Genomic DNA, 72,089 nt, shown 5'->3' on the forward strand with positions numbered 1-72,089 from the left:
AAACTGACTCTTCTTACTGTCTATGATTGAACCATTCCTATGACACTAGTTATAGATTCCGATGCTTAACTTCAGGTTCACTGTATCCCTCTGACCTTCTTATTGACGATGAAACACTGAAATTGCATCGGAATTAAATACAAAAGGCACAATGCCGACTTAAGTACAATAAAACTGACTCATCTTACTGTCTACGATTTGAACCATTCCTGTGACACTAGTTATAGATTCCGATGATTCACTTCAGGTTCACTGTATCCATCTGACGTTCTTATTGACGATGAAACACAGAAATTGCATTGGAATTAAATACAAAAGGCACAACGCCGACTTTAGTACTAGAAAACTGACTGTTCTTACTGTCTATGTTTTGAAACATTCCTGTGACACTAGTCATAGATTTCGATGCTTCACTTCAGGTTTACTGTATCCCTCTGACCTCCTTATTGACGATGAAACACAGAACTTGCATCGGAATTAAATACAAAAGGCACAATGCTGATTTAAGTACAAGAAAACTGACTCTTTAACTGTGTACGTTTGAACCATTCATGTGACACTTGTTATAGATTCCGATGCTTCACTTCAGGTTCACTGTATCCCGCTGACCTTCTTATTGTTGATGAAACACAGATATTGCATCGGAATTAAATACAAAAGCCACAATGCCGACTTAAGTACAAGAAAACTGACTCTTCTTACTGTCTATGATTTGAACCATTCCTGTGACACTAGCTATAGATTCCGATGCTTCACTTCAGGTTTACTGTATCCCTCTGACCTTCTTATTGACGATGAAACACAGTAATTGCATCTGAATGAAATACAAAAGGGACAATGACGACTTAAGTACAAGAAAACTGACTCTTTTTACTTTCTATGTTTTGGACCATTCAGGTGACACTAGTTATTGCTTCCGATGCTTCGCTTCAGGTTTACTGTATCCATCAGACCTTCTTATTGACGATGAAACACAGAAATTGCATCGCAATTAAATACAAAAGGCACAATGCCGACTTATGTACAAGAAAACTGACTCTTCTTACAGTCAATGTTTGAACCATTCATGTGACACTAGTTATAGATTCCGATGCTTCACTTTAGGTTTACTGTATCCCTCTGACCTTCTTATTGACGATGAAACACAGAAATTACATCGGAATTAAATACAATAGGCACAATGCCGACTTACGTACAAGAAAACTGACTCTTCTTACTGTCTATGATTGAACCATTCCTGTGACACTAGTTATAGATTCCGATGCAGGTTTACTGCATCCCTCTGACCTTCTTATTGACGATGAAATACAGAAAATGCATCGGATTTAGATACAAAAGGCACAATGCCGACATAAGTTCAAGAAAACTGACTCTTCTTACTGTCTACGTTTTGAACCGTTCCTGTGACACTAGTTATAGATTCCGATACTTCACTTCAGGTTTACTGTATCCCTCTGACCTTCTTATTGACGATGAAACACCGAAATTGCATCGGAATTAAATACGAAACGCACAATGCCGACTTAAGTACAAGCAAACTGACTCTTCTTACTGTCTATATTTTGAACCATTCGTGTGACACTAGGTATACATTCCGGTGCTTCACTTCAGGTTTACTGTATCCCTCCTACCTTATTATTGACGATGAAACACAGAAATTGCATCGGAATTAAATACAAAAGGCACAATGCCGACTTAAGTACAAGAAATCTGACTCTTCTTACTGTCTATGTTAGAACCATTCCTGTGATACTAGTTATAGATTCCGATGCTTCACTTCAGGTTCACTGTATCCCTCTGACCTTCTTATTGACGATGAAACACTGAAATTGCATCGGAATTAAATACAAAATCCACAATGCCGACTTAAGTACAAGAAAACTGACTCTTCTTACTGTCTATGTTTTGAACCATTCCTGTGACACTAGTTATAGATTCCGATGCTTCACTTCAGGTTTACTGTATCCCTCTGACCTTCTTATTGACGATGAAACACGGAAATTGCATCGGAATTAAATACAAAAGGCACAATGCCGACTTATGTACAAGAAAACTGACTCTTCTTACTGTCTATGTTTTGAACCATTCCTGTGACACTAGGTATAGATTCCGATGCTTCACTTCAGGTTTACTGTATCCCTCTGACCTTCTTATTGACGATGAAACACAGAAATTGCATCGGAATTAAATACAAAAGGCACAATGCCGACTTAAGTACAAGAAACCTGACTCTTCTTACTGTCTATGTTTTGAACCATTCCTGTGACACTAGTATCTATTACGATGCTTCTCTTCAGGTTCACTGTATCCCACTGACCTTCTTATTGACGATGAAACACTGAAATTGCATCGGAATTAAATACAAAAGGCACAATGCAGACTTAAGTACAAGAAAACTGTCTCATCTTACTGTCTATGTTTTGAACCATTCCTGTGACACTAGTTATAGATTCCGAAGCTATACTCCAGGTTTATTGTATCGCTCTGACCTTCTTATTGACGATGATACACAGAAATTGCTTCGGAATTAAATAAAAAATGCACAATGCCGACTTAAGTACAAGAAAACTGACTCTTCTTGCGGTCTATGTTTTGAACCATTCCTGTGACACTAGATATAGATTACGATGCTTCACATCACGTTTACTGTATCCCTCTGACCTTCTTATTGATGATGAAACACAGAAAATGCATCGCAATTAAATACAAAAAGCACAATGCAGACTTAAGTACAAGAAAACAGACTCCTCTTACTGTATATGATTTGAGCCATTCCTGTGACACTAGTTATAGATTCCAATGCTTCACTTCAGGTTTACTGTATCCCTCTCACCTTCTTATTGATGATGAACACAGAAATTGCATCGGAATTAAATACAAAAGGCACAATGCCGACTTAAGTACAAGAAAACTGACTCTTCTTACTGTCGACGCCTTGAACCATTCCTGTGACACTAGTTATAGATTCCGATGCTTCACTTCAGGTTTACTGTATCCCTCCGACCTTCTTATTGACGATGAAATACTGAAATTGCATCGGAATTAAATACAAAAGGCACAATGCCGACTTAAGTACAAGAAAACTGTCTCATCTTACTGTCTATGTTTTGAACCATTCCTGTGACACTAGTTATAGATTCCGATGCTTCACTTCAGGTTCACTGTATCCCTCTGACGTTCTTATTGACGATGAAACACAGAAATTGCATTGGAATTAAATACAAAAGGCACAACGCCGACTTTACTTTTTAGAATACTGACTCATCTTACTGTCTATGTTTTGAACCATTCCTGAGACACTAGTTATAGATTCCGATTGTTCACTTCAGGTTTACTGTATCCCTCTGACCCCCTTATTGACGATGAAACAAAGAAATTGCATCGGAATTAAATACAAAATGCACAATGCCGACATAAGTACAAGAAAACTGACTCCTCTTACTGTCTATGTTTTGAACCATTCCTGTGACACTAGTTATAGATTCCATTGCTTCACTTCAGGTTTACTGTATCCCTCTGACCTTCTTATTGACGATGAAACACAGAAATTGCATCGGAATTAAATACAAAAGGCACAATGCCGACTTAACTACAAGAAAACTGACTCTTCTTACTGTCTATGATTGAACCATTCCTGTGACACTAGTTACAGATTCCGATGCTTCACTTCAGGTTCACTGTATCCCTCTGACATTCTTATTGACGATGAAACACTGAAATTGCATCGGAATTAAATACAAAAGGCACAATGCCGACTTAAGTACAATAAAACTGACTCTTCTTACTGTCTATGATTTGAACCATTCCTGTGACACTAGTTATAGATTCCGATGATTCACTTCAGGTTCACTTTATCCATCTGACGTTCATATTGAAGATGAAACACAGAAATTGCAAAGGAATTAAATACAAAAGGCACAATGACCACTTAAGTACAAAAAAAAAAATCTTCTTACTGTCTATGTTTTGGACCATTCATGTGACACTAGTTATTGCTTCCGATGCTTCGCTTCAGGTTTACTGTATCCATCACACCTCCTTATTACGATGAAACACAGATATTGCATCGGAATTAAATACAAAAGACACAATGCCGACTTATGTACAAGAAAACTGACTCCCCTTACTGTCTATGTTTGAATCATTCATGTGACACTAGTTATAGATTCCGATGCTTCACTTCAGGTTTACTGTAGCCCTCTGACCTTCTTATTGACGATGAAACACAGAAATTGCATCGGATTTAAATACAAATGGCACAATGCCGACTTAAGTACAAGAAAACTGACTCTTCTTATTGTCTATGTTTTGAAGCTTTCCTGTGACGCTAGTTATAGATTCCGATGCTTCACTTGAGGTTTACTGTACCCTCTGACCTTCTTATTGACGATGAAACACAGAAATGGCATCGGAGTTAAATACAAAGGGCACAATGGCGACTTAAGTACAAGGAAACTGACTCTTCTTACTGTCTATGTTTTGAACCATTCCTGTGACACTAGTTATAGATTCCCCATGCTTCACTTCATTTTTACTGTATCCCTCTGACCTTCTTATTGACGATGAAAGACGGAAATTGCATCGGAATTAAATACAAAAGGCACAATCCCGACTTAAGTACAAGAAACCTGACTCTTCTTACTGTCTATGTTTTGAACCATTCCTGTGACACTAGTATAGATTCCGATGTTTCACTTCAGGTTCACTGTATCCCTCTGACCTTCTTATTGACGATGAAACACTGAAATTGAATCGGAATTAAATACAAAAGGCACAATGCCGACTAAAGTATAAGAAAACTGACTCTCCTTACTGTCTATGTTTTGAACCATTCCTGTGACACTAGATATAGATTCCGATGCTTCACATCAGGTTTACTGTATCCCTCTGACCTTCTTATTGATGATGAAACACAGAAATTTCATCGGAATTAAATACAAAAAGCACAATGCAGACTTAAGTACAAGAAAACTGACTCCTCTTACTGTCTATGTTTTAAACCATTCCTGTGACACTAGTTATAGATTCCGATGCTTCACTTCAGGTTTACTGTATCCCTCTGACCTTCTTATTGACGATGAAACACAGTAATTGCATCTGAATTAAATACAAAATGCACAATGACGACTTAAGTACAAGAAAACTGACTCTTCTTACTGTCTATGCTTTGGACCATTCATGTGACACTAGTTATTGCTTCCGATGCTTCGCTTCAGGTTTACTGTATCCATCAGACCATCTTATTGACGATGAAACACAGAAATTGAATCGGAATTAAATACAAAAGGCATAATGCCGACTTATGTACAAGAAAACTAACTCTTCTTACTGTCTATGTTTGAACCATTCCTGTGACACTAGGTATACATTCCGGTGCTTCACTTCAGGTTTACTGTATCCCTCTGACCTTCTTATTGACGATGAAACACAGAAATTGCATCGGAATTAAATACAAAAGGCACAATGCCGACTTAAGTACAAGAAACCTGACTCTTCTTACTGTCTATGGTAGAACCATTCCTGTGACACTAGTTATAGATTCCGATGCTTCACTTCAGGTTCACTGTATCCCTCTGACCTTCTTATTGACGATGAAACACAGAAATTGCATCGGAATTAAATACAAAAGGCACAATGCCGACTTAAGTAGAAGAAAACTGACTCTTCTTACTGTCTATGTTTTGAACCATTCCTATGACACTTGTTATAGATTCCGTTGCTTCACTTTAGGTTTACTGTATCCCTCTGTCCTTCTTATTGACGATGATACACAGAAATTGCTTCGGAATTATATACAAAAGGCACAACGGCGCCTTAAGTACAAGAAAACTGAATCTTCTTACTGTCTATGTTTTGAACCATTCCTGTGACACTAGTTATAGATTCTGATGCTTGACTCCAGGTTTACTGTATCCCACTGACCTTCTTATTGACGATGAAACACAGATATTGCGTCGGAATTAAATACAAAAGACACAATGCCGACTTAAGTACAAGAAAACTGACTCTTCTTACTGTCTATGCTTTGAACCATTCCAGTGACACTAGTTATAGATTCCGATGCTTCACATCTGGTTTACTGTATCCCTCTGACCTTCTTATTGACGATGAAACACAAAAATTGCATCGGAATTAAATACAAAAGGCACAACGCCGACTTAAGTACAAGAAAACTGACTCTTCTTACTGTCTATGTTTTGAACCATTCCTGTGACACTAGTTATAGGTTCCGATGCTTCACTTCATGTTTTCTGTATCCCTCTTACCTTCTTATTGACGATGAAACACAGAAATTGCATCGGAATTTAATACAAAAGGCACAATGCCCACTTAAGTACAAGAAAACTGACTCTTCTTACTGTCTATGTTTTAACCATTCCTGTGACACTAGTTATAGATTCCGATGCTTCACATCAGGTTTACTGTATCCCTCTGACCTTCTTATTGATGATGAAACACAGAAATTTCATCGGAATTAAATACAAAAAGCACAATGCAGACTTATGTACAAGAAAACTGACTCCTCTTACTGTCTATGTTTTGAGCCATTCCTGTGACACTAGTTATAGATTCCGATGCTTCACTTCAGGTTTACTGTATCCCTCTGACCTTCTTATTGACGATGAAACACAGTTATTGCATCTGAATTAAATACAAAAGGCACAATGACGACTTAAGTACAAGAAAACTGACTCTTCTTACTGTCTATGCTTTGGACCATTCATGTGACACTAGTTATTGCTTCCGATGCTTCGCTTCAGGTTTACTGTATCCATCAGAACCTTCTTATTGACGATGAAACACAGAAATTGAATCGGAATTAAATACAAAAGGCACAATGCCGATTTATGTACAAGAAAACTAACTCTTCTTACTGTCTATGTTTGAACCATTCATGTGACACTAGTTATAGATTCCGATGCTTCACTTTAGGTTTACTGTATCCCTCTGACCTTCTTATTGACGATGAAACACAGAAATTGCATCATAATTAAATACAAAAGGCACAATGCCGACTTAAGTACAAGAAAACTGACTCTTCTTACTGTCTATGATTGAACCATTCCTGTGACACTAGTTATAGATTCCGATGCATCACTTCAGGTTTACTGCATCCCTCTGACTTTCTTATAGACGATGAAACACAGAAAATGCATCGGATTTAAATACAAAAGGCACAATGCCGACTTAAGTACAAAAAAAACTGACTCTTCTTACTGTCTACGTTTTGAACCATTCCTGTGACACTAGTTATAGATTCCGATACTTCACTTCAGGTTTACTGTATCCCTCTGACCTTCTTATTGACGATGAAACACAGACATGGCATCGGAATTAAATACGAAACGCACAATGCCGACTTAAGTACAAGCAAACTGACTCTTCTTACTGTCTATGTTTTGAACCATTCCTGTGACACTAGGTATATATTCCGGTGCTTCACTTCAGGTTTACTGTATCCCTCTGACCTTCTTATTGACGATGAATCACAGAAATTGTATCGGAATTAAATACAAAAGGCACAATGCCGACTTAAGTACAAGAAACCTGACTCTTCTTACTGCCTATGTTAGAACCATTCCTGTGACACTAGTTATAGATTCCGATGCTTCACTTCAGGTTCACTGTATCCCTCTGACCTTCTTATTGACGATGAAACACAGAAATTGCATCGGAATTAAATACAAAAGGCACAACGCCGACTTAAGTACAAGAAAACTGACACTTCTTACTGTCTATGTTTTGAAAAATTCCTGTGACACTAGTTATAGGTTCCGATGCTTCACTTCATGTTTTCTGTATCCCTCTTACCTTCTTATTGACGATGAAACACAGAAATTGCATCGGAATTTAATACAAAAGGCACAACGCCGTCTTTAGTACTAGAAAACTGACTCTTCTTACTGTTATGTTTTGAAACATTCCTGTGACACTAGTCATAGATTCCGATGCTTCACTTCAGGTTTACTGTATCCCTCTGACCTCCTTATTGACGATGAAACACAGAACTTGCATCGGAATTAAATACATAAGGCACAATGCCGACTTAAGTACAAGAAAACTGACTCTTCAACTGTCTATGTTTGAACCATTCATGTGACACTTGTTATAGATTCCGATGCTTCACTTCAGGTTTACTGTATCCCGCTGACCTTCTTATTGTTGATGAAACACAGATATTGCATCGGAATTAAATACAAACGCCACAATGCCGACTTACGTACAAGAAAATTGACTCTACTTACTGTTTATGTTTTGAACCATTCCTGTGACACTAGCTATAGATTCCGATGCTTCACTTCAGGTTTACTGTATCCCTCTGACCTTCTTATTGCCGATGAAACACAGTAATAGCGTCTGAATTAAATACAAAAGGTACAATGACCACTTAAGTACAAGAAAACTGACTCTTCTTACTGTCTATGTTTTGAACCATTCCTGTGACACTAGGTATACATTCCGGTGCTTCACTTCAGGTTTACTGTATCCCTCTGACCTTCTTATTGACGATGAAACACAGAAATTGCATCGGAATTAAATACAAAATTCACAATGCCGACTTAAGAACAAGGAACCTGAATCTTCTTACTGTCTATGTTTGAACCATTCATGTGACACTAGTTATAGATTCCGATGCTTCACTTTAGGTTTACTGTATCCCTCTGACCTTCTTATTGACCATGAAACACAGAAATTGCATCGGAATTAAATACAAAAGGCACAATGCCGACTTAAGTACAAGAAAACTGACTCTTCTTACTGTCTATGATTGAACCATTCCTGTGACACTAGTTATAGATTCCGATGCATCACTTCAGGTTTACTGCATCCCTTTGACCTTCTTATTGACGATGAAACAGAAAATGCATCGGATTTAAATACGAAACGCACAATGCCGGCTTAAGTACAAGCAAACTGACGCTTCTTACTGTCTATGTTTTGAACCATTCCGGTGACACTAGGTATTGATTCCGATGCTTCACTTCAGGTTCACTGTATCCCTCTGACCTTCTTATTGACGATGTAACACTGAAATTGCATCGGAATTAAATACAAAATGCACAATGCCGACTTAAGTACTAGAAAACTGACTCTTCTTACTGTCTATGATTTGAACCATTCCTGTGACACTAGTTATAGATTCCGATGCTTCACTTCAGGTTTACTGTATCCCTCTCACCTTCTCATTGACGATGAAACACAGAAATTGCATCGGAATTAAATACAAAAGGCACAACGCCGACTTAAGTACAAGAAAACTGACTCTTCTTACTGTCTATGTTTTGAACCAATCCTGTGACACTAGTTATAGACTCCGATGCTTCACTTCATGTTTTCTGTATCCCTCTTACCTTCTTATTGACGATGAAACACAGAAATTGCATCGGAATTTAATACAAAGGCACAATGCCGACTTAAGTACAAGAAAACTGACTCTTCTTTCTGTCTATGTTTGAACCATTCCTGTGACACTAGTTATAGATTCCATTGCTTCACTTCAGGTTTACTGTATCCCTCTGACCTTCTTATTGTTGATGAAACACAGAAATTGCATCGGAATTAACTACAAACGCACAATGCGAACTTAAGTACAAGAAAACTGACTCTTCTTACTGTCTATGTTTTGAACCATTCCTGTGACACAAGTTATAGATTCCGATGCTTCACTTCAGGTTTACTGTATTCCTCTGACCTTCTTATTGACGATGAAACACAGAAATTGCATCGGAATTAAATACAAAAGGCACAAACTGACTCTTCTTACTGTCTATGTTTTGAACCATTCCAGTGACACTAGTTATAGATTCCGATGCTTCACTGCAGGTTCACTGTATCCCTCTGACCTTCTTATTGACGATGAAACACTGAAATTGCATCGGAATTAAATACAAAAGGCACAATGCCGACTTAAGTACAGGAAAACTGACTCTTCTTACTGTCTATGATTTGAACCATTCCTGTGACACTAGTTATAGATTCCGATGATTCACTTCAGGTTCACTGTATCCATCTGACGTTCTTATTGACGATGAAACACAGAAATTGCATTGGAATTAAATACAAAAGGCACACCGCCGACTTTAGAACAAGGAAACTGACTCTTCTTACTGTCTATGTTTTGAACCATTCCTGTGACACTAGTCATAGAATCCGATGCTTCACTTCAGGTTTACTGTATCCCTCTGACCTCCTTATTGACGATGAAACACACAACTTGCATCGGAATCAAATACAAAAGGCACAATGCCGACTTAAGTACAAGAAAACTGACTCTTTAACTGTCTATGTTTGAACCATTCATGTGACACTTGTTATAGATTCCGATGCTTCACTCCAGGTTTACTGTATCCCACTGACCTTCTTATTGTTGATGAAACACAGATATTGCATCGGAATTAAATACAAAAGCCACAATGCCGACTTAAGTACAAGAAAACTCACTGTTCTTACTGTCTATGCTTTGAACCATTCCTGTGACACTAGTTATAGATTCCGATGCTTCACCACTGGTTTACTGTATCCCTCTGACTTTCTTATTGACGATGAAACACAAAAATTGCATCGGAATTAAATACAAAAGGCACAACGCCGACTTAAGTACAAGGAAACTGACACTTCTTACTGTCTATGTTTTGAACCATTCCTGTGACACTAGTTATAGGTTCCGATGCTTCACTTCATGTTTTCTGTATCCCTCTTACCTTCTTATTGACGATGAAACACAGAAATTGCATCGTAATTTAATACAAAAGGCACAATGCCCAAATAAGTACAAGAAAACTGACTCTTCATACTGTCTATGTTTGAACCATTCCGGTTACACTAGTTATAGATTCCGATGCTTCACTACAGGTTTACTGTATCCCTCTGACCTTCTTATTGTTGATGAAACACAGAAATTGCATCGGAATTAAATACAAAAGGCACAATGCCGACTTAAGTACAAGAAAACTGACTCTTCCTACTGTCTATGTTTTGAACCATTCCTGTGACACTAGTTACAGATTCCGATGCTTCACTTCAGGTTTACTGTATCCCTCTGACCTACTTATAGACGATGAAACACAGAAATTGCATCGGAAATAAATACAAAGGGCACAATGCTGACTTAAGTACAAGAAAACTGACTCTTCTTACTGTCTATGTTTTGAACCATTCCTGTGACACTAGTTAATGATTCCGATGCTTTACTTCAGGTTTACTGTATCCCTCTGACCTACTTATAGACGATGAAACACAGAAATTGCATCGGAATTAAATACAAAACTCACAATGCCGACTTAAGTACAAGAAAACTGACACTTCTTACTGTCTATGTTTTGAACCATTGCTGTGACACTAGTTATAGATTCCGATGCTTCACTTCAGGTTTACTGTATCCCTCTGACCTTCTTATTGACGATGAAACACAGAAATTGCATTGGAATTAAATACAAAAGGCACACCGCCGACTTTAGAACAAGGAAACTGACTCTTCTTACTGTCTATGTTTTGAACCATTCCTGTGACACTAGTCATAGAATCCGATGCTTCACTTCAGGTTTACTGTATCCCTCTGACCTCCTTATTGACGATGAAACACACAACTTGCATCGGAATCAAATACAAAAGGCACAATGCCGACTTAAGTACAAGAAAACTGACTCTTTAACTGTCTATGTTTGAACCATTCATGTGACACTTGTTATAGATTCCGATGCTTCACTCCAGGTTTACTGTATCCCACTGACCTTCTTATTGTTGATGAAACACAGATATTGCATCGGAATTAAATACAAAAGCCACAATGCCGACTTAAGTACAAGAAAACTCACTGTTCTTACTGTCTATGCTTTGAACCATTCCTGTGACACTAGTTATAGATTCCGATGCTTCACCACTGGTTTACTGTATCCCTCTGACTATCTTATTGACGATGAAACACAAAAATTGCATCGGAATTAAATACAAAAGGCACAACGCCGACTTAAGTACAAGAAAACTGACACTTCTTACTGTCTATGTTTTGAACCATTCCTGTGACACTAGTTATAGGTTCCGATGCTTCACTTCATGTTTTCTCTATCCCTCTTACCTTCTTATTGACGATGAAACACAGAAATTGCATCGTAATTTAATACAAAAGGCACAATGCCCAAATAAGTACAAGAAAACTGACTCTTCATACTGTCTATGTTTGAACCATTCCGGTTACACTAGTTATAGATTCCGATGCTTCACTACAGGTTTACTGTATCCCTCTGACCTTCTTATTGTTGATGAAACACAGAAATTGCATCGGAATTAAATACAAAAGGCACAATGCCGACTTAAGTACAAGAAAACTGACTCTTCCTACTGTCTATGTTTTGAACCATTCCTGTGACACTAGTTACAGATTCCGATGCTTCACTTCAGGTTTACTGTATCCCTCTGACCTACTTATAGACGATGAAACACAGAAATTGCATCGGAAATAAATACAAAGGGTACAATGCTGACTTAAGTACAAGAAAACTGACTCTTCTTACTGTCTATGTTTTGAACCATTCCTGTGACACTAGTTAATGATTCCGATGCTTTACTTCAGGTTTACTGTATCCCTCTGACCTACTTATAGACGATGAAACACAGAAATTGCATCGGAATTAAATACAAAACTCACAATGCCGACTTAAGTACAAGAAAACTGACACTTCTTACTGTCTATGTTTTGAACCATTGCTGTGACACTAGTTATAGATTCCGATGCTTCACTTCAGGTTTACTGTATCCCTCTGACCTTCTTATTGACGATGAAACACAGAAATTGCATTGGAATTAAATACAAAAGGCACACCGCCGACTTTAGAACAAGGAAACTGACTCTTCTTACTGTCTATGTTTTGAACCATTCCTGTGACACTAGTCATAGAATCCGATGCTTCACTTCAGGTTTACTGTATCCCTCTGACCTCCTTATTGACGATGAAACACACAACTTGCATCGGAATCAAATACAAAAGGCACAATGCCGACTTAAGTACAAGAAAACTGACTCTTTAACTGTCTATGTTTGAACCATTCATGTGACACTTGTTATAGATTCCGATGCTTCACTCCAGGTTTACTGTATCCCACTGACCTTCTTATTGTTGATGAAACACAGATATTGCATCGGAATTAAATACAAAAGCCACAATGCCGACTTAAGTACAAGAAAACTCACTGTTCTTACTGTCTATGCTTTGAACCATTCCTGTGACACTAGTTATAGATTCCGATGCTTCACCACTGGTTTACTGTATCCCTCTGACTTTCTTATTGACGATGAAACACAAAAATTGCATCGGAATTAAATACAAAAGGCACAACGCCGACTTAAGTACAAGAAAACTGACACTTCTTACTGTCTATGTTTTGAACCATTCCTGTGACACTAGTTATAGGTTCAGATGCTTCACTTCATGTTTTCTGTATCCCTCTTACCTTCTTATTGACGATGAAACACAGAAATTGCATCGTAATTTAATACAAAAGGCACAATGCCTAAATAAGTACAAGAAAACTGACTCTTCATACTGTCTATGTTTGAACCATTCCGGTTACACTAGTTATAGATTCCGATGCTTCACTACAGGTTTACTGTATCCCTCTGACCTTCTTATTGTTGATGAAACACAGAAATTGCATCGGAATTAAATACAAAAGGCACAATGCCGACTTAAGTACAAGAAAACTGACTCTTCCTACTGTCTATGTTTTGAACCATTCCTGTGACACTAGTTACAGATTCCGATGCTTCACTTCAGGTTTACTGTATCCCTCTGACCTACTTATAGACGATGAAACACAGAAATTGCATCGGAATTAAATACAAAACTCACAATGCCGACTTAAGTACAAGAAAACTGACACTTCTTACTGTCTATGTTTTGAACCATTGCTGTGACACTAGTTATAGATTCCGATGCTTCACTTCAGGTTTACTGTATCCCTCTGACCTTCTTATTGACGATGAAACACAGAATTTGCATCGGAATTAAATACAAATGGCACAATGCCGACTTAAGTACAAGAAAACTGACTCTTCTTACTCTCTATGTTTTGAACCATTGAACTGACACTAATGATGGATTCCGATGCTTGACTTCAGGTTTACTGTATCCCTCTGACCTTCTTATTGACGATGAAACACAGAAATTGCATCGGAATTAGATACAAAAGTCACAATGCCAACTTAAGTACAAGAAAACTGACTCTTCTTACTGTCTATGTTTGAACCATTATTTTGACACTAGTAATTGATTCCGATGCTTCACTTCAGGTTTACTGCATCCCTCTGACCTTATTATTGACGATGAAACACAGAAATTGCATCGGAATTAAATACAAAAGGCACAATGCCAACTTAATTACAAGAAAACTGACACTTCTTACTGTCTATGTTCTGAACCATTCCTGTGACACTAGTAATAGATTCCGATGCTTCACTTCAGGTTTACTGTGTCCCTCTGACCTTCTTATTGACGATGAAACACAGAATTTGCATCGGAATTAAATACAAACGGCACAATGCCGACTTAAGTACAAGAAAACTGCCTCTTCTTACTCTCTATGTTTTGAACCATTGATGTGACACTAATGATAGATTCCGATGCTTAACTTCAGGTTTACTGTATCCCTCTGACCTTTTTATTGACGATGAAACACAGAAATTATATCGGAATTAAATACAAAAGGCACAATGCCGACTTAAGTACAAGAAAACTGACACTTCTGACTGTCTATGTTTTGAACCATTCCTGTGACACTAGTTATAGATTCCGATGCTTCACTGCAGGTTTACTGTGTCCCTCTGACCTTCTTATTGACGATGAAACACAGAAACTGCAATGGAATTAAATACAAAGGGCACAATGCCGACTTAAGTACAAGAAAACTGACTCTTCTTACTGTCTATGTTTTGAACCATTCCTGTGACACTAGATACAGATTCCGGTGCTTCACTTCAGGTTTACTGTATCCCTCTGACCTACTTATAGACGATGAAACACAGAAATTGCATCGGAATTAAATACAAAGGGCACAATGCTGACTTAAGTACAAGAAAACTGACTCTTCTTACTGTCTATGTTTTGAACCATTCCTGTGACACTAGTTAATGATTCCGATGCTTCACTTCAGGTTTACTGTATCCCTCTGACTTACATATAGACGATGAAACACAGAAATTGCATCGGAATTAAATACAAATGGCACAATGCCGACTAAAGTACAAGAAAACTGACTCTTCTTACTCTCTATGTTTTGAACCATTGATCTGACACTAATGATAGATTCCGATGCTTCACTTCAGGTTTACTGTATCCCTCTGACCTTCTTATTGACGATGAAACACAGAAATTGCATCGGAATTAAATACAAAAGGCACAATGCCAACTTAAGTACAAGAAAACTGACTCTTCTTACTGTCTGTGTTTGAACCATTATTGTGACACTAGTTATTGATTCCGATGCTTCACTTCAGGTTTACTGCATCCCTCTGACCTTATTATTGACGATGAAACAAAGAAATTGCATCGGAATTAAATACAAAAGGCACAATGCCGACTTAAGTACAAGAAAACTGACACTTCTTACTGTCTATGTTCTGAACCATTCCTGTGACACTAGTTATAGATTCCGATGCTTCACTTCAGGTTTACTGTGTCCCTCTGACCTTCTTATTGACGATGAATCACACAATTTGCATCGGAATTAAATACAAATGGCACAATGCCGACTTAAGTACAAGAAAACTGCCTCTTCTTACTCTCTATGTTTTGAACCATTGATGTGACACTAATGATAGATTCCGATGATTAACTTCAGGTTTACTGTATCCCTCTGACCTCCTTATTGACGATGAAACACAGAAATTGCATCGGAATTAAATACAAAAGGCACAATGCCAACTTAAGTACAAGAAAACTGTCTCTTCTTTCTGTCTATGTTTGAACCATTCCTGTGACACTAGTTATTGATTCCGATGCTTCACTTCAGGTTTACTGCATCCCTCGGACCCTATTATTGACGATGAAACACAGAAATTGCATCGGAATTAAATACAAAATGCACAACGCCGACTTAAGTACAAGAAAACTAACACTTCTTACTGTCTATGTTTTCAACCATTCCTGTGACACTAGTTATAGATTCAGATGCTTCACTTCAGGTTTACTGTGTCCCTCTGACCTTCTTATTGACGATGAAACACAGAAACTGCAACGGAATTAAATACAAATAGCACAATGCGACTTAAGTACAAGAAAACTGACTCTTCTAACACTCTATGTTTTGAACCATTCCTGTGACACTAGTTATAGATTCCGATGCATCACTTCAGGTTTACTGTATCCCTCTGACCGACTTATAGACGATGAAACCCAGAAATTGCATCGGAATTAAATACAAAAGGCACAATGCCGACTTAAGTACAAGAAAACTGACACTTTTTACTGTCTATGTTTTGAACCATTCCTGTGACACTAGTTATAGATTCCGATGCTTCACTTCAGGTTTACTGTATCCCTCTGACCTTCTTATTGACGATGAAACACAGAAATTGCATCGGAATTAAATACAAAAGTCACAATGCCGACATAAGTACAAGAAAACTGACTCTTCATACTGTCAATGCTTTGAACCGCTCTTGTGACACTAGTTACAGATTCCGATGCTTCACTTCAGGTTTACTGTATCCCTCTGACCATCTTATTGACGATGAAACACAGAAATTGCATCGGAATTAAATACAAAAGGCACAATGCCGACTTAAGTACAAGAAAACTGACTCTTCTTACTCTCTATGTTGTTAACCATTCATGTGACACTAGTTATAGATTCCGAAGCTTCACTTCAGGTTTACTGTATCCCTCTGACCTTCTTATTGACGATGAAACACAGAAATTGCATCGGAATTGAATACAAAAGGCACAATGCCGACTTAAGTACAATAAAACTGACACTTCTTACTGTCTATGTTTTGAACCATTCCTGTGACCCTAGTTATAGATTACGATGCTTCACTTCAGGTTTACTGTGTCCCTCTGACCTTCTTATTGACGATGAAACACAGAAATTGCAACGGAATTAAATACAAAGGGCACAATGCCGACTTAAGTACAATCAAACTGACTCTACTTACTGTGTATGTTATGAACCATTCCTGTGACACTAGTTATAGATTCCGATGCTTCACTACAGGTTTACGGTATCCCTCTGACCTACTTGTAGACGATGTAACACAGAAATTTCATCGGAGATAAATACAAAAGGCACAATGCCGACTTAAGTACAAGAAAACTGACACTTCTTACTGTCTATGTTTTGAACCATTCCTGTGACACAACTTATAGATTCCGTTGCTTCACTTCAGGTTTACTGAATCTCTCTGACCTTCTTATTGACGATGAAACACAGAATTTGCATCGGAATTAAATACAAATGGCACAATACCGACTTAAGTAAAGAAAACTAACTCTTCTTCCTCCCTATGTTTTGAACCATTAATGTGACACTAATGATAGATTCCGATGGTTCACTTTAGGTTTACTGTATCCCTCTGACCTTCTTATTGACGAGGAAACACAGAAATTGCATCGGAATTAAATACAAAAGGCACAATGCCGACTTAAGTACAAGAAAACTGACTCTTCTTACTCTCTATGTTTTGAACCATTCATGTGACACTAGTTATAGATTCCGATGCTTCACTTCAGGTTTACGGTATCCCTCTGACCTTTTTATTGACGATGAAACACAGAAATTGCATCGGAATTAAATACAAAAGGCACAATGCCGACTTAAGTAAAGAAAACTAACTCTTCTTCCTCCCTATGTTTTGAACCATTAATGTGACACTAATGATAGATTCCGATGGTTCACTTTAGGTTTACTGTATCCCTCTGACCTTCTTATTGACGAGGAAACACAGAAATTGCATCGGAATTAAATACAAAAGGCACAATGCCGACTTAAGTACAATAAAACTGACACTTCTTACTGTCTATGATTTGAACCATTCCTGTGACACTAGTTATAGATTCCGATGCTTCACTTCAGGTTTACTGTGTCCCTCTGACCTTCTTATTGACGATGAAACACAGAAACTGCAAAGGAATTAAATACAACGGGCACAATGCTGACTTAAGTACAAGAAAACTGACTCTTCTTACTGTCTATGTTTTGAACCATTCCAGTGACACTAGATACAGATTCCGATGCTTCACTTCAGGTTTACTGTATCCCTCTAACCTACTTATAGACGATGAAACACAGAAATTGCATCGGAAATAAATACAAAGGGCACAATGCTGACTTAAGTACAAGAAAACTGACTCTTCTTACTGTCTACGTTTTGAACCATTCCTGTGACACTAGTTAATGATTCCGATGCTTTACTTCAGGTTTACTGTATCCCTCTGACCTACTTATAGACGATGAAACACAGAAATTGCATCGGAATTAAATACAAAACTCACAATGCCGACTTAAGTACAAGAAAACTGACACTTCTTACTGTCTATGTTTTGAACCATTGCTGTGACACTAGTTATAGATTCCGATGCTTCACTTCAGGTTTACTGTATCCCTCTGACCTTCTTATTGACGATGAAACACAGAATTTGCATCGGAATTAAATACAAATGGCACAATGCCGAGTTAAGTACAAGAAAACTGACTCTTCTTACTCTCTATGTTTTGAACCATTGAACTGACACTAATGATAGATTCCGATGTTTCACTTCAGGTTTACTGTATCCCTCTGACCTTCTTATTGACGATGAAACACAGAAATTGCATCGGAATTAAATACAAAAGTCACAATGCCAACTTAAGTACAAGAAAACTGACTCTTCTTACTGTCTGTGTTTGAGCCATTATTTTGACACTAGTTATTGATTCCGATGCTTCACTTCAGGTTTACTGCATCCCTCTGACCTTATTATTGACGATGAAACACAGAAATTGCATCGGAATTAAATACAAAAGGCACAATGCCAACTTAATTACAAGAAAACTGACACTTCTTACTGTCTATGTTCTGAACCATTCCTGTGACACTAGTTATAGATTCCGATGCTTCACTTCAGGTTTACTGTGTCCCTCTGACCTTCTTATTGACGATGAAACACAGAATTTGCATCGGAATTAAATACAATGGGACAATGCCGACTTAAGTACAAGAAAACTGCCTCTTCTTACTCTCTATGTTTTGAACCATTGATGTGACACTAATGATAGATTCCGATGCTAACTTCAGGTTTACTGTATCCCTCTGACCTTTTTATTGACGATGAAACACAGAAATTGCATCGGAATTAAATACAAAAGGCACAATGCCGACTTAAGTACAAGAAAACTGACTCTTCTTACGCTCTATGTTTTGAACCATTCCTGTGACACTAGTTTAGATTCCGATGCTTCACTTCAGGTTTACTGTATCCCTCTGACTTTCTTATAGACGATGAAACACAGATATTGCATCGGAATTAAATACAGATGGCACAATGACGACTTAAGTACAAGAAAACTGACTCTTCTTACTTTCTATGATTTGGACCGTTCCTGTGACTCTAGTTATAGTTTCCGATTCTTCACTTCAGGTTTACTGTATTCCTCTGACCTTCTTATTGACGATGAAACACACAAATTCCATCGGAATTAAATACAAAAGGCACAATGTTGAATTAAATACAAGAAAACTGACTCTTCTTACTGTCTATTTTTTGAAACATTCCTGTGACACTAGTTACAGATTCCGATGCTTCACTTCAGGTTTACTGTATCCCTCTGACCTACTTATAGACGATGAAACACAGAAATTGCATCGGAAATAAAGACAAAGGGCACAATGCTGACTTAAGTACAAGAAAACTGACTCTTCTTACTGTCTATGTTTTGAACCATTCCTGTGACACTAGTTAATGATTCCGATGCTTTACTTCAGGTTTACTGTATCCCTCTGACCTACTTATAGACGATGAAACACAGAAATTGCATCGGAATTAAATACAAAACTCACAATGCCGACTTAAGTACAAGAAAACTGACACTTCTTACTGTCTATGTTTTGAACCATTGCTGTGACACTAGTTATAGATTCCGATGCTTCACTTCAGGTTTACTGTATCCCTCTGACCTTCTTATTGACGATGAAACACAGAATTTGCATCGGAATTAAATACAAATGGCACAATGCCGACTTAAGTACAAGAAAACTGACTCTTCTTACTCTCTATGTTTTGAACCATTGAACTGACACTAGTGATAGATTCCGATGCTTCACTTCAGATTTACTGTATCCCCCTGACCTTCTTATTGACGATGAAACACAGAAATTGCATCGGAATTAAATACAAAAGTCACAATGCCAACTTAAGTACAAGAAAACTGACTCTTCTTACTGTCTGTGTTTGAACCATTATTTTGACACTAGTTATTGATTCCGATGCTTCACTTCAGGTTTACTGCATCCCTCAGACCTTATTATTGACGATGAAACACAGAAATTGCATCGGAATTAAATACAAAAGGCACAATGCCAACTTAATTACAAGAAAACTGACACTTCTTACTGTCTATGTTCTGAACCATTCCTGTGACACTAGTTATAGATTCCAATGCTTCACTTCAGGTTTACTGTGTCCCTCTGACCTTCTTATTGACTATGAAACACAGAATTTGCATCGGAATTAAATACAAATGGCACAATGCCGACTTAAGTACAAGAAAACTGCCTCTTCTTACTCTCTATGTTTTGAACCATTGATGTGACACTAATGATAGATTCCGATGCTTAACTTACGGTTTACTGTATCCCTCTGACCTTTTTATTGACGATGAAACACAGAAATTGCATCGGAATTAAATACAAAAGGCACAATGCCGACTTAAGTACAAGAAAACTGACTCTTCTTACGCTCTATGTTTTGAACCATTCCTGTGACACTAGTTATAGATTCCGATGCTTCACTTCAGGTTTACTGTATCCCTCTGACCTTCTTATAGACGATGAAACACAGATATTGCATCGGAATTAAATACAGATGGCACAATGACGACATAAGAACAAGAAAACTGACTCTTCTTACTTTCTATGATTTGGACCGTTCCTGTGACTCTAGTTATAGTTTCCGATTCTTCACTTCAGGTTTACTGTATTCCTCTGACCTTCTTATTGACGATGAAACACACAAATTGGATCGGAAATAAATACAAAAGGCACAATGTTGAATTAAATACAAGAAAACTGACTCTTCTTACTGTCTATGTTTTGAAACATTCCTGTGACACTAGTTACAGATTCCGATGCTTCACTTCAGGTTCACTGTATCCCTCTGAATTTCTTATTGACGATGAAACACTGAAATTGCATCGGAATTAAATACAAAAGGCACAATGCCGACTTAAGTACATGAAAACTGAATCTCCTTACTGTCCATGATTTGAACCATTCCTGTGACACTAGTTATAGATTCCGATGCTTCACTTCAGGTACACTGTATCCCTCTGACGTTCTTATTGACGATGAAACACAGAAATTGCAATTGAATTAAAAACAAAAGGCACAACGCCGACTGCAGTACAAGAAAACAGACTCTTCTTACTGTCTATGTTTTGAACCATTCCTGTGACACTAGTTATAGATTCTGATGCTTCACTTCAGGTTTACTGTATCCCTCTGACCTTCTTATTGACGATGAAACGCAGAAATTTCATCGGAATGAAATACAAAAGGCACAATGCCGACTTAAGTACAAGAAAACTGACTCTTCTTACTGTCTATGTTTTGAACCATTCCTGTGACACTAGTTACAGATTCCGATGCTTCACTTCAGCTTTATAGTATCCCTCTGACATTCTTATTGACGATGAAATACAGAAATTGCATCGGAATTAAATACAAAAGGCACAATGCCGACTTAAGTACAAGAAAACTGACTCTTCTTACTCTCTATGTTTTGAACCATTCATGTGACACTAGTTATAGATTCCGATGCTTCACTTCAGGTTTACTGTGTCCCTCTGACCTTCTTATTGACGATGAAACACAGAAATTGCAACGGAATTAAATACAAAGGGCACAATGCCGACTTAAGTACAATCAAACTGACTCTACTTACTGTGTATGTTATGAACCATTCCTGTGACACTAGTTATAGATTCCAATGCTTCACTACAGGTTTACTGTATCCCTCTGACCTACTTATAGACGATGAAACACAGAAATTGCATCGGAATTAAATACAAAAGGCACAATGCCGACTTAAGTACAAGAAAACTGACACTTCTTACTGTCTATGTTTTGAACCATTCCTGTGACACTAGTTATAGATTCCGATGCTTCACTTCAGGTTTACTGAATCCCTCTGACCTTCTTATTGACGATGAAACACAGAATTTGCATCGGAATTAAATACAAATGGCACAATAACGACTTAAGTACAAGAAAACTAACTCTTCTTACTCTCTATGTTTTGAACCATTGATGTGACACTAATGATAGATTCCGATGCTTCACTTCAGGTTTACTGTACCCCTCTGACCTTCTTATTGACGAGAAAACACAGAAATTGCATCGGAATTAAATACAAAAGTCCCAATGCCGACTTAAGTACAAGAAAACTGACTCTTCTTTATGTCTATGTTTGATCCATTCCTGTAACACTAGTTATTAATTCCGATGCTTCACTTCAGGTTTACTGTATCCCTCTGACCTTCTTATTGACGTTGAAACACAGAAATTGCATCGGAATTAAATACAAAAGGCACAATGCCGACTTAAGTACAAGAAAACAGACTCATCTTACTGTCTATGTTTTGAACCATTCCTGTGACACTAGTTATAGATTCCGATGCTTCACTTCAGGTTTACTGTATCCCTCTGACCTTCTTATAGACGATGAAACACAGATATTGCATCGGAATTAAATACAGATGGCACAATGACGACTTAAGAACAAGAAAACTGACTCTTCTTACTTTCTATGATTTGGACCGTTCCTGTGACTCTAGTTATAGTTTCCGATTCTTCACTTCAGGTTTACTGTATTCCTCTGACCTTCTTATTGACGATGAAACACACAAATTGCATCGGAAATAAATACAAAAGGCACAATGTTGAATTAAATACAAGAAAACTGACTCTTCTTACTCTCTATGTTTTGAACCATTCATGTGACACTAGTTATAGATTCCGATGCTTCACTTCAGGTTTACTGCATCCCTCTGACCTTTTTATTGACGATGAAACACAGATATTGCATCGGAATTGAATACAAAAGGCACAATGCCGACTTAAGTACAAGAAAACTGACACTTCTTACTGTTTTTTTTTTTAACCATTCATGTGACACTAGTTATAGATTCCGATGCTTCACTTCAGGTTTACTGTGTCCCTCTGACCTTCTTATTGACGATGAAACACAGAAATTGCAACGGAATTAAATACAAAGGGCACAATGCCGTCTTAAGTACAATCAAACTGACTCTACTTACTGTGTATGTTATGAACCATTCCTGTGACACTAGTTATAGATTCCAATGCTTCACTACAGGTTTACTGTATCCCTCTGACCTACTTATAGACGATGAAACACAGAAATTGCATCGGAATTAAATACAAAAGGCACAATGCCGACTTAAGTACAAGAAAACTGACACTTCTTACTGTCTATGTTTTGAACCATTCCTGTGACACTAGTTATAGATTCCGATGCTTCACTTCAGGTTTACTGAATCCCTCTGACCTTCTTATTGACGATGAAACACAGAATTTGCATCGGAATTAAATACAAATGGCACAATAACGACTTAAGTACAAGAAAACTAACTCTTCTTACTCTCTATGTTTTGAACCATTGATGTGACACTAATGATAGATTCCGATGCTTCACTTCAGGTTTACTGTACCCCTCTCACCTTCTTATTGACGAGAAAACACAGAAATTGCATCGGAATTAAATACAAAAGGCACAATGCCGACTTAAGTACAAGAAAACTGACTCTTCTAATTCTCTATGTTTTGAACCATTGATGTGACACTAATGATATATTCCGATGCTTCACTTCAGGTTTACTGTATCCCTCTGACCTTCTTTATGACGATGAAACACAGAAATTGCATCGGAATTAAATACAAAAGGCCCAATGCCGACTTAAGTACAAGAAAACTGACTCTTCTTTATGTCTATGTTTGATCCATTCCTGTAACACTAGTTATTAATTCCGATGCTTCACTTCAGGTTTACTGTATCCCTCTGACCTTCTTATTGACGTTGAAACACAGAAATTGCATCGGAATTAAATACAAAAGGCACAATGCCGACTTAAGTACAAGAAAACAGACTCATCTTACTGTCTATGTTTTGAACCATTCCTGTGACACTAGTTATAGATTCCGATGCTTCACTTCAGGTTTACTGTATCCCTCTGACCTTCTTATTGACGAAGAAACACAGAAATTGTATCGGAGTTAAATACAAAAGGCACAATGCCGACTTAAGTACAAGAAAACTGACTCTTCTTACAGTCTATGTTTTGAACCATTACTGTGACTTTAGTTATAGATTCCGATGCTTCACTTCAGGTTTACTGTATCCCTCTGACCTTCTTATAGACATTGAAACACAGATATTGCATCGGAATTGAATACAAATGGCACAATGACGTCTTAAGTACAAGAAAACTGACTCTTCTTACAGTCTATGATTTGAACCGTTCCTGTGACACTAGTTATAGATTCGGATTCTTCACTTCAGGTTTACTGTATTCCTCTGACCTTCTTATTGACGATGAAACACAGAAATTTCATCGGAATTAAATACAAAAGGCACAATGCCGACTTAAGTACAAGAAAACTGACTTTTCTTACTCTCTATGTTTTGAACCATTCATGTGACACTAGTTATAGATTCCGATGCTTCACTTCAGGTTTACTGTATCCCTCTGACCTTTTTATTGACGATGAAACACAGAAATTGCATCGGAATTGAATACAAAAGGCACAATGCCGACTTAAGTACAAGAAAACTGACACTTCTTACTGTCTATGTTTTGAACCATTCATGTGACACTAGTTATAGATTCCGATGCTTCACTTCAGGTTTACTGTGTCCCTCTGACCTTCTTATTGACGATGAAACACAGAAATTGCAACGGAATTAAATACAAAGGGCACAATGCCGTCTTAAGTACAATCAAACTGACTCTACTTACTGTGTATGTTATGAACCATTCCTGTGACACTAGTTATAGATTCCGATGCTTCACTACAGGTTTACTGTATCCCTCTGACCTATTTATAGACGATGAAACACAGAAATTGCATCGGAATTGAATACAAAAGGCACAATGCCGACTTAAGTACAAGAAAACTGACACTTCTTACTGTCTATGTTTTGAACCATTCCCGTGACACAAGTTATAGATTCCGATGCTCCACTTCAGGTTTACTGAATCCCTCTTACCTTCTCATTGACGATGAAACACAGAATTTGCATCGGAATTAAATACAAATGGCACAATACCGACTTAAGTACAAGCAAACTAACTCTTCTTAATCTCTATGTTTTGAACCATTCATGTGACACTAGTTATAGATTCCGATGCTTCACTTCAGGTTTACGGTATCCCTCTGACCTTTTTATTGACGATGAAACACAGAAATTGCATCGGAATTAAATACAAAAGGCACAATGCCGACTTAAGTACAAGAAAATTGACTCTTCTAATTCTCTATGTTTTGAACCATTGATGTGACACTAATGATATATTCCGATGCTTCACTTCAGGTTTACTGTATCCCCATGACCTTCTTTTTGACGATGAAACACAGAAATTGCATCGGAATTAAATACAAAAGGCCCAATGCCGACTTAAGTACAAGAAAACTGACTCTTCTTTATGTCTATGTTTGATCCATTCCTGTAACACTAGTTATTAATTCCGATGCTTCACTTCAGGTTTACTGTATCCCTCTGACCTTCTTATTGACGTTGAAACACAGAAATTGCATCGGAATTAAATACAAAAGGCACAATGCCGACTTAAGTACAAGAAAACAGACTCATCTTACTGTCTATGTTTTGAACCATTCCTGTGACACTAGTTATAGATTCCGATGCTTCACTTCAGGTTTACTGTATCCCTCTGACCTTCTTATTGACGAAGAAACACAGAAATTGCATCGGAGTTAAATACAAACGGACCAATGCCGACTTAAGTACAAGAAAACTGACTCTTCTTACAGTCTATGTTTTGAACCATTACTGTGACTTTAGTTATAGATTCCGATGCTTCACTTCAGGTTTACTATATCCCTCTGACCTTCTTATAGACATTGAAACACAGATATTGCATCGAAATTAAATACAAATGGCACAATGACGTCTTAAGTACAAGAAAACTGACTCTTCTTACAGTCTATGATTTGAACCGTTCCTGTGACACTAGTTATATATTCGGATTCTTCACTTCAGGTTTACGGTATTCCTCTGACCTTCTTATTGACGATGAAACACAGAAATTTCATCGGAATTAAATACAAAAGGCACAATGCCGACTTATGTACATGAAAACTGACTCTTCTTACTCTCTATGTTTTGAACCATTCATGTGACACTAGTTATAGATTCCGATGCTTCACTTCAGGTTTACTGTATCCCTCTGACCTTTTTATTGACGATGAAACACAGAAATTGCATCGGAATTGAATACAAAAGGCACAATGCCGACTTAAGTACAAGAAAACTGACACTTCTTACTGTCTATGTTTTGAACCATTCATGTGACACTAGTTATAGATTCCGATGCTTCACTTCAGGTTTACTGTGTCCCTCTGACCTTCTTATTGACGATGAAACACAGAAATTGCAACGGAATTAAATACAAAGGGCACAATGCCGTCTTAAGTACAATCAAACTGACTCTACTTACTGTGTATGTTATGAACCATTCCTGTGACACTAGTTATAGATTCCGATGCTTCACTACAGGTTTACTGTATCCCTCTGACCTACTTATAGACGATGAAACACAGAAATTGCATCGGAATTAAATACAAAAGGCACAATGCCGACTTAAGTACAAGAAAACTGACACTTCTTACTGTCTATGTTTTGAACCATTCCTGTGACACAAGTTATAGATTCCGATGCTTCACTTCAGGTTTACTGAATCCCTCTGACCTTCTCATTGACGATGAAACACAGAATTTGCATCGGAATTAAATACAAATGGCACAATACCGACTTAAGTACAAGAAAACTAACTCTTCTTACTCTCTATGATTTGAACCATTGATGTGACACTAATGATAGATTCCGATGGTTCACTTTAGGTTTACTGTATCCCTCTGACCTTTTTATTGACGATGAAACACAGAAATTGCATCGGAATTGAATACAAAAGGCACAATGCCGACTTAAGTACAAGAAAACTGACACTTCTTACTGTCTATGTTTTGAACCATTCATGTGACACTAGTTATAGATTCCGATGCTTCACTTCAGGTTTACTGTGTCCCTCTGACCTTCTTATTGACGATGAAACACAGAAATTGCAACGGAATTAAATACAAAGGGCACAATGCCGTCTTAAGTACAATCAAACTGACTCTACTTACTGTGTATGTTATGAACCATTCCTGTGACACTAGTTATACATTCCGATGCTTCACTACAGGTTTACTGTATCCCTCTGACCTACTTATAGACGATGAAACACAGAAATTGCATCGGAATTAAATACAAAAGGCACAATGCCGACTTAAGTACAAGAAAACTGACACTTCTTACTGTCTATGATTTTAACCATTCCTGTGACACTAGTTATAGATTCCGATGCTTCACTTAAGGTTTACTGTGCCCCTCTGACCTTCTTATTGACGATGAAACACAGAAACTGCAACGGAATTAAATACAACGGGCACAATGCTGACTTAAGTACAAGAAAACTGACTCTTCTTACTGTCAATGTTTTGAACCATTCCTGTGACACTAGATACAGATTCCGATGCTTCACTTCAGGTTTACTGTATCCCTCTGACCTACTTATAGACGATGAAACACAGAAATTGCATCGGAAATAAATACAAAGGGCACAATGCTGACTTAAGTACAAGAAAACTGACTCTTCTTACTCTCTATGGTTTGAACCATTCCTGTGACACTAGTTATAGATTCCGATGCTTCACTTCAGGTTTACTGTATCCCTCTGACCTTCTTATTGACGATGAAACACAGAATTTGCATCGGAATTAAATACAAATGGCACAATGCCGACTTAAGTACAAGAAAACTGACTCTTCTTACTCTCTATGTTTTGAACCATTGAACTGACACTAATGATAGATTCCGATGCTTCACTTCAGGTTTACTGCATCCCTCTGACCTTCTTATTGACGATGAAACACAGAAATTGCATCGGAATTAAATACAAAAGTCACAATGCCAACTTAAGTACAAGAAAACTGACTCTTCTTACTGTCTGTGTTTGAACCATTATTGTGACACTAGTTATTGATTCCGATGCTTCACTTCAGGTTTACTGCATCCCTCTGACCTTATTATTGACGATGAAACACAGAAATTGCATCGGAATTAAATACAAAAGGCACAATGCCAACTTAATTACAAGAAAACTGACACTTCTTACTGTCTATGTTCTGAACCATTCCTGTGACACTAGTTATAGATTCCAATGCTTCACTTCAGGTTTACTGTGTCCCTCTGACCTTCTTATTGACGATGAAACACAGAATTTGCATCGGAATTAAATACAAATGGCACAATGCCGACTTAAGTACAAGAAAACTGCCTCTTCTTACTCTCTATGTTTTGAACCATTGATGTGACACTAATGATAGATTCCGATGCTTAACTTCAGGTTTACTGTATCCCTCTGACCTTTTTATTGACGATGAAACACAGAAATTGCATCGGAATTAAATACAAAAGGCACAATGCCGACTTAAGTACAAGAAAACTGACTCTTCTTACGCTCTAAGTTTCGAACCATTCCTGTGACACTAGTTATAGATTCCGATGCTTCACTTCAGGTTTACTGTATCCCTCTGACCTTCTTATAGACGATGAAACACAGATATTGTATCAGAATTAAATACAAAAGGCACAATGCCGACTAAAGTAAAAGAAAACTGACTCTTCCTACTTTCTATGATTTGGACCGTTCCTGTGACTCTAGTTATAGTTTCCGATTCTTCACTTCAGGTTTACTGTATTCCTCTGACCTTCTTATTGACGATGAAACACACAAAGTGCATCGGAATTAAATACAAAAGGCACAATGTTGAATTAAATACAAGAAAACTGACTCTTCTTACTGTCTATGTTTTGAAACATTCCTGTGACACTAGTTACAGATTCCGATGCTTCACTTCAGGTTCACTGTATCCCTCTGACCTTCTTATAGACATTGAAACACAGATATTGCATCGGAATTAAATACAAATGGCACAATGACGTCTTAAGTACAAGAAAACTGACTCTTCTTACAGTCTATGATTTGAACCGTTCCTGTGACACTAGTTATAGATTCGGATTCTTCACTTCAGGTTTACTGTATTCCCCTGACCTTCTTATTGACGATGAAACACAGAAATTTCATCGGAATTAAATACAAAAGGCACAATGCCGACTTAAGTACAAGAAAACTGACTCTTCTTACTCTCTATGTTTTGAACCATTCATGTGACACTACTTATAGATTCCGATGCTTCACTTCAGGTTTACTGTATCCCTCTGACCTTCTTATTGACGATGAAACACAGAAATTGCAACGGAATTAAATACAAAGGGCACAATGCCGTCTTAAGTACAATCAAACTGACTCAACTTACTGTGTATGTTATGAACCATTCCTGTGACACTAATTATAGATTCCGATGCTTCACTACAGGTTTACTGTATCCCTCTGACCTACTTATTGACGATGAAACACAGAAATTGCATCGGAATTAAATACAAAAGGCACAATGCCGACTTAAGTACAAGAAAACTGACACTTCTTACTGTCTATGTTTTGAACCATTCCTGTGACACAAGTTATAGATTCCGATGCTTCACTTCAGGTTTACTGAATCCCTCTGACCTTCTCATTGACGATGAAACACAGAATTTGCATCGGAATTAAATACAAATGGCACAATACCGACTTAAGTACAAGAAAACTAACTCTTCTTACTCTCTATGATTTGAACCATTGATGTGACACTAATGATAGATTCCGATGGTTCACTTTAGGTTTACTGTATCCCTCTGACCCTCTTATTGACGAGGAAACACAGAAATTGCATCGGAATTAAATACAAAAGGCACAATGCCGACTTAAGTACAAGAAAACTGACTCTTCTAACTCTCTATGTTTTGAACCATTGATGTGACACTAATGATAGATTCCGATGCTTCACTTCAGGTTTACTGTATCCCTCTGACCTACTTATAGACGACGAAACATAGAAATTGCATCGGAATTAAATACAAAAAGCACAATGCCGACTTAAGTTCAAGAAAACTAACTCTTCTTACTGTCTATGTTTTGAACCATTCCTGTGACACTAGTAACAGATTCCGATGCTTCACTTCAGGTTTATTGTATCCCTCTGACCTTCATATTGACGATGAAACACAGAAATTGCATCGGAATTAAATACAAAAGGCAGAATGCCGACTTAAGCACTAGATAACTGACTCTTCTTACTGTCTATGATTTGAACCGTTCCTGTGACACTAGTTATAGATTCGGATTCTTCACTTCAGGTTTACTGTATCCCTCTGACCTTCTTATTGACGATGAAACACAGAAATTGCATCGGAATTAAATACAAAAGGCACAATGCCGACTTAAGTACAAGAAAACTGACTCTTCTTACTCTCTATGATTTGAACCATTCATGTGACACTACTTATAGTTTCCGATGCTTCACTTCAGGTTTACTGTATCCCTCTGACCTTTTTATTGACGATGAAACACAGAAATTGCATCGGAATTGTATACAAAAGGCACAATGCCGACTTAAGTACAAGAAAACTGACACTTCTTACTGTCTATGTTTTGAACCATTCATGTGACACTAGTTATAGATTCCGATGCTTCACTTCAGGTTTACTGTGTCCCTCTGACCTTCTTGCTGACGATGAAACACAGAAATTGCAACGGAATTAAATACAAAGGGCACAATGCCGTCTTAAGTACAATCAAACTGACTCTACTTACTGTGTATGTTATGAACCATTCCTGTGACACTAGTTATAGATTCCGATGCTTCACTACAGGTTTACTGTATCCCTCTGACCTACTTATAGACGATGAAACACAGAAATTGCATCGGAATTAAATACAAAAGGCACAATGCCGACTTAAGTACAAGAAAACTGACACTTCTTACTGTCTATGTTTTGAACCATTCCTGTGACACAAGTTATAGATTCCGATGCTTCACTTCAGGTTTACTGAATTCCTCTGACCTTCTCATTGACGATGAAACACAGAATTTGCATCGGAATTAAATACAAATGGCACAATACCGACTTAAGTACAAGAAAGCTAACTCTTCTTACTCTGTATGTTTTGAACCATTGATATGACATCCGTGATAGATTCCGATGGTTCACTTCAGGTTTACTGTATCCCTCTGACCTTCTTTATGACGATGAAACACAGAAATTGCATCGGAATTAAATACAAAATGCCCAATGCCGACTTAAGTACAAGAAAACTGACTCTTCTTTATGTCTATGTTTGATCCATTCCTGTAACACTAGTTATTAATTCCGATGCTTCACTTCAGGTTTACTGTATCCCTCTGACCTTCTTATTGACGTTGAAACACAGAAATTGCATCGGAATTAAATACAAAAGGCACAATGCCGACTTAAGTACAAGAAAACAGACTCATCTTACTGTCTATGTTTTGAACCATTCCTGTGACACTAGTTATAGATTCCGATGCTTCACTTCAGGTTTACTGTATCCCTCTGACCTTCTTATTGACGAAGAAACACAGAAATTGTATCGGAGTTAAATACAAAAGGCACAATGCCGACTTAAGTACAAGAAAACTGACTCTTCTTACAGTCTATGTTTTGAACCATTACTGTGACTTTAGTTATAGATTCCGATGCTTCACTTCAGGTTTACTGTATCCCTCTGACCTTCTTATAGACATTGAAACACAGATATTGCATCGGAATTGAATACAAATGGCACAATGACGTCTTAAGTACAAGAAAACTGACTCTTCTTACAGTCTATGATTTGAACCGTTCCTGTGACACTAGTTATAGATTCTGATTCTTCACTTCAGGTTTACTGTATTCCTCTGAACTTCGTATTGACGATGAAACACAGAAATTTCATCGGAATTAAATACAAAAGGCACAATGCCGACTTAAGTACAAGAAAACTGACTTTTCTTACTCTCTATGTTTTGAACCATTCATGTGACACTAGTTATAGATTCCGATGCTTCACTTCAGGTTTACTGTATCCCTCTGACCTTTTTATTGACGATGAAACACAGAAATTGCATCGGAATTGAATACAAATAGCACAATGCCGACTTAAGTACAAGAAAACTGACACTTCTTACTGTCTATGTTTTGAACCATTCATGTGACACTAGTTATAGATTCCGATGCTTCACTTCAGGTTTACTGTGTCCCTCTGACCTTCTTATTGACGATGAAACACAGAAATTGCAACGGAATTAAATACAAAGGGCACAATGCCGTCTTAAGTACAATCAAACTGACTCTACTTACTGTGTATGTTATGAACCATTCCTGTGACACTAGTTATAGATTCCGATGCTTCACTACAGATTTACTGTATCCCTCTGACCTACTTATAGACGATGAAACACAGAAATTGCATCGGAATTAAATACAAAAGGCACAATGCCGACTTAAGTACAAGAAAACTGACACTTCTTACTGTCTATGTTTTGAACCATTCCTGTGACACTAGTTATAGATTCCGATGCTCCACTTCAGGTTTACTGAATCCCTCTTACCTTCTCATTGACGATGAAACACAGAATTTGCATCGGAATTAAATACAAATGGCACAATACCGACTTAAGTACAAGAAAACTAACTCTTCTTAATCTCTATGTTTTGAACCATTCATGTGACACTAGTTATAGATTCCGATGCTTCACTTCAGGTTTACGGTATCCCTCTGACCTTTTTATTGACGATGAAACACAGAAATTGCATCGGAATCAAATACAAAAGGCACAATGCCGACTTAAGTACAAGAAAACTGACTCTTCTAATTCTCTATGTTTTGAACCATTGATGTGACACTAATGATATATTCCGATGCTTCACTTCAGGTTTACTGTATCCCTCTGACCTTCTTTTTGACGATGAAACACAGAAATTGCATCGGAATTAAATACAAAAGGCCCAATGCCGACTTAAGTACAAGAAGACTGACTCTTCTTTATGTCTATGTTTGATCCATTCCTGTAACACTAGTTATTAATTCCGATGCTTCACTTCAGGTTTACTGTATCCCTCTGACCTTCTTATTGACGTTGAAACACAGAAATTGCATCGGAATTAAATACAAAAGGCACAATGCCGACTTAAGTACAAGAAAACAGACTCATCTTACTGTCTATGTTTTGAACCATTCCTGTGACACTAGTTATAGATTCCGATGCTTCACTTCAGGTTTACTGTATCCCTCTGACCTTCTTATTGACGAAGAAACACAGAAATTGCATCGGAGTTAAATACAAACGGACCAATGCCGATTTAAGTACAAGAAAACTGACTCTTCTTACAGTCTATGTTTTGAACCATTACTGTGACTTTAGTTATAGATTCCGATGCTTCACTTCAGGTTTACTGTATCCCTCTGACCTTCTTATAGACATTGAAACACAGATATTGCATCGGAATTAAATACAAATGGCACAATGACGTCTTAAGTACAAGAAAACTGACTCTTCTTACAGTCTATGATTTGAACCGTTCCTGTGACACTAGTTATAGATTCGGATTCTTCACTTCAGGTTTACTGTATTCCACTGACCTTCTTATTGACGATGAAACACAGAAATTTCATCGGAATTAAATACAAAAGGCACAATGCCGACTTATGTACATGAAAACTGACTCTTCTTACTCTCTATGTTTTGAACCATTCATGTGACTCTAGTTATAGATTCCGATGCTTCACTTCAGGTTTACTGTATCCCTCTGACCTTTTTATTGACGATGAAACACAGAAATTGCATCGGAATTGAATACAAAAGGCACAATGCCGACTTAAGTACAAGAAAACTGACACTTCTTACTGTCTATGTTTTGAACCATTCATGTGACACTAGTTATAGATTCCGATGCTTCACTTCAGGTTTACTGTGTCCCTCTGACCTTCTTATTGACGATGAAACACAGAAATTGCAACGGAATTAAATACAAAGGGCACAATGCCGTCTTAAGTACAATCAAACTGACTCTACATACTGTGTATGTTATGAACCATTCCTGTGACACTAGTTATAGATTCCGATGCTTCACTACAGGTTTACTGTATCCCTCTGACCTACTTATAGACGATGAAACACAGAAATTGCATCGGAATTAAATACAAAAGGCACAATGCCGACTTAAGTACAAGAAAACTGACGCTTCTTACTGTCTATGTTTTGAACCATTCCTGTGACACAAGTTATAGATTCCGATGCATCACTTCAGGTTTACTGAATCCCTCTGACCTTCTCATTGACGATGAAACACAGAATTTGCATCGGAATTAAATACAAATGGCACAATACCGACTTAAGTACAAGAAAACTAACTCTTCTTACTCTCTATGATTTGAACCATTGATGTGACACTAATGATAGATTCCGATGGTTCACTTTAGGTTTACTGTATCCCTCTGACCTTCTTATTGACGAGGAAACACAAAAATTGCATCGGAATTAAATACAAAAGGCACAATGCCGACTTAAGTACAAGAAAACTGACTCTTCTTACTCTCTATGTTTTGAACCATTCATGTGACACTAGTTATAGATTCCGATGCTTCACTTCAGGTTTACGGTATCCCTCTGACCTTTTTATTGACGATGAAACACAGAAATTGCATCGGAATTAAATACAAAAGGCACAATGCCGACTTATGTACAAGAAAACTGACACTTCTTACTGTCTATGATTTTAACCATTCCTGTGACACTAGTTATAGATTCCGATGCTTCACTTAAGGTTTACTGTGCCCCTCTGACCTTCTTATTGACGATGAAACACAGAAACTGCAACGGAATTAAATACAACGGGCACAATGCTGACTTAAGTACAAGAAAACTGACTCTTCTTACTGTCAATGTTTTGAACCATTCCTGTGACACTAGATACAGATTCCGATGCTTCACTTCAGATTTACTGTATCCCTCTGACCTACTTATAGACGATGAAACACAGAAATTGCATCGGAAATAAATACAAAGGGCACAATGCTGACTTAAGTACAAGAAAACTGACTCTTCTTACTCTCTATGGTTTGAACCATTCCTGTGACACTAGTTATAGATTCCGATCCTTCACTTCAGGTTTACTGTATCCCTCTGACCTTCTTATTGACGATGAAACACAGAATTTGCATCGGAATTAAATACAAATGGCACAATGCCGACTTAAGTACAAGAAAACTGACTCTTCTTACTGTCTGTGTTTGAACCATTATTGTGACACTAGTTATTGATTCCGATGCTTTACTTCAGGTTTACTGCATCCCTCTGACCTTATTATTGACGATGAAACACAGAAATTGCATCGGAATTAAATACAAAAGGCACAATGCCAACTTAATTACAAGAAAACTGACACTTCTTACTGTCTATGTTCTGAACCATTCCTGTGACACTAGTTATAGATTCCAATGCTTCACTTCAGGTTTACTGTGTCCCTCTGACCTTCTTATTGACGATGAAACACAGAATTTGCATCGGAATTAAATACAAATGGCACAATGCCTACTTAAGTACAAGAAAACTGCCTCTTCTTACTCTCTATGTTTTGAACCATTGATGTGACACTAATGATAGATTCCGATGCTTAACTTCAGGTTTACTGTATCCCTCTGACCTTTTTATTGACGATGAAACACAGAAATTGCATCGGAATTAAATACAAAAGGCACAATGCCGACTTAAGTACAAGAAAACTGACTCTTCTTACGCTCTAAGTTTCGAACCATTCCTGTGACACTAGTTATAGATTCCGATGCTTCACTTCAGGTTTACTGTATCCCTCTGACCTTCTTATAGACGATGAAACACAGATATTGTATCAGAATTAAATACAAAAGGCACAATGCCGACTAAAGTACAAGAAAACTGACTCTTCCTACTTTCTATGATTTGGACCGTTCCTGTGACTCTAGTTATAGTTTCCGATTCTTCACTTCAGGTTTACTGTGTCCCTCTGACCTTCTTATTGACGATGAAACACACAAAGTGCATCGGAATTAAATACAAAAGGCACAATGTTAAATTAAATACAAGAAAACTGACTCTTCTTACTGTCTATGTTTTGAAACATTCCTGTGACACTAGTTACAGATTCCGATGCTTCACTACAGGTTTACTGTATCCCTCTGACCTACTTATAGATGATGAAACACAGAAATTGCATCGGAATTAAATACAAAAGGCACAATGCCGACTTAAGTACAAGAAAACTGACACATCTTACTGTCTATGCTTTGAACCATTCCTGTGACACAAGTTATAGATTCCGATGCTTCACTTCAGGTTTACTGAATCCCTCTGACCTTTTCATTGACGATGAAACACAGAATTTGCATCGGAATTAAATACAAATGGCACAATACCGACTTAAGTACAAGAAAACTAACTCTTCTTACTCTCTATGTTTTGAACCATTGATGTGACATCAGTGATAGATTCCGATGGTTCACTTTAGGTTTACTTTATCCCTCTGACCTTCTTATTGACGAGGAAACACAGATTTTGCATCGGAATTAAATGCAAAAGGCACAATGCCGACTTAAGTACAAGAAAACTGACTCTTCTAACTCGCTATGTTTTGAACCATTGATGTGACACTAATGATAGATTCCGATGCTTCACTTCAGGTTTACTGTATCCCTCTGACCTACTTATAGACGACGAAACATAGAAATTGCATCGGAATTAAATACAAAACGCACAATGCCGACTTAAGTTCAAGAAAACTGACTCTTCTTACTGTCTATGTTTTGAACCATTCCTGTGACACTAGTAACAGATTCCGATGCTTCACTTCAGGTTTATTGTATCCCTCTGACCTTCTTATTGACGATGAAACACAGAAATTGCATCGGAATTAAATACAAAAGGCACAATGCCGACTTAAGCACTAGATAACTGACTCTTCTTACTGTCTATGCTCTGAACCATTCTGGTGACACTAGTTATAGATTGCGATGCTGCACTTCAGGTTTACTGTATCCCTCTGACCTTCTTATTGACGATGAAACACAGAAATTGCATCGGAATTAAATACAAAAGGCACAATGCCGACTTAAGTACAAGAAAACTGACTCTTCTTACTCTCTATGATTTGAACCATTCATGTGACACTACTTATAGATTCCGATGCTTCACTTCAGGTTTACTGTATCCCTCTGACCTTTTTATTGACGATGAAACACAGAAATTGCATCGGAATTGTATACAAAAGGCACAATGCCGACTTAAGTACAAGAAAACTGACACTTCTTACTGTCTATGTTTTGAACCATTCATGTGACACTAGTTATAGATTCCGATGCTTCACTTCAGGTTTTCTGTGTCCCTCTGACCTTCTTATTGACGATGAAACACAGAAATTGCAACGGAATTAAATACAAAGGGCACAATGCCGTCTTAAGTACAATCAAACTGACTCTACTTACTGTGTATGTTATGAACCATTCCTGTGACACTAGTTATAGATTCCGATGCTTCACTACAGGTTTACTGTATCCCACTGACCTACTTATAGACGATGAAACACAGAAATTGCATCGGAATTAAATACAAAAGGCACAATGCCGACTTAAGTACAAGAAAACTGACACTTCTTACTGTCTATGTTTTGAACCATTCCTGTGACACAAGTTATAGATTCCGATGCTTCACTTCAGGTTTACTGAATTCCTCTGACCTTCTCATTGACGATGAAACACAGAATTTGCATCGGAATTAAATACAAATGGCACAATACCGACTTAAGTACAAGAAAGCTAACTCTTCTTACTCTCTATGTTTTGAACCATTGATATGACATCCGTGATAGATTCCGATGGTTCACTTTAGGTTTACTTTATCCCTCTGACCTTCTTATTGACGAGGAAACACAGAAATTGCATCGGAATTAAATGCAAAAGGCACAATGCCGACTTAAGTACAAGAAAACTGACTCTTCTAACTCTCTATGTTTTGAACCATTGATGTGACACTAATGATAGATTCCGATGCTTCACTTCAGGTTTACTGTATACCTCTGACCTACTTATAGACGACGAAACATAGAAATTGCATCGGAATTAAATACAAAACGCACAATGCCGACTTAAGTTCAAGAAAACTGACTCTTCTTACTGTCTATGTTTTGAACCATTCCTGTGACACTAGTAACAGATTCCGATGCTTCACTTCAGGTTTATCGTATGCCTCTGACCTTCTTATTGACGATGAAACACAGAAATTGCATCGGAATTAAATACAAAAGGCACAATGCCGACTTAAGCACTAGATAACTGACTCTTCTTACTGTCTATGCTTTGAACCATTCTTGTGACACTAGTTATAGATTGCGATGCTTCACTTCAGGTTTACTGTATCCCTCTGACCTTCTTATTGACGATGAAATACAGAAATTGCATCGGAATTAAATACAAAAGGCACAATGCCGACTTAAGTACAAGAAAACTGACTCTTCTTACTCTCTATGTTTTGAACCATTCATGTGACACTAGTTATAGATTCCGATGCTTCACTTCGGGTTTACTGTATCCCTCTGACCATTTTATTGACGATGAAACACATAAATTGCATCGGAATTAAATACAAAAGGCACAATGGCGACTTAAGTACAAGAAAACTGACACTTCTTACTGTCCATGTTTTGAACCATTCCTGTGACACTAGTTATAGATTCCGATGCTTCACTTCAGGTTTACTGTGTCCCTCTGACCTTCTTATTGACGATGAAAAACAGAAATTGCAAAGGAATTAAATACAAAGGGCACAATGCCGACTTAAGTACAAGAAAACTGACTCTTCTTACTGTCTACGTTTTGAACCATTCCTGTTACACTAGTTATAGATTCCGATGCTTCACTTCAGGTTTACTGTATCCCTCTGACCTACTTATAGACGATGAAACACAGAAATTGCATCGGAATTAAATACAAAAGGCACAACGTCGACTTAAGTACAAGAAAACTGACACTTCTTACTGTCTATGTTTTGAACCATTCCTGTGACCCTAGTTATAGATTCCGATGCTTCACTTCAGGTTTACTGAATCCCTCTGACCTTCTTATTGACGATGAAACACAGAATTTGCATCGGAATTAAATACAAATGGCACAATACCGACTTAAGTACAAGAAAACTAACTCTTCTTACTCTCTATGTTTTGAACCATTGATGTGACACTAATGATAGATTCCGATGCTTCACTTCAGGTTTACTGGACCCCTCTGACCTTCTTATTGACGAGGAAACACAGAAATGGCATCGGAATTAAATACAAAAGGCACAATGCCGACTTAAGTACAAGAAAACTGACTCTTCTAACTCTCTATGTTTTGAACCATTGATGTGACACTAATGATATATTCCGATGCTTCACTTCAGGTTTACTGTATCCCTCTGACCTTCTTTTTGACGATTAAACACAGAAATTGCATCGGAATTAAATACAAAAGGCCCAATGCCGACTTAAGTACAAGAAAACTGACTCTTCTTTATGTCTATGTTTGATCCATTCCTGTAACACTAGTTATTAATTCCGATGCTTCACTTCAGGTTTACTGTATCCCTCTGACCTTGTTATTGACGTTGAAACACAGAAATTGCATCGGAATTAAATACAAAAGGCACAATGCCGACTTAAGTACAAGAAAACAGACTCATCTTACTGTCTATGTTTTGAACCATTCCTGTGACACTTGTTATAGATTCCGATGCTTCACTTCAGGTTTACTGTATCCCTCTGACCTTCTTATAGACATTGAAACACAGATATTGCATCGGAATTGAATACAAATGGCACAATGACGTCTTAAGTACAAGAAAACTGACTCTTCTTACAGTCTATGATTTGAACCGTTCCTGTGACACTAGTTATAGATTCTGATTCTTCACTTCAGGTTTACTGTATTCCTCTGAACTTCGTATTGACGATGAAACACAGAAATTTCATCGGAATTAAATACAAAAGGCACAATGCCGACTTAAGTACAAGAAAACTGACTCTTCTTACAGTCTATGTTTTGAACCATTACTGTGACTTTAGTTATAGATTCCGATGCTTCACTTCAGGTTTACTGTATCCCTCTGACCTTCTTATAGACATTGAAACACAGATATTGCATCGGAATTAAATAACAATGGCACAATGACGTCTTAAGTACAAGAAAACTGACTCTTCTTACTGTCTATGATTTGAACCGTTCCTGTGACACTAGTTATAGATTCGGATAGTTCACTTCAGGTTTACTGTATTCCTCTGACCTTCTTATTGACGATGAAACACAGAAATTTCATCGGAATTAAATACAAAAGGCACAATGCCGACTTAAGTACAAGAAAACTGACTCTTCTTACTGTCTATGTTCTGAACCATTCCTGTGACACTAGTTACAGATTCCGTAGCTTCACTTCAGGTTTATTGTATCCCTCTGACCTTCTTATTGGCGATGAAACACAGAAATTGCATCGGAATTAAATACAAAGGGCACAATGCCGACTTAAGTACAAGAAAACTGACTCTTCTTACTGTCTATGTTTTGAACCATTCCTGTGACACTACTTATAGATTCCGATCCTTCACTTCAGGTTTACTGTATCCCTCTGACCTACTTATAGACGATGAAACACAGAAATTGCATCGGAATTAAATACAAAAGGCACAATGCCGACTTAAGTACAAGAAAACTGACACTTCTTACTGTCTATGTTTTGAACCATTCCTGTGACACTAGTTATAGATTCCGATGCTTCACTTCAGGTTTACTGTATCCCTTGGACCTTCTTATTGACGATGAAACACAGAATTTGCATCGGAATTAAATACAAATGGCACAATGCCGAGTTAAGTACAAGAAAAATTACCCTTCTTACTCTCTATGTTTTGAACCATTGATGTGACACTAATGATAGATTCCGATGCTTAACTTCAGGTTTACTGCATCCCTCTGACCTTCTTATTGACGATGAAACACAGAAATTGCATCGGAATTAAATACAAAAGGCACAATGCCGACTTAAGTACAAGAAAACTGACACTTTTTACTGTCTATGTTTTGAAATATTCCTGGGACACTAGTTACAGTTTCCGATGCTTCACATAAGGTTTACTGTATTCCTCTGACCTTCTTATTGACGATGAAACACAGAAATTGCATCGGAATTAAATACAAAACGCACAATGCCGATTTAAGTACAAGAAAACTGACTCTTCTTACTGTCTAAGTTTTTATCCATTCCTGTGACACTAGTTATAGATTCCGATGCTTCACTTCAGCTTTACTGAATCCCTCTGACCTTCGTATTGACGATGAAACACAGAAATTGCGTCAGAATTAAATACAAAAGGTACAATGCCGACATAAGTACAAGAAACCTGACACTTCTTACTGTCTATGTTTTGAACCATTCCTGTGACACTAGTTATAGATTCCGAAGCTTCACTTCAGGTTTACTGTATCCCTCAGACCTACTTATTAACGATGAAACACTGAAATTGCATCGGAATTAAATACAAAAGGCACAATGCCGGCTTAACTACAAGATAACTGACTCTTCTTACTGTCTATGCTTTGAACCATTCTTGTGACACTAGTTATAGATTCCGATGCTTCACTTCAGGCTTACTGTATCCCTCTGACCTTGTTATTGACGATGAAACACAAAAATTGCATCGGAATTAAATACAAAGGGCACAATGCCGACTTAAGTACAAGAAAACTGACCCTTCATACTGTCAATGCTTTGAACCATTCTTGTGACACTAGTTTCAGATTCCGAAGCTTCACTTCAGGTTTACTGTTTCCCTCTGACCATCTTATTGACGATGACAGACAGAAATCGCATCGGAATTACATAAAAAAGCACAACGCCGACTTAAGTACAAGAAAACTGACTCTTCTTACTCTCTATGTTTTGATCCATTCATGTGACACTAGTTATAGATTCCGATGCGTCACTTCAGGTTTACTGTATCCCTCTGACCTTCTTATTGACGATGAAACACAGAATTTGCATCGGAATTAAATATAAATGGCACAATGCCGACTTAAGTACAAGAAAACTGCCTCTTCTTACTCTCTATGTTTTGAACCATTGATGTGACACTAATGATAGATTCCGATGCTTAACTTCAGGTTTACTGTATCCCTCTGACCATCTTATTGACGATGAAACACAGAAATTGCATCGGAATTAAATACAAAAGACACAATGCCGACTTAAGTACAAGAAAACTGACTCTTCGTACTGTCTATGATTTGAACCGCTCCTGTGACACTAGTTATAGACTCCGATTCTTTACTTCAGGTTTAGTGTATTCCTCTGACCTTCTTATTGACGATGAAACACACAAATTGCATCGAAATTAAATACAAAAGGCACAATGCCGACTTAAGTACAAGAAAACTGACTCTTCTAATTTTCTATGTTTTGATCCATTCCTGTGACACTAGTTATAGATTCCGATGCTTCACTTCAGGTTTACTGTATCCCTCTGACCATCTTATTGACGATGAAACACAGAAATTGCATCGGAATTAAATAGAAAAGGAACAATGCCGACTTAAGTACAAGAAAACAGACTCTTCAAACTGTCTATGTTTTGAACCATTCCTGTGACACTAGTTATAGATTCCGATGCTTCACTTCAGGTTAGCTGTATACCTCAGACCTTCCTATTGGCGATGAAACACAGAAATTGCATCGGAATTAAATACAAAAGGCACAATGCCGACTTAAGTACAAGAAAACTGACTCTTCTTACTGTCTATGTTTTGAACCATTCCTGTGACACTAGTTATGGATTCCGATGCTTCACTTCAGGTTTACTGTATCCCTCTGACCTACTTATTGGCGATGAAACACAGAAATTGCATCGGAATTAAATACAAAAGGCACAATGCCGACTTAAGTACAAGAAAACTGACTCTTCTTACTGTCAGTGCTTTGAACCATTCTTGTGAAACTAGTTACAGATTCCGAGCCTTCACTTCAGGTTTACTGTATCCCTCTGACCTTCTTATTGACGATGAAACACAGAAATTGCATCGGAATTAAATACAAAAGGCACAATGCCGACTTAGCTACAAGAAAACTGACTCTTCTTACTCTCTATGTTTTGAACCATTCATGTGACACTAGTAATAGATTCCGGTGCTTCACTTCAGGTTAGCTGTATCCCTCTGACCTTCCTATTGGCGATGAAACACAGAAATTGCATCGGAATTGAATACATAGGGCACAATGCCGACTTATGTACAAGAAAACTGACTCTTCTTACTGTCTATGTTTTGAACGATGCCTGTGACACTAGTTATGGATTCCGATTCTTCACTTCAGGTTTACTGTATCCCTCTGAGCTACTTATTGGCGATGAAACACAGAAATTGCATCGGAATTAAATACAAAAGGCACAATGCCGACTTAAGTACAAGATAACTGACTCTTCTTACAGTCAATGCTTTGAACCATTCTTGTGAAACTAGTTACAGATTCTGAGCCTTCACTTCAGGTTTACTGTATCCCTCTGACCTTCTTATTGACGATGAAACACAGAAGTTGCATCGGAATTAAATACAAAAGGCACAATGCCGACTTAAGTACAAGGAAACTGGCTCTTCTTACTCTCTATGTTTTGAACCATTCATGTGACACTAGTAATAGATTCCGGTGCTTCACTTCAGGTTTTCTGTATTCCTCTGACCTCTTTATTGACGATGAAACCCAGAAATTGCATCGGAAATAAATACAAAAGGCACAATGCCGACTTAAGTACAAGAAAACTGACACTTCTTACTATCTATGTTTTGAACAATTCCTGTGACACTAGTTATAGATTCCGATGCTTCACTTCATTTTCACTGTATCCCTCTGACCTTCTTATTGACGATGAAACACAGAAATTGCATCGGAATTAAATACAAAAGGCACAATGCCGACTTAAGTACAAGAAAACTGACTCTTCCAACTCTCTATGTTTTGAACCATTTATGTGACACTAATGATAGATTCCGATGCTTCACTTCAGGTTTACTGTATCCCTCTGACCTTCTTATTGACGATGAAACACAGAAATTGCATCGGAATTAAATACAAAAGGCACAATGCCGACTTAAGTACAAGAAAACTGACTCTTCTTACTCTCTATGTTTTGAACCATTGATGTGACACTAATGATAGATTCCGATGCTTCACTTCAGGTTTACTGTATCCCTCTGACCTTCTTATTGACGATGAAACACAGAAATTGCATCGGAATTAAATACAAAAGGCACAATGCCGACTTAAGTACAAGAAAACTGACTCTTCTTACTGTCTATGTTTGAACCATTCCTGTGACACTAGTTAGTGTTTCCGATGGTTCACTTCAGGTTTACTGTATCCCTCTGGCCTTCATATTGACGATGAAACACAGAAATTGCATCGGAGTTAAATACAAAAGGCACAATGCCGACTTAAGTACAAGAAAACTGACTCTTCTTACAGTCTATGTTTTGAACCATTTCTGTGACACTAGTTACAGTTTCCGATGCTTCACTTCAGGTTTCCTGTATCCCTCTGACCTTTTTATTGACGATGAAACACAGAAATTGCATCGGAATTAAATACAAATGGCACAATGACGACTTAAGTAAGAGAAAACTGACTCTTCTTAATGTCTATGTTTTGAACCGTTCCTGTGACACTAGTTATAGATTCCGATGCTTCACTTTAGGTTTACTGTATCCCTCTGACCTTCTTATTGACGATGAAACACAGAAATTGCATCGGAATTAAATACAAAAGGCACAATGCCGACTTAGGTACAAGAAAACTGACTCTTCTTACTGTCTATGTTTTGAACCATTCCTGTGACACTAGTTATGGATTCCGATGCTTCACTTCAGGTTTACTGTATCCCTCTGACCTACTTATTGACGATGAAACACAGAAATTGCATCGGAATTAAATACAAAAGGCACAATGCCGACTTAAGTACAAGATAACTGACTCTTCTTACTGTCAATGCTTTGAACCATTCTTGTGAAACTAGTTACAGATTCCGAGCCTTCACTTCAGGTTTACTGTATCCCTCTGACCTTCTTATTGACGATGAAACACAGAAATTGCATCGGAATTAAATACAAAAGGCACAATGCCGACTTAAGTACAAGGAAACAGACTCTTCTTGCTCTCTATGTTTTGAACCATTCATGTGACACTAGTAATAGATTCCGGTGCTTCACTTCAGGTTTACTGTATTCCTCTGACCTCTTTATTGACGATGAAACCCAGAAATTGCATCGGAAATAAATACAAAAGGCACAATGCCGACTTAAGTACAAGGATACTGACTCTTCTTGCTCTCTATGTTTTGAACCATTCCTGTGACACTAGTTATGGATTCCGATGCTTCACTTCAGGTTTACTGTATCCCTCTGACCTACTTATTGACGATGAAACACAGAAATTGCATCGGAATTAAATACAAAAGGCACAATGCTGACTTAAGTACAAGAAAACTGACTCTTCTTACTCTCTATGTTTTGAACCATTGATGTGACACTAATGATAGATTCCGATGCTTCACTTCAGGTTTACTGTATCCCTCTGACCTTCATATTGACGATGAAACACAGAAATTGCATCGGAATTAAATACAAAAGGCACAATGCCGACTTAAGTACAAGAAAACTGACTCTTCTTACTGTCTATGTTTGAACCATTCCTGTGACACTAGTTAGTGTTTCCGATGCTTCACTTCAGGTTTACTGTATCCCTCTGGCCTTCATATTGACGATGAAACACAGAAATTGCATCGGAGTTAAATACAAAAGGCACAATGCCGACTTAAGTACAAGAAAACTGACTCTTCTTACAGTCTATGTTTTGAACCATTTCTGTGACACTAGTTATAGTTTCCGATGCTTCACTTCAGGTTTCCTGTATCCCTCTGACCTTTTTATTGACGATGAAACACAGAAATTGCATCAGAATTAAATACAAATGGCACAATGACGACTTAAGTAAGAGAAAACGGACTCTTCTTAATGTCTATGTTTTGAACCGTTCCTGTGACACTAGTTATAGATTCCAAATCTTCACTTCAGGTTTACTGTTTTCCTCTGACCTTCTTATTGACGATGAAACACACAAATTGCATCGGAATTAAATACAAAAGACACAATGCCGACTTAAGTACAAGAAAACTGACTCTTCTTACTTTCTATGTTTTGATCCATTCCTGTGACACTAGTTATAGATTCCGATGTTTCACTTCAGGTTTACTGTATCCCTGTGACCTTCTTACTGACGATGAAACACAGAAATTGCATCGGAATTAAATAGAAAAGGAACAATGCCGACTTAAGTACAAGAAAACTGACTCTTCATACTGTCTATGTTTTGAAGCATTCCTGTGACACTAGTTATAGATTCCGATGCTTCACATCAGGTTTACTGTATCCCTTTGACCTTCTTATTGAAGATGAAACACAGATATTGCATCGGAATGAAATACAAAAGGCACAATGCCGACTGAAGTACAAGAAAACTGACTCTTCTTACTGTCTATGTTTTGAACCCTTCCTGTGACACTAGTTATAGATTCCGATGCTTCACTTCAGGTTTACTGAATTCCTCTGACCTTCTCATTGACGATGAAACACAGAATTTGCATCGGAATTAAATACAAATGGCACAATACCGACTTAAGTACAAGAAAGCTAACTCTTCTCACTCTCTATGTTTTGAACCATTCCTGTGACACTAGTTATAGATTCCGAAGCTTCACTTCAGGTTTACTGTATCCCTCAGACCTACTTATTAACGATGAAACACAGAATTTGCATCGGAATTAAATACAAATGGCACAATGCCGAGTTAAGTACAAGAAAACTTACCCTTCTTACTCTCTATGTTTTGAACCATTGATGTGACACTAATGATAGATTCCGATGCTTAACTTGAGGTTTACTGCATCCCTCTGACCTTCTTATTGACGCTGAAACACAGAAATTGCATCTGAATTAAATACAAAAGGCACAATGCCGACTTAAGTACAAGAAAACTGACACTTTTTACTGTCTATGTTTTGAAATATTCCTGGGACACTAGTTACAGTTTCCGATGCTTCACATAAGGTTTACTGTATTCCTCTGACCTTCTTATTGACGATGAAACACAGAAATTCCATCGGAATTAAATACAAAACGCACAATGCCGATTTAAGTACAAGAAAACTGACTCTTCTTACTGTCTAAGTTTTTAACCATTCCTGTGAGACTAGTTATAGATTCCGATGCTTCACTTCAGCTTTACTGAATCCCTCTGACCTTCGTATTGACGATGAAACACAGAAATTGCATCAGAATACTTACAAAAGGTACAATGCCGACATAAGTACAAGAAACCTGACACTTCTTACTGTCTATGTTTTGAACCATTCCTGTGACACTAGTTATAGATTCCGAAGCTTCACTTCAGGTTTACTGTATCCCTCAGACCTACTTATTAACGATGAAACACAGAAATTGCATCGGAATTAAATACAAAAGGCACAATGCCGACTTAACTACAAGATAACTGACTCTTCTTACTGTCTATGCTTTGAACCATTCTTGTGACACTAGTTATAGATTCCGATGCTTCACTTCAGGTTTACTGTATCCCTCTGACCTTCTTATTCACGATGAAACACAAACATTGCATCGGAATTAAATACAAAGGGCACAATGCCGACTTAAGTACAAGAAAACTGACCCTTCATACTGTCAATGCTTTGAACCATTCTTGTGACACTAGTTACAGATTCCGAAGTTTCACTTCAGGTTTACTGTTTCCCTCTGACCATCTTATTGACGATGAAAGACAGAATTTGCATCGGAATTAAATATAAATGGCACAATGCCGACTTAAGTACAAGAAAACTGCCTCTTCTTACTCTCTATGTTTTGAACCATTGATGTGACACTAATGATAGTTTCCGATGCTTAACTTCAGGTTTACTGTATCCCTCTGACCATCTTATTGACGATGAAACACAGAAATTGCATCGGAATTAAATACAAAAGACACAATGCCGACTTAAGTACAAGAAAACTGACTCTTCGTACTGTCTATGATTTGAACCGCTCCTGTGACACTAGTTATAGACTCCGATTCTTTACTTCAGGTTTAGTGTATTCCTATGACCTTCTTATTGACGATGAAACACACAAATTGCATCGGAATCAAATACAAAAGGCACAATGCCGACTTAAGTACAAGAAAACTGACTCTTCTAATTTTCTATGTTTTGATCCATTCCTGTGACACTAGTTATAGATTCCGATGCTTCACTTCAGGTTTACTGTATCCCTCTGACCATCTTATTGACGATGAAACACAGAAATTGCATCGGAATTAAATAGAAAAGGAACAATGCCGACTTAAGTACAAGAAAACAGACTCTTCAAACTGTCTATGTTTTGAACCATTCCTGTGACACTAGTTATAGATTCCGATGCTTCACTTCAGGTTAGCTGTATACCTCAGACCTTCCTATTGGCGATGAAACACAGAAATTGCATCGGAATTAAATACAAAAGGCACAATGCCGACTTAAGTACAAGAAAACTGACTCTTCTTACTGTCTGTGTTTTGAACCATTCCTGTGACACTAGTTATGGATTCCGATGCTTCACTTCAGGTTTACTGTATCCCTCTGACCTACTTATTGGCGATGAAACACAGAAATTGCATCGGAATTAAATACAAAAGGCACAATGCCGACTTAAGTACAAGAAAACTGACTCTTCTTACTGTCAGTGCTTTGAACCATTCTTGTGAAACTAGTTACAGATTCCGAGCCTTCACTTCAGGTTTACTGTATCCCTCTGACCTTCATATTGACGATGAAACACAGAAATTGCATCGGAATTAAATACAAAAGGCACAATGCCGACTTAGGTACAAGAAAACTGACTCTTCTTACTCTCTATGTTTTGAACCATTCATGTGACACTAGTAATAGATTCCGGTGCTTCACTTCAGGTTAGCTGTATCCCTCTGACCTTCCTATTGGCGATGAAACACAGAAATTGCATCGGAATTGAATACATAGGGCACAATGCCGACTTATGTACAAGAAAACTGACTCTTCTTACTGTCTATGTTTTGAACCATTCCTGTGACACTAGTTATGGATTCCGATGCTTCACTTCAGGTTTACTGTATCCCTCTGACCTACTTATTGGCGATGAAACACAGAAATTGCATCGGAATTAGATACAAAAGGCACAATGCCGACTTAAGTACAAGATAACTGACTCTTCTTACTGTCAATGCTTTGAACCATTCTTGTGAAACTAGTTACAGATTCCGAGCCTTCACTTCAGGTTTACTGTATCCCTCTGACCTTCTTATTGACGATGAAACACACAAATTGCATCGGAATTAAATACAAAAGGCACAATGCCGACTTAAGTACAAGGAAACTGACTCTTCTTACTCTCTATGTTTTTAACCATTCATGTGACACTAGTAATAGATTCCGGTGCTTCACTTCAGGTTTACTGTATTCCTCTGACCTCTTTATTGACGATGAAACCCAGAAATTGCATCGGAAATAAATACAAAAGGCACAATGCCGACTTAAGTACAAGAAAACTGACTCTTCTTACTGTCTATGTTTGAACCATTCCTGTGACACTAGTTAGTGTTTCCGATGCTTCACTTCAGGTTTATTGTATCCCTCTGGCCTTCATATTGACGATGAAACACAGAAATTGCATCGGAGTTAAATACAAAAGGCACAATGCCGACTTAAGTACAAGAAAACTGACTCTTCTTACAGTCTATGTTTTGAACCATTTCTGTGACACTAGTTATAGTTTCCGATGCTTCGCTTCAGGTTTCCTGTATCCCTCTGACCTTTTTATTGACGATGAAACACAGAAATTGCATCGGAATTAAATACAAATGGCACAATGACGACTTAAGTAAGAGAAAACTGACTCTTCTTAATGTCTATGTTTTGAACCGTTCCTGTGACACTAGTCATAGATTCCGATGCTTCACTTCAGGTTTACTGAATTCCTCTGATCTCTTTATTGACGATGAAACCCAGAAATTGCATCGGAAATAAATACAAAATGCACAATGCCGACTTAAGTACAAGAAAACTAACACTTCTTACTATCTATGTTTTGAACAATTCCTGTGACACTAGTTATAGATTCCGATGCTTCACTTCATTTTCACTGTATCCCTCTGACCTTCTTATTGACGATGAAACACAGAAATTGCATCGGAATTAAATACAAAAGGCACAATGCCGACTTAAGTACAAGAGAACTGACTCTTCCAACTCTCTATGTTTTGAACCATTTATGTGACACTAATGATAGATTCCGATGCTTCACTTCAGGTTTACTGTATCCCTCTGACCTTCTTATTGACGATGAAACACAGAAATTGCATCGGAATTAAATACAAAAGGCACAATGCCGACTTAAGTACAAGAAAACTGACTCTTCTTACTCTCTATGTTTTGAACCATTGATGTGACACTAATGATAGATTCCGATGCTTCACTTCAGGTTTACTGTATCCCTCTGACCTTCTTATTGACGATGAAACACAGAAATTGCATCGGAATTAAATACAAAAGGCACAATGCCGACTTAAGTACAAGAAAACTGACTCTTCTTACTGTCTATGTTTGAACCATTCCTGTGACACTAGTTAGTGTTTCCGATGCTTCACTTCAGGTTTACTGTATCCCTCTGGCCTTCATATTGACGATGAAACACAGAAATTGCATCGGAGTTAAATACAAAAGGCACAATGCCGACTTAAGTACAAGAAAACTGACTCTTCTTACTGTATATGATTTGAACCATTCCATTGACACTAGTTATAGATTCCGATGCTTCACTTCAGGTTTACTGTATCCCTCTGACTTTCTCATTGTTGATGAAACACAGAAATTGCATCGGAATTATATACAAAAGGCACAATGCCGACTTAAGTAAGAGAAAACTGACTCTTCTTAATGTCTATATTTTGAACCGTTCCTGTGACACTAGTTATAGATTCCGATGCTTCACTTCAGGTTTACTGTATCCCTCTGACCTTCTTATTGACGATGAAACACAGAAATTGCATCGGAATTAAATACAAAAGGCACAATGCCGACTTAAGTACAAGAAAACTGACTCTTCTTACTCTCTATGTTTGAACCATTCCTGTGACACTAGTTAGTGTTTCCGATGCTTCACTTCAGGTTTACTGTATCCCTCTGGCCTTCATATTGACGATGAAACACAGAAATTGCATCGGAGTTAAATACAAAAGGCACAATGCCGACTTAAGTACAAGAAAACTGACTCTTCTTACAGTCTATGTTTTGAACCATTTCTGTGACACTAGTTATAGATTCCGATGCTTCACTTCAGGTTAGCTGTATACCTCAGACCTTCCTATTGGCGATGAAACACAGAAATTGCATCGGAATTAAATACAAAAGGCACAATGCCGACTTAAGTACAAGAAAACTGACTCTTCTTACTGTCAGTGCTTTGAACCATTCTTGTGAAACTAGTTACAGATTCCGAGCCTTCTGTTCAGGTTTACTGTATCCCTCTGACCTTCTTATTGACGATGAAACACAGAAATTGCATCGGAATTAAATACAAAAGGCACAATGCCGACTTAGGTACAAGAAAACTGACTCTTCTTACTCTCTATGTTTTGAACCATTCATGTGACACTAGTAATAGATTCCGGTGCTTCACTTCAGGTTAGCTGTATCCCTCTGACCTTCCTATTGGCGATGAAACACAGCAATTGCATCGGAATTGAATACATAGGGCACAATGCCGACTTATGTACAAGAAAACTGACTCTTCTTACTGTCTATGTTTTGAACCATTCCTGTGACACTAGTTATGGATTCCGATGCTTCACTTCAGGTTTACTGTATCCCTCTGACCTACTTATTGGCGATGAAACACAGAAATTGCATCGGAGTTAAATACAAAAGGCACAATGCCGACTTAAGAACAAGGAAACTGACTCTTCTTACTCTCTATGTTTTGAACCATTCATGTGACACTAGTAATAGATTCCGGTGCTTCACTTCAGGTTTACTGTATTCCTCTGACCTCTTTATTGACGATGAAACCCAGAAATTGCATCGGAAATAAATACAAAAGGCACAATGCCGACTTAAGTACAAGAAAACTGACCCTTCTTACTATCTATGTTTTGAACAATTCCTGTGACACTAGTTATAGATTCCGATGCTTCACTTCATTTTCTCTGTATCCCTCTGACCTTCTTATTGACGATGAAACACAGAAAATGCATCGGAATTAAATACAAAAGGCACAATGCCGACTTAAGTACAAGAAAACTGACTCTTCCAACTCTCTATGTTTTGAACCATTTATGTGACACTAATGATAGATTCCGATGCATCACTTCAGGTTTACTGTGTCCCTCTGACCTTCTTATTGACGATGAAACACAGAAATTGCATCGGAATTAAATACAAAAGGCACTATGCCGACTTAAGTACAAGAAAACTGACTCTTCTTACTCTCTATGTTTTGAACCATTGATGTGACACTAATGATAGATTCCGATGCTTCACTTCAGGTTTACTGTATCCCTCTGACCTTCTTATTGACGATGAAACACAGAAATTGCATCGGAATTAAATACAAAAGGCACAATGCCGACTTAAGTACAAGAAAACTGACTCTTCTAACTGTCTATGTTTGAACCATTCCTGTGACACTAGTTAGTGTTTCCGATGCTTCACTTCAGGTTTACTGTATCCCTCTGGCCCTCATATTGACGATGAAACACAGAAATAGCATCGGAGTTAAATACAAAAGGCACAATGCCGACTTAAGTACAAGAAAACTGACTCTTCTTACAGTCTATGTTTTGAACCATTTCTGTGACACTAGTTATAGTTTCCGATGCTTCACTTCAGGTTTCCTGTATCCCTCTGACCTTTTTATTGACGATGAAACACAGAAATTGCATCGGATTTAAATACAAATGGCACAATGACGACTTAAGTAAGAGAAAACTGACTCTTCTTACAGTCTATGTTTTGAACCATTTCTGTGACACTAGTTATAGATTCCGATGCTTCACTTCAGGTTAGCTGTATACCTCAGACCTTCCTATTGGCGATGAAACACAGAAATTGCATCGGAATTAAATACAAAAGGCACAATGCCGACTTAAGTACAAGAAAACTGACTCTTCTTACTGTCAGTGCTTTGAACCATTCTTGTGAAACTAGTTACAGATTCCGAGCCTTCTGTTCAGGTTTACTGTATCCCTCTGACCTTCTTATTGACGATGAAACACAGAAATTGCATCGGAATTAAATACAAAAGGCACAATGCCGACTTAGGTACAAGAAAACTGACTCTTCTTACTCTCTATGTTTTGAACCATTCATGTGACACTAGTAATAGATTCCGGTGCTTCACTTCAGGTTAGCTGTATCCCTCTGACCTTCCTATTGGCGATGAAACACAGCAATTGCATCGGAATTGAATACATAGGGCACAATGCCGACTTATGTACAAGAAAACTGACTCTTCTTACTGTCTATGTTTTGAACCATTCCTGTGACACTAGTTATGGATTCCGATGCTTCACTTCAGGTTTACTGTATCCCTCTGACCTACTTATTGGCGATGAAACACAGAAATTGCATCGGAGTTAAATACAAAAGGCACAATGCCGACTTAAGAACAAGGAAACTGACTCTTCTTACTCTCTATGTTTTGAACCATTCATGTGACACTAGTAATAGATTCCGGTGCTTCACTTCAGGTTTACTGTATTCCTCTGACCTCTTTATTGACGATGAAACCCAGAAATTGCATCGGAAATAAATACAAAAGGCACAATGCCGACTTAAGTACAAGAAAACTGACCCTTCTTACTATCTATGTTTTGAACAATTCCTGTGACACTAGTTATAGATTCCGATGCTTCACTTCATTTTCTCTGTATCCCTCTGACCTTCTTATTGACGATGAAACACAGAAAATGCATCGGAATTAAATACAAAAGGCACAATGCCGACTTAAGTACAAGAAAACTGACTCTTCCAACTCTCTATGTTTTGAACCATTTATGTGACACTAATGATAGATTCCGATGCATCACTTCAGGTTTACTGTGTCCCTCTGACCTTCTTATTGACGATGAAACACAGAAATTGCATCGGAATTAAATACAAAAGGCACTATGCCGACTTAAGTACAAGAAAACTGACTCTTCTTACTCTCTATGTTTTGAACCATTGATGTGACACTAATGATAGATTCCGATGCTTCACTTCAGGTTTACTGTATCCCTCTGACCTTCTTATTGACGATGAAACACAGAAATTGCATCGGAATTAAATACAAAAGGCACAATGCCGACTTAAGTACAAGAAAACTGACTCTTCTAACTGTCTATGTTTGAACCATTCCTGTGACACTAGTTAGTGTTTCCGATGCTTCACTTCAGGTTTACTGTATCCCTCTGGCCCTCATATTGACGATGAAACACAGAAATAGCATCGGAGTTAAATACAAAAGGCACAATGCCGACTTAAGTACAAGAAAACTGACTCTTCTTACAGTCTATGTTTTGAACCATTTCTGTGACACTAGTTATAGTTTCCGATGCTTCACTTCAGGTTTCCTGTATCCCTCTGACCTTTTTATTGACGATGAAACACAGAAATTGCATCGGATTTAAATACAAATGGCACAATGACGACTTAAGTAAGAGAAAACTGACTCTTCTTAATGTCTATGTTTTGAACCGTTCCTGTGACACTAGTTATAGATTCCAAATCTTCACTTCAGGTTTACTGTTTTCCTCTGACCTTCTTATTGACGATGAAACACACAAATTGCATCGGAATTAAATACAAAAGACACAATGCCGACTTAAGTACAAGAAAACTGACTCTTCTTACTTTCTATGTTTTGATCCATTCCTGTGACACTAGTTATAGATTCCGATGTTTCACTTCAGCTTTACTGTATCCCTGTGACCTTCTTACTGACGATGAAACACAGAAATTGCATCGGAATGAAATACAAAAGGCACAATGCCGACTGAAGTACAAGAAAACTGACTCTTCTTACGGTCTATGTTTTGAACCCTTCCTGTGACACTAATTATAGATTCCGATGCTTCACTTCAGGTTTACTGTATCCCTCTGACCTTCTTATTGACGATGAAGCACAGAAATTGCATCGGAATTAAATACAAAAGGCACAATGCCGACTTAAGTACAAGAAAACTGACTTTTATTACTGTCTATGTTTTGAACCATTCCTGTGACACTAGTTATAGATTCCGAAGCTTCACTTCAGGTTTACTGTATCCCTCAGACCTACTTATTAACGATGAAACACAGAATTTGCATCGGAATTAAATACAAATGGCACAATGCCGAGTTAAGTACAAGAAAACTTACCCTTCTTACTCTCTATGTTTTGAACCATTGATGTGACACTAATGATACATTCCGATGCTTAACTTCAGGTTTACTGCATCCCTCTGACCTTCTTATTGACGATGAAACACAGAAATTGCATCTGAATTAAATACAAAAGGCACAATGCCGACTTAAGTACAAGAAAAGTGACACTTTTTACTGTCTATGTTTTGAAATATTCCTGGGACACTAGTTACAGTTTCCGATGCTTCACATAAGGTTTACTGTATTCCTCTGACCTTCTTATTGACGATGAAACACAGAAATTGCATCGGAATTAAATACAAAACGCACAATGCCGATTTAAGTACAAGAAAACTGACTCTTCTTACTGTCTAAGTTTTTAACCATTCCTGTGACACTAGTTATTGATTCCGATGCTTCACTTCAGCTTTACTGAATCCCTCTGACCTTCGTATTGACGATGAAACACAGAAATTGCATCAGAATTAAATACAAAAGGTACAATGCCGACATAAGTACAAGAAACCTGACACTTCTTACTGTCTATGTTTTGAACCATTCCTTTGACACTAGTTATAGATTCCGAAGCTTCACTTCAGGTTTACTGTATCCCTCAGACCTACTTATTAACGATGAAACACAGAAATTGCATCGGACATAAATACAAAAGTCACAATGCCGACTTAACTACAAGATAACTGACTCTTCATACTGTCTATGTTTTGAACCATTCCTGTGACACTAGTTATGGATTCCGATGCTTCACTTCAGGTTTACTGTATCCCTCTGACCTACTTATTGGCGATGAAACACAGAAATTGCATCGGAATTAAATACAAAAGGCACAATGCCGACTTAAGTACAAGATAACTGACTCTTCTTATTGTCAATGCTTTGAACCATTCTTGTGAAACTAGTTACTGATTCCGAGCCTTCACTTCAGGTTTACTGTATCCCTCTGACCTTCTTATTGACGATGAAACACAGAAATTGCATCGGAATTAAATACAAAAGGCACAATGCCGACTTAAGTACAAGGAAACTGACTCTTCTTACTCTCTATGTTTTGAACTATTCATGTGACACTAGTAATAGATTCCGGTGCTTCACTTCAGGTTTACTGTATTCCTCTGACCTCTTTATTGACGATGAAACCCAGAAATTGCATCGGAAATAAATACAAAAGGCACAATGCCGACTTAAGTACAAGAAAACTGACACTTCTTACTATCTATGATTTGAACAATTCCTGTGACACTAGTTATAGATTCCGATGCTTCACTTCATTTTCACTGTATCCCTCTGACCTTCTTATTGACGATGAAACACAGAAATTGCATCGGAATTAAATACAAAAGGCACAATGCCGACTTAAGTACAAGAAAACTGACTCTTCCCACTCTCTATGTTTTGAACCATTTATGTGACACTAATGATAGATTCCGATGCTTCACTTCAGGTTTACTGTATCCCTCTGACCTTCTTATTGACGATGAAACACAGAAATTGCATCGGAATTAAATACAAAAGGCACAATGCCGACTTAAGTACAAGAAAACTGACTCTTCTTACTCTCTATGTTTTGAACCATTGATGTGACACTAATGATCGATTCCGATGCTTCACTTCAGGTTTACTGTATCCCTCTGACCTTCTTATTGACGATGAAACACAGAAATTGCATCGGAATTAAATACAAAAGGCACAATGCCGACTTAAGTACAAGAGAACTGACTCTTCTTACTGTCTATGTTTGAACCATTCCTGTGACACTAGTTAGTGTTTCCGATGCTTCACTTCAGGTTTACTGAATCCCTCTGGCCTTCATATTGACGATGAAACACAGAAATTGCATCGGAGTTAAATACAAAAGGCACAATGCCGACTTAAGTACAAGAAAACTGACTCTTCTTACAGTCTATGTTTTGAACCATTTCTGTGACACTAGTTATAGTTTCCGATGCTTCACTTCAGGTTTCCTGTATCCCTCTGACCTTTTTATTGACGATGAAACACAGAAATTGCATCGGAATTAAATACAAATGGCACAATGACGACTTAAGTAAGAGAAAACTGACTCTTCTTAATGTCTATGTTTTGAACCGTTCCTGTGATACTAGTTATAGATTCCAAATCTTCACTTCAGGTTTACTGTTTTCCTCTGACCTTCTTATTGACGATGCAACACACAAATTGCATCGGAATTAAATACAAAAGACACAATGCCGACTTAAGTACAAGAAAACTGACTCTTCTTACTTTCTATGTTTTGATCCATTCCTGTGACACTAGTTATAGATTCCGATGTTTCACTTCAGGTTTACTGTATCCCTGTGACCTTCTTACTGACGATGAAACACAGAAATTGCATCGGAATTAAATAGAAAAGGAACAATGCCGACTTAAGTACAAGAAAACTGACTCTTTATACTGTCTATGTTTTGAAGCATTCCTGTGACACTAGTTATAGATTCCGATGCTTCACTTCAGGTTTCCTGTATCCCTCTGACCTTCTTATTGAAGATGAAACACAGATATTGCATCGGAATGAAATACAAAAGGCACAATGCCGACTGAAGTACAAGAAAACTGACTCTTCTTACTGTCTATGTTTTGAACCCTTCCTGTGACACTAGTTATAGATTCCGATGCTTCACTTCAGGTTTACTGTATCCCTCTGACCTTCTTATTGACGATGAAGCACAGAAATTGCATCGGAATTAAATACAAAAGGCACAATGCCGACTTAAGTACAAGAAAACTGACTTTTATTACTGTCTATGTTTTGAACCATTCCTGTGACACTAGTCATAGATTCCGAAGCTTCACTTCAGGTTTACTGTATCCCTCAGACCTACTTATTAACGATGAAACACAGAAATTGCATCCGAATTAAATACAAAAGGCACAATGCCGACTTAACTACAAGATAACTGACTCTTCTTACTGTCTATGCTTTGAACCATTCTTGTGACACTAGTTATAGATTCCGATGCTTCACTTCAGGTTTACTGTATCCATCAGACCTTCTTATTGACGATGAAACACAGAAATTGCAGCGGAATTGAATACAAAAGGCACAATGTCGACTTATGTACAAAAAAACTGACTCTTCTTACTGTCTATGTTTGAAACATTCATGTGACACTAGTTATAGATTCCGATACTTCACTTCAGGTTTACTGTATCCCTCTGAAGTTCTTATTGACGATGAAACACAGAAATTGCATCGGAATTAAATACAAAAGGCACAATGCCGACTGAAGTACAGGAAAACTGACTCTTCTAACTCTCTATGTTTTGAACCATTGATGTGACACTAATAATAGATTCCGATGCTTCACTTCAGGTTTACTGTATCCCTCTAACCTTCTTATTGACGATGAAACACAGAAATTGCATCGGAATTAAATACAAAATTCACAATGCCGACTTAAGTACAAGAAAACTGACTCTTCTTACTGTCTATGTTTGAAGCATTCCTGTGACACTAGTTATTGATTCCGATGCTTCACTTCAGGTTTACTGTATCCCTCTGACCTTGTTATTGACGATGAAACACAGAAATTGCATCGGAATTAAATACAAAAGGCACAATGCCGACTTAAGTACAAGAAAACTGACTCTTCTTACCCTCTATGTTTTGAACCATTGATGTGACACTAATGATAGATTCCGATGCTTCACTTCAGGTTTACTGTATCCCTCTGACCTTCTTATTGACGATGAAACACAGAAATTGCATCGGGGTTAAATACAAAAGGCACAATGCCGACTTAAGTACAAGAAAACTGACTATTCTTACAGTCTATGTTTTGAACCATTTCTGTGACACTAGTTACAGTTTCCGATGCTTCACTTCAGGTTTACTGTATCCCTCTCACCTTTTTATTGACGATGAAACACAGAAATTGCATCGGAATTAAATACAAATGGCACTATGACGACTTAAGTAAGAGAAAACTCACTCTTCTTAATGTCTATGTTTTTAACCGTTCCTGTGACACTAGTTATAGATTCCAAATCTTCACTTCAGGTTTACTGTTTTCCTCTGACCTTCTTATTGACGATGATACACACAAATTGCATCGGAATTAAATACAAAAGACACAATGCCGACTTAAGTACAAGAAAACTGACACTTCTTACTGTCTATGTTTTGAACTATTCCTGTGACACTAGTTATAGATTCCGACGCTTCACTTCAGGTTTACTGTGTCCCTCTGACCTTCTTATTGACGATAAAACACAGTAATTGCAACGGAATTAAATACAAAGGGCACAATGCCGACTTAAGTACAAGAAAACTGACTCTTCTTACTGTCTATGCTTTGATCCATTCCTGTGACACTAGTTATATATTCCGATGCTTCACTTCAAGTTTACTGTATGCCTCTGACCTACTTATAGACGATGAAACACAGAAATTGCATCGGAATTAAATACAAAAGGCACAATGCCGACTTAATTACAAGAAAACTGACACTTCTTACTGTCTATGTTTTGAACCATTCCTGTGACACTAGTTATAGATTCCGATGCTTCACTTCAGGTTTACTGTATCCCTTGGACCTTCTTATTGACGATGAAACACAGAATTTTCATCGGAATTAAATACAAATGGCACAATGCCGACTGAAGTACAAGAAAACTTACCCTTCTTACTCTCTATGCTTTGAACCATTGATGTGACACTAATGATAGATTCCGATGCTTCACTTCAGGTTTACTGTATCCCTCTGACCTTCTTATTGACGAGGAAACACAGAAATTGCATCGGAATTAAATACAAAAGGCACAATGCCGACTTAAGTACAAGAAAACTGACTCTTCTTACTGTCTATGTTTGAACCATTCCTGTGACACTAGTTAGTGTTTCCGATGCTTCACTTCAGGTTTACTGTATCCCTCTGGCCTTCATATTGACGATGAAACACAGAAATTGCATCGGAGTTAAATACAAAAGGCACAATGCCGACTTAAGTACAAGAAAACTGACTCTTCTTACAGTCTATGTTTTGAACCATTTCTGTGACACTAGTTATAGTTTCCGATGCTTCACTTCAGGTTTCCTGTATCCCTCTGAGCTTTTTATTGACGATGAAACACAGAAATTGCATCGGAATTAATTACAAATGGCACAATGACGACTTAAGTACAAGAAAACTGACACTTCTTACTGTCTATGTTTTGAACTATTCCTGTGACACTAGTTATAGATTCCGATGCTTCACTTCAGGTTTACTGTGTCCCTCTGACCTTCTTATTGACGATGAAACACAGAAATTGCAACGGAATTAAATACAAAGGGCACAATGCCGACTTAAGTACAAGAAAACTGACTCTTCTTACTGTCTATGCTTTGATCCATTCCTGTGACACTAGTTATATATTCCGATGCTTCACTTCAAGTTTACCGTATCCCTCTGACCTACTTATAGACGATGAAACACAGAAATTGCATCGGAATTAAATACAAAAGGCACAATGCCGACTTAATTCCAAGAAAACTGACACTTCTTACTGTCTGTGTTTTGAACCATTCCTGTGACACTAGTTATAGATTCCGATGCTTCACTTCAGGTTTACTGTATCCCTTGGACCTTCTCATTGACGATGAAACACAGAATTTGCATCGGAATTAAATACAAATGGCACAATGCCGACTTAAGTACAAGAAAACTTACCCTTCTTACTCTCTATGTTTTGAACCATTGATGTGACACTAATGATAGATTCCGATGCTTCACTTCAGGTTTACTGTATCCCTCTGACCTTCTTATTGACGACGAAACACAGAAATTGCATCGGAATTAAATACAAAAGGCACAATGCCAACTTAAGTACAAGATAACTGACTCTTCTTACTGTCTATGTTTGAACCATTCCTGTCACACTAGTTATTGAATCCGATGCTTCACTTCAGGTTTACTGCATCCCTCTGACCTTATTATTGACGATGAAACACAGAAATTGCATCGGAATTAAATACAAAAGGCACAATGCCGACTTAAGTACAAGAAAACTGACACTTCTACTGTCTATGTTTTGAACCATTCCTGTGACACTAGTTATAGATTCCGATGCTTCACTTCAGGTTTACTGTATCCCTCTGACCTACGTATTGAAGATGAAACACAGATATTGCATCGGAATGAAATAAAAAAGGCACAATGCCGACTTAAGTACAAGAAAACTGACTTTTATTACTGTCTATGTTTTGAACCATTCCTGTGACACTAGTTATAGATTCCGAAGCTTCACTTCAGGTTTACTGTATCCCTCAGACCTACTTATTAACGATGAAACACAGAAATTGCATCCGAATTAAATACAAAAGGCACAATGGCGACTTAACTACAAGATAACTGACTCTTCTTACTGTCTATGCTTTGAACCATTCTTGTGACACTAGTTATAGATTCCGATGCTTCACTTCAGGTTTACTGTATCCATCAGACCTTCTTATTGACGATGAAACACAGAAATTGCAGCGGAATTGAATACAAAAGGCACAATGCCGACTTATGTACAAAAAAACTGACTCTTCTTACTGTATATGTTTGAAACATTCATGTGACACTAGTTATAGATTCCAATACTTCACTTCAGGTTTACTGTATCCCTCTGAAGTTCTTATTGACGATGAAACACAGAAATTGCATCGGAATTAAATACAAAAGGCACAATGCCGACTTAAGTACAAGAAAACTGACTCTTCTAACTCTCTATGTTTTGAACCATTGATGTGACACTAATGATAGATTCCGATGCTTCACTTCAGGTTTACTGTATCCCTCTGACCTTCTTATTGACGATGAAACACAGAAATTGCATCGGGGTTAAATACAAAAGGCACAATGCCGACTTAAGTACAAGAAAACTGACTATTCTTACAGTCTATGTTTTGAACCATTTCTGTGACACTAGTTACAGTTTCCGATGCTTCACTTCAGGTTTACTGTATCCCTCTGACCTTTTTATTGACGATGAAACACAGAAATTGCATCGGAATTAAATACAAATGGCACAATGACGACTTAAGTAAGAGAAAACTGACTCTTCTTAATGTCTATGTTTTGAACCGTTCCTGTGACACTAGTTATAGATTCCAAATCTTCACTTCAGGTTTACTGTTTTCCTCTGACCTTCTTATTGACGATGATACACACAAATTGCATCGGAATTAAATACAAAAGACACAATGCCGACTTAAGTACAAGAAAACTGACTCTTCTTACTTTCTATGTTTTGATCCAATCCTGTGACACTAGTTATAGATTCCGATGCTTCACTTCAGGTTTACTGTATCCCTCTGACCTTTTTATTGACGATGAAACACAGAAATTGCATCGGAATTAAATACAAAATGCACAATGCCGACTTAAGTACAAGAAAACTGACTTTTCTTACTGTCTATGTTTTGAACCATTCCTGTGACACTAGATATAGATTCCGATGCTTCACTTCAAGTTTACTGTATCCCTCTGACCTTCTTATTGACGATGAAACGCAGAAATCGCATCGGAATTAAATACAAAAAGCACAATGCCGACTTAAATACAAGATAACGGACTCTTCTTACTGTCTATGTTTTGAACCATTCCTGTGACACTTGATATAGATTCCGATGCTTCACTTCAGGTTTACTGTATCCCTCTGACCATCTTATTGACGATGAAACGAAGAAATCGCATCGGAATTAAATACAAAAAGCACGATGCCGACTTAAGAACAAGAAAACTGACTCTTCTTACTGTCTATGCTTTGAACCATTCTTGTGACACTAGTTATAGATTCCGATGCTTCACTTCAGGTTTACTGTATCCCTCTGACCTTTTTATTGACGATGAAACACAGAAATTGCATCGGAATTAAATACAAAGGGCACAATGCCGACTTAAGTACAAGAAAACTGACTCTTCTTACTGTCTATGCTTTGATCCATTCCTGTGACACTAGTTATATATTCCGATGCTTCACTTCAAGTTTACCGTATCCCTCTGACCTACTTATAGACGATGAAACACAGAAATTGCATCGGAATTAAATACAAAAGGCACAATGCCGACTTACTTCCAAGAAAACTGACACTTCTTACTGTCTGTGTTTTGAACCATTCCTGTGACACTAGTTATAGATTCCGATGCTTCACTTCAGGTTTACTGTATCCCTTGGACCTTCTCATTGACGATGAAACACAGAATTTGCATCGGAATTAAATACAAATGGCACAATGCCGACTTAAGTACAAGAAAACTTACCCTTCTTACTCTCTATGTTTTGAACCATTGATGTGACACTAATGATAGATTCCGATGCTTCACTTCAGGTTTACTGTATCCCTCTGACCTTCTTATTGACGACGAAACACAGAAATTGCATCGGAATTAAATACAAAAGGCACAATGCCAACTTAAGTACAAGATAACTGACTCTTCTTACTGTCTATGTTTGAACCATTCCTGTGACACTAGTTATTGAATCCGATGCTTCACTTCAGGTTTACTGCATCCCTCTGACCTTATTATTGACGATGAAACACAGAAATTGCATCGGAATTAAATACAAAAGGCACAATGCCGACTTAAGTACAAGAAAACTGACACTTCTACTGTCTATGTTTTGAACCATTCCTGTGACACTAGTTATAGATTCCGATGCTTCACTTCAGGTTTACTGTGTCCCTCTGACCATCTTATTGACGATGAAACACAGAAATTGCAACGGAATTAAATACAAACGGCACAATGCCGACTTAAGTACAAGAAAACTGACTCTTCTTACACTCTATGTTTTGAACCATTCCTGTGACACTAGTTATAGATTCCGATGCTTCACTTCAGGTTTACTGTATCCCTCTGACATACTTATAGACGATGAAACACATAAATTGCATCGGAATTAAATACAAAAGGCACAATGCTGACATAAGTACAAGAAAACTGACACTTCTTACTGTCTATGTTTTGAACCATTCCTGTGACACTAGTTATAGATTCCGATGCTTCACTTCAGGTTTACTGTATCCCTCTGACCTTCTTATTGACGATGAAACACAGAATTTGCATCGGAATTAAATAAAAATGGCACAATGCCGACTTAAGTACAAGAAAACTGCCTCTTCTTACTCTCTATGTTTTGAATCATTGATGTGACACTAATGATAGATTCCGATGCTTAACTTCAGGTTTACTGTATCCCTCTGACCTTCTTATTGACGATGAAACACAGAAATTGCATCGGAATTAAATACAAAAGGCACAATGCCGACTTAAGTACAAAATAACTGACTCTTCTTACTGTCTATGCTTTGAACCATTCTTGTGACACTAGTTATAGATTCTGATGCTTCACTTCAGGTTTACTGTATCCCTCTGACCTTTTTATTGACGATGAAACACAGAAATTGCATCGGAATTAAATACAAAGGGCACAGTGCCGACTTAAGTACAAGAAAACTGACCCTTCATACTGTCAATGCTTTGAACCATTCTTGTGACACTAGTTACAGATTCCGATGCTTCACTTCAGGTTTACTGTTTCCCTCTGACCATCTTATTGACGATGAAAGACAGAAATTGCATCGGAATTAAATACAAAAGCACAACGCCGACTTAAGTACAAGAAAACTGACTCTTCTTACTCTCTATGTTTTGAACCATTCATGTGACATTAGTTATAGATTCCGATGCTTCACTTCAGGTTTACTGTATTCCTCTGACTTTTTTATTGACGATGAAACACAGAAATTGCATCAGAATTAAATACAAAAGGCACAATGCCGACTTAAGTACAAGAAAACTGACACTTCTTACTTTCTTTGTTTTGAACCATTCCTGTGACACTAGTTAGAGATTCCGGTGCTTCACTTCAGGTTTACTGTAACCCTCTGACCTTCTTATTGACGATGAAACACAGAAATTACATAGGAATTAAATACAAAAGGCACAATGCCGACTTAAGTACAAGAAAACTGACTCTTCTAACTCTCTATGTTTTGAACCATTGATGTGACACTAATGATAGATTCCGATGCTTCACTTGAGGTTTACTGTATCCCTCTGACCTTCTTTTTGACGATGAAACAAACAAATTGCATCGGAATTAAATACAAAAGGCACAATGCCGACTTAAGTACTAGAAAACTGACTCTTCTTACTGTCTGTGTTTGATCCATTCCTGAAACACTAGTTATTAAGTCCGATGCTTCACTTCAGGTTTACTGTATCCCTCTGACCTTCTTATTGACGATGAAACACAGAAATTGCATCGGAATTAAATACAAAAGGCACAATGCCGACTTAAGTACAAGAAAACAGACTCATCTTACTGTCTATGTTTTGAACCATTCCTGTGACACTAGTTATAGATTCCGATGCTTCACTTCAGGTTTACTGTATCCCTCTGACCTTCTTATTGACGATGAAACACAGAAATTGCATCTGAATTAAATACAAAAGACACAATGCCGACTTACGTACAAGAAAACTGACTCTTCTTGCCCTCTATGTTTTGAACCATTGATGTGACACTAATGATAGATTCCGATGCTTCACTTCAGGTTTACTGTATCCCTCTGACCTTCGTATTGACGATGAAACACAGAAATTGCATCGGGGTTAAATACAAAAGGCACAATGCCGACTTAAGTACAAGAAAACTGACTATTCTTACAGTCTATGTTTTGAACCATTTCTGTGACACTAGTTACAGCTTCCGATGCTTCACTTCAGGTTTACTGTATCCCTCTGACCTTTTTATTGACGATGAAACACAGAAATTGCATCGGAATTAAATACAAATGGCACAATGACGACTTAAGTAAGAGAAAACTGACTCTTCTTAATGTCTATGTTTTGAACCGTTCCTGTGACACTAGTTATAGATTCCAAATCTTCACTTCAGGTTTACTGTTTTCCTCTGACCTTCTTATTGACGATGATACACACAAATTGCATCGGAATTAAATACAAAAGACACAATGCCGACATAAGTACAAGAAAACTGACTCTTCTTACTTTCTATGTTTTGATCCAATCCTGTGACACTAGTTATAGATTCCGATGTTTCACTTCAGGTTTACTGTATCCCTGTGACCTTCTTATTGACGATGAAACACAGAAATTGCATCGGAATTAAATAGAAAAGGAACATTGCCGACTTAAGTACAAGAAAACTGACTCTTCATACTGTCTATGTTTTGAAGCATTCCTGTGACACTAGTTATAGATTCCGATGCTTCACTTCAGGTTTACTGTATTCCTCTGACCTTCTTATTGAAGATGAAACACAGATATTGCATCGGAATGAAATATAAAAGGCACAATGCCGACTTAAGTACAAGAAAACTGACTCTTCTTACTGTCTGTGTTTTGAACCCTTCCTGTGACACTAGTTATAGATTCCGATGCTTCACTTCAGGTTTACTGTATCCCTCTGACCTTCTTATTGACGATGAAACACAGAAATTGCATCGGAATTAAATACAAAAGGCACAATGCCGACTTAAGTACAAGAAAACTGACTTTTCTTACTGTCTATGTTTTGAACCATTCCTGTGACACTAGATATAGATTCCGATGCTTCACTTCAAGTTTACTGTATCCCTCTGACCTTCTTATTGACGATGAAACGCAGAAATCGCATCGGAATTAAATACAAAAAGCACAATGCCGACTTAAGTACAAGATAACGGACTCTTCTTACTGTCTATGTTTTGAACCATTCCTGTGACACTTGATATAGATTCCGATGCTTCACTTCAGGTTTACTGTATCCCTCTGACCATCTTATTGACGATGAAACGCAGAAATCGCATCGGAATTAAATACAAAAAGCACGATGCCGACTTAAGTACAAGAAAACTGACTCTTCTTACTGTCTATGCTTTGAACCATTCTTGTGACACTAGTTATAGATTCCGATGCTTCACTTCAGGTTTACTGTATCCCTCTGACCTTTTTATTGACGATGAAACACAGAAATTGCATCGGAATTAAATACAAAATGCACAATGCCGACTTAAGTACAAGAAAACTTACCCTTCTTACTCTCTATGTTTTGAACCATTGATGTGACACTAATGATAGATTCCGATGCTTCACTTCAGGTTTACTGTATCCCTCTGACCTTCTTATTGACGACGAAACACAGAAATTGCATCGGAATTAAATACAAAAGGCACAATGCCAACTTAAGTACAAGATAACTGACTCTTCTTACTGTCTATGTTTGAACCATTCCTGTGACACTAGTTATTGATTCCGATGCTTCACTTCAGGTTTACTGCATCCCTCTGACCTTATTATTGACGATGAAACACAGAAATTGAATCGGAATTAAATACAAAAGGCACAATGCCGACTTAAGTACAAGAAAACTGACACTTCTACTGTCTATGTTTTTTACCATTCCTGTGACACTAGTTATAGATTCCGATGCTTCACTTCAGGTTTACTGTGTCCCTCTGACCATCTTATTGACGATGAAACACAGAAATTGCAACGGAATTAAATACAAACGGCACAATGCCGACTTAAGTACAAGAAAACTGACTCTTCTTACTCTCTATGTTTTGAACCATTCCTGTGACACTAGTTATAGATTCCGATGCTTCACTTCAGGTTTACTGTATCCCTCTGACATACTTATAGACGATGAAACACATAAATTGCATCGGAATTAAATACAAAAGGCACAATGCTGACATAAGTACAAGAAAACTGACACTTCTTACTGTCTATGTTTTGAACCATTCCTGTGACACTAGTTAGAGATTCCGATGCTTCACTTCAGGTTTACTGTATCCCTCTGACCTTCTTATTGACGATGAAACACAGAATTTGCATCGGAATTAAATATAAATGGCACAATGCCGACTTCAGTACAAGAAAACTGCCTCTTCTTACTCTCTATGTTTTGAACCATTGATGTGACACTAATGATAGATTCCGATGCTTAACTTCAGGTTTACTGTATCCCTCTGACCTTCTTATTGACGATGAAACACAGAAATTGCATCGGAATTAAATACAAAAGGCACAATGCCGACTTAAGTACAAGATAACTGACTCTTCTTACTGTCTATGCTTTGAACCATTCTTGTGACACTAGTTATAAATTCCGATGCTTCACTTCAGGTTTACTGTATCCCTCTGACCTTTTTATTGACGATGAAACACAGAAATTGCATCGGAATTAAATACAAAGGGCACAGTGCCGACTTAAGTACAAGAAAACTGACCCTTCATACTGTCAATGCTTTGAACCATTCTTGTGACACTAGTTACAGATTCCGATGCTTCACTTCATGTTTACTGTTTCCCTCTGACCATCTTATTGACGATGAAAGACAGAAATTGCATCGGAATTAAATACAAAAGCACAACGCCGACTTAAGTACAAGATAACTGACTCTTCTTACTCTCTATGTTTTGAACCATTCATGTGACACTAGTTATAGATTCCGATGCTTCACTTCAGGTTTACTGTATTCCTCTGACCTTTTTATTGACGATGAAACACAGAAATTGCATCAGAATTAAATACAAAAGGCACAATGCCGACTTAAGTACAAGAAAACTGACACTTCTTAATTTCTTTGTTTTGAACCATTCCTGTGACACTAGTTAGAGATTCCGGTGCTTCACTTCAGGTTTACTGTAACCCTCTGACCTTCTTATTGACGATGAAACACAGAAATTACATAGGAATTAAATACAAAAGGCACAATGCCGACTTAAGTACAAGAAAACTGACTCTTCTAACTCTCTATGTTTTGAACCATTGATGTGACACTAATGATAGATTCCGATGCTTCACTTGAGGTTTACTGTATCCCTCTGACCTTCTTTTTGACGATGAAACAAACAAATTGCATCGGAATTAAATACAAAAGGCACAATGCCGACTTAAGTACTAGAAAACTGACTCTTCTTACTGTCTATGTTTGATCCATTCCTGAAACACTAGTTATTAAGTCCGATGCTTCACTTCAGGTTTACTGTATCCCTCTGACCTTCTTATTGACGATGAAACACAGAAATTGCATCGGAATTAAATACAAAAGGCACAATGCCGACTTAAGTACAAGAAAACAGACTCATCTTACTGTCTATGTTTTGAACCATTCCTGTGACACTAGTTATAGATTCCGATGCTTCACTTCAGGTTTGCTGTATACCTCTGACCTTCTTATTGACGATGAAACACAGAAATTGCATCGGAATTAAATACAAAAGACACAATGCCGACTTAAGTACTAGAAAACTGACTCTTCTTACTGTCTATGTTTGATCCATTCCTGAAACACTAGTTATTAAGTCCGATGCTTCACTTCAGGTTTACTGTATCCCTCTGACCTTCTTATTGACGATGAAACACAGAAATTGCATCGGGGTTAAATACAAAAGGCACAATGCCGACTTAAGTACAAAAAAACTGACTATTCTTACAGTCTATGTTTTGAACCATTTCTGTGACACTAGTTACAGTTTCCGATGCTTCACTTCAGGTTTACTGTATCCCTCTGACCTTTTTATTGACGATGAAACACAGAAATTGCATCGGAATTAAATACAAATGGCACAATGACGACTTAAGTAAGAGAAAACTGACTCTTCTTAATGTCTATGTTTTGAACCGTTCCTGTGACACTAGTTTTAGATTCCAAATCTTCACTTCAGGTTTACTGTTTTCCTCTGACCATCTTATTGACGATGATACACACAAATTGCATCGGAATTAAATACAAAAGACACAATGCCGACTTAAGTACAAGAAAACTGACTCTTCTTACTTTCTATGTTTTGATCCAATCCTGTGACACTAGTTATAGATTCCGATGTTTCACTTCAGGTTTACTGTATCCCTGTGACCTTCTTATTGACGATGAAACACAGAAATTGCATCGGAATTAAATAGAAAAGGAACAATGCCGACTTAAGTACAAGAAAACTGACTCTTCATACTGTCTATGTTTTGAAGCATTCCTGTGACACTAGTTATAGATTCCGATGCTTCACTTCAGGTTTACTGTAACCCTCTGACCTTCTTATTGAAGATGAAACACAGATATTGCATCGGAATGGAAAATAAAAGGCACAATGCCGACTTAAGTACAAGAAAACTGACTCTTCTTACTGTCTATGCTTTGAACCCTTCCTGTGACACTAGTTATAGATTCCGATGCTTCACTTCAGGTTTACTGTATCCCTCTGACCTTCTTATTGACGATGAAACACAGAAATTGCATCGGAATTAAATACAAAAGGCACAATGCCGACTTAAGTACAAGAAAACTGACTTTTCTTACTGTCTATGTTTTGAACCATTCCTGTGACACTAGATATAGATTCCGATGCTTCACTTCAAGTTTACTGTATCCCTCTGACCTTCTTATTGACGATGAAACGCAGAAATCGCATCGGAATTAAATACAAAAAGCACAATGCCGACTTAAGTACAAGATAACGGACTCTTCTTACTGTCTATGTTTTGAACCATTCCTGTGACACTTGATATAGATTCCGATGCTTCACTTCAGGTTTACTGTATCCCTCTGACCATCTTATTGACGATGAAACGCAGAAATCGCATCGGAATTAAATACAAAAAGCACGATGCCGACTTAAGTACAAGAAAACTGACTCTTCTTACTGTCTATGCTTTGAACCATTCTTGTGACACTAGTTATAGATTCCGATGCTTCACTTCAGGTTTACTGTATCCCTCTGACCTTTTTATTGACGATGAAACACAGAAATTGCATCGGAATTAAATACAAAATGCACAATGCCGACTTAAGTACAAGAAAACTGACACTTCGTACTGTCTAAGTTTTGAACTATTCCTGTGACACTAGTTATAGATTCCGATGCTTCACTTCAGGTTTACTGTGTCCCTCTGACCTTCTTATTGACGATGAAACACAGAAATTGCAACGGAATTAAATACAAAGGGCACAATGCCGACTTAAGTACAAGAAAACTGACTCTTCTTACTGTCTATGCTTTGATCCATTCCTGTGACACTAGTTATATATTCCGATGCTTCACTTCAAGTTTACTGTATCCCTCTGACCTACTTATAGACGATGAAACACAGAAATTGCAT

The sequence above is a fragment of the Schistocerca serialis genome, unplaced genomic scaffold, assembly GCF_023864345.2.
Source record: "Schistocerca serialis cubense isolate TAMUIC-IGC-003099 unplaced genomic scaffold, iqSchSeri2.2 HiC_scaffold_1393, whole genome shotgun sequence".
Lineage (NCBI taxonomy): Eukaryota > Metazoa > Arthropoda > Insecta > Orthoptera > Acrididae > Schistocerca > Schistocerca serialis.